The sequence below is a fragment of the Lipomyces doorenjongii genome (genome assembly GCF_038497915.1).
Source record: "Lipomyces doorenjongii strain NRRL Y-27504 unplaced genomic scaffold V1508scaffold_5, whole genome shotgun sequence".
Taxonomy (NCBI): Eukaryota; Fungi; Ascomycota; class Lipomycetes; order Lipomycetales; family Lipomycetaceae; genus Lipomyces; species Lipomyces doorenjongii.
In genome coordinates, this window is record NW_027118072.1 from 1 (window position 1) to 62,008 (window position 62,008).

At 48.3% G+C, this 62,008-nt stretch overlaps 28 protein-coding genes across 28 annotated transcripts; 16 read left to right on the top strand and 12 right to left on the bottom strand.

Annotated features, from left to right (window-relative positions):
* Positions 1-2,196: 2,196 nt before the first annotated feature.
* V1508DRAFT_410138 (glycoside hydrolase) lies at positions 2,197-4,403 on the top strand. The gene is made up of 3 exons (XM_066939268.1): positions 2,197-3,323; positions 3,378-4,006; positions 4,052-4,403. Exons 1-3 carry the CDS (start codon positions 2,327-2,329, stop codon positions 4,229-4,231), a joined length of 1,806 nt encoding a protein of 601 aa, XP_066798122.1. The 5' UTR covers positions 2,197-2,326; the 3' UTR covers positions 4,232-4,403.
* Positions 4,404-4,419: 16 nt separating this feature from the next.
* V1508DRAFT_410142 (uncharacterized protein) lies at positions 4,420-5,885 on the top strand. The gene is made up of 2 exons (XM_066939269.1): positions 4,420-4,860; positions 4,911-5,885. Exons 1-2 carry the CDS (start codon positions 4,543-4,545, stop codon positions 5,790-5,792), a joined length of 1,200 nt encoding a protein of 399 aa, XP_066798123.1. The 5' UTR covers positions 4,420-4,542; the 3' UTR covers positions 5,793-5,885.
* Positions 5,886-5,913: 28 nt separating this feature from the next.
* Positions 5,914-7,249, top strand: V1508DRAFT_410143 (uncharacterized protein). Its single transcript, XM_066939270.1, has 2 exons — positions 5,914-6,650; positions 6,709-7,249. The coding sequence occupies exons 1-2, from the start codon at positions 6,349-6,351 to the stop codon at positions 7,073-7,075; spliced, it is 669 nt and encodes a 222-aa protein (XP_066798124.1). The 5' UTR covers positions 5,914-6,348; the 3' UTR covers positions 7,076-7,249.
* On the bottom strand, positions 7,144-8,316 carry V1508DRAFT_364851 (eukaryotic translation initiation factor 3 subunit J). Its single transcript, XM_066937313.1, has 2 exons — positions 8,149-8,316; positions 7,144-8,048 (listed from the first exon to the last, which is right to left on the bottom strand). Exons 1-2 carry the CDS (start codon positions 8,162-8,164, stop codon positions 7,282-7,284), a joined length of 783 nt encoding a protein of 260 aa, XP_066798125.1. The 5' UTR covers positions 8,165-8,316; the 3' UTR covers positions 7,144-7,281.
* A 1,278-nt stretch (positions 8,317-9,594) lies between these two features.
* Positions 9,595-12,058, top strand: V1508DRAFT_364854 (uncharacterized protein). The gene is made up of 2 exons (XM_066937314.1): positions 9,595-10,020; positions 10,076-12,058. Exons 1-2 carry the CDS (start codon positions 9,643-9,645, stop codon positions 11,900-11,902), a joined length of 2,205 nt encoding a protein of 734 aa, XP_066798126.1. The 5' UTR covers positions 9,595-9,642; the 3' UTR covers positions 11,903-12,058.
* A 240-nt stretch (positions 12,059-12,298) lies between these two features.
* Positions 12,299-12,988, bottom strand: V1508DRAFT_348864 (uncharacterized protein; the record flags this gene model as incomplete). The annotated part of the gene is made up of 5 exons (XM_066936738.1): positions 12,299-12,446; positions 12,509-12,632; positions 12,700-12,723; positions 12,788-12,789; positions 12,924-12,988. 5 exons carry the CDS (start codon positions 12,986-12,988, stop codon positions 12,299-12,301), a joined length of 363 nt encoding a protein of 120 aa, XP_066798127.1.
* Positions 12,989-13,151: 163 nt separating this feature from the next.
* V1508DRAFT_410153 (uncharacterized protein) lies at positions 13,152-14,060 on the bottom strand. The gene has a single exon (XM_066939271.1). The coding sequence runs from the start codon at positions 13,630-13,632 to the stop codon at positions 13,288-13,290; it is 345 nt and encodes a 114-aa protein (XP_066798128.1). The 5' UTR covers positions 13,633-14,060; the 3' UTR covers positions 13,152-13,287.
* A 154-nt stretch (positions 14,061-14,214) lies between these two features.
* Positions 14,215-16,082, top strand: V1508DRAFT_380664 (WD40-repeat-containing domain protein). Its single transcript, XM_066937679.1, has 2 exons — positions 14,215-14,620; positions 14,673-16,082. The coding sequence occupies exons 1-2, from the start codon at positions 14,408-14,410 to the stop codon at positions 16,026-16,028; spliced, it is 1,569 nt and encodes a 522-aa protein (XP_066798129.1). The 5' UTR covers positions 14,215-14,407; the 3' UTR covers positions 16,029-16,082.
* Positions 16,014-19,119, bottom strand: V1508DRAFT_410157 (exocyst complex component Sec10-like protein). The gene is made up of 2 exons (XM_066939272.1): positions 18,555-19,119; positions 16,014-18,495 (listed from the first exon to the last, which is right to left on the bottom strand). The coding sequence occupies exons 1-2, from the start codon at positions 18,922-18,924 to the stop codon at positions 16,178-16,180; spliced, it is 2,688 nt and encodes an 895-aa protein (XP_066798130.1). The 5' UTR covers positions 18,925-19,119; the 3' UTR covers positions 16,014-16,177.
* Positions 19,120-19,221: 102 nt separating this feature from the next.
* Positions 19,222-21,142, bottom strand: V1508DRAFT_410159 (BIG/ATPase V1 complex, subunit S1). The gene is made up of 2 exons (XM_066939273.1): positions 20,956-21,142; positions 19,222-20,304 (listed from the first exon to the last, which is right to left on the bottom strand). Exons 1-2 carry the CDS (start codon positions 21,063-21,065, stop codon positions 19,515-19,517), a joined length of 900 nt encoding a protein of 299 aa, XP_066798131.1. The 5' UTR covers positions 21,066-21,142; the 3' UTR covers positions 19,222-19,514.
* Positions 21,143-21,469: 327 nt separating this feature from the next.
* On the top strand, positions 21,470-23,500 carry V1508DRAFT_364866 (chromatin remodelling complex Rsc7/Swp82 subunit-domain-containing protein). Its single transcript, XM_066937315.1, has 2 exons — positions 21,470-21,761; positions 21,814-23,500. The coding sequence occupies exons 1-2, from the start codon at positions 21,503-21,505 to the stop codon at positions 23,355-23,357; spliced, it is 1,803 nt and encodes a 600-aa protein (XP_066798132.1). The 5' UTR covers positions 21,470-21,502; the 3' UTR covers positions 23,358-23,500.
* Positions 23,501-23,926: 426 nt separating this feature from the next.
* Positions 23,927-24,757, top strand: V1508DRAFT_348961 (uncharacterized protein; the record flags this gene model as incomplete). The annotated part of the gene is made up of 3 exons (XM_066936744.1): positions 23,927-24,140; positions 24,186-24,482; positions 24,546-24,757. The coding sequence occupies 3 exons, from the start codon at positions 23,927-23,929 to the stop codon at positions 24,755-24,757; spliced, it is 723 nt and encodes a 240-aa protein (XP_066798133.1).
* Positions 24,758-25,131: 374 nt separating this feature from the next.
* Positions 25,132-25,644, bottom strand: V1508DRAFT_402147 (uncharacterized protein; the record flags this gene model as incomplete). The annotated part of the gene is made up of 3 exons (XM_066938463.1): positions 25,132-25,236; positions 25,287-25,388; positions 25,441-25,644. 3 exons carry the CDS (start codon positions 25,642-25,644, stop codon positions 25,132-25,134), a joined length of 411 nt encoding a protein of 136 aa, XP_066798134.1.
* A 998-nt stretch (positions 25,645-26,642) lies between these two features.
* On the top strand, positions 26,643-27,788 carry V1508DRAFT_349263 (insulin-induced protein-domain-containing protein; the record flags this gene model as incomplete). Its single annotated transcript, XM_066936751.1, has 3 exons — positions 26,643-27,380; positions 27,430-27,596; positions 27,653-27,788. 3 exons carry the CDS (start codon positions 26,643-26,645, stop codon positions 27,786-27,788), a joined length of 1,041 nt encoding a protein of 346 aa, XP_066798135.1.
* A 2,577-nt stretch (positions 27,789-30,365) lies between these two features.
* V1508DRAFT_326336 (uncharacterized protein) lies at positions 30,366-31,727 on the bottom strand (the record flags this gene model as incomplete). The annotated part of the gene is made up of 2 exons (XM_066936623.1): positions 30,366-31,145; positions 31,431-31,727. Coding segments are annotated over 2 exons (1,077 nt in total), but the record flags the coding sequence as incomplete, so codon positions are not given.
* Positions 31,728-32,652: 925 nt separating this feature from the next.
* On the bottom strand, positions 32,653-33,903 carry V1508DRAFT_410176 (nucleophile aminohydrolase). Its single transcript, XM_066939274.1, has 4 exons — positions 33,569-33,903; positions 33,378-33,502; positions 33,068-33,322; positions 32,653-33,009 (listed from the first exon to the last, which is right to left on the bottom strand). Exons 1-4 carry the CDS (start codon positions 33,726-33,728, stop codon positions 32,971-32,973), a joined length of 579 nt encoding a protein of 192 aa, XP_066798137.1. The 5' UTR covers positions 33,729-33,903; the 3' UTR covers positions 32,653-32,970.
* Positions 33,904-33,914: 11 nt separating this feature from the next.
* On the top strand, positions 33,915-35,703 carry V1508DRAFT_453663 (WD40-repeat-containing domain protein). The gene is made up of 2 exons (XM_066942547.1): positions 33,915-34,277; positions 34,331-35,703. Exons 1-2 carry the CDS (start codon positions 33,983-33,985, stop codon positions 35,551-35,553), a joined length of 1,518 nt encoding a protein of 505 aa, XP_066798138.1. The 5' UTR covers positions 33,915-33,982; the 3' UTR covers positions 35,554-35,703.
* V1508DRAFT_410182 (uncharacterized protein) lies at positions 35,592-39,962 on the bottom strand (the record flags this gene model as incomplete). The annotated part of the gene is made up of 2 exons (XM_066939275.1): positions 35,926-39,962; positions 35,592-35,868 (listed from the first exon to the last, which is right to left on the bottom strand). Coding segments are annotated over exons 1-2 (3,886 nt in total), but the record flags the coding sequence as incomplete, so codon positions are not given.
* An 80-nt stretch (positions 39,963-40,042) lies between these two features.
* V1508DRAFT_410184 (uncharacterized protein) lies at positions 40,043-41,844 on the top strand. Its single transcript, XM_066939276.1, has 3 exons — positions 40,043-40,373; positions 40,435-41,471; positions 41,569-41,844. The coding sequence occupies exons 1-2, from the start codon at positions 40,085-40,087 to the stop codon at positions 41,445-41,447; spliced, it is 1,302 nt and encodes a 433-aa protein (XP_066798140.1). The 5' UTR covers positions 40,043-40,084; the 3' UTR covers positions 41,448-41,471; positions 41,569-41,844.
* Positions 41,845-41,995: 151 nt separating this feature from the next.
* On the top strand, positions 41,996-43,246 carry V1508DRAFT_410187 (adenylate kinase-domain-containing protein). The gene is made up of 3 exons (XM_066939277.1): positions 41,996-42,278; positions 42,351-42,498; positions 42,555-43,246. Exons 1-3 carry the CDS (start codon positions 42,023-42,025, stop codon positions 43,096-43,098), a joined length of 948 nt encoding a protein of 315 aa, XP_066798141.1. The 5' UTR covers positions 41,996-42,022; the 3' UTR covers positions 43,099-43,246.
* V1508DRAFT_410189 (cyclophilin-like domain-containing protein) lies at positions 43,247-44,609 on the top strand. Its single transcript, XM_066939278.1, has 6 exons — positions 43,247-43,575; positions 43,670-43,764; positions 43,836-43,939; positions 44,000-44,017; positions 44,075-44,201; positions 44,262-44,609. Exons 1-6 carry the CDS (start codon positions 43,456-43,458, stop codon positions 44,476-44,478), a joined length of 681 nt encoding a protein of 226 aa, XP_066798142.1. The 5' UTR covers positions 43,247-43,455; the 3' UTR covers positions 44,479-44,609.
* V1508DRAFT_410194 (Enolase, C-terminal TIM barrel domain-containing protein) lies at positions 44,513-46,970 on the bottom strand. Its single transcript, XM_066939279.1, has 6 exons — positions 46,751-46,970; positions 46,372-46,503; positions 46,104-46,232; positions 45,938-46,005; positions 45,696-45,765; positions 44,513-45,618 (listed from the first exon to the last, which is right to left on the bottom strand). Exons 1-6 carry the CDS (start codon positions 46,794-46,796, stop codon positions 44,756-44,758), a joined length of 1,308 nt encoding a protein of 435 aa, XP_066798143.1. The 5' UTR covers positions 46,797-46,970; the 3' UTR covers positions 44,513-44,755.
* A 160-nt stretch (positions 46,971-47,130) lies between these two features.
* Positions 47,131-48,946, top strand: V1508DRAFT_453669 (P-loop containing nucleoside triphosphate hydrolase protein). Its single transcript, XM_066942548.1, has 4 exons — positions 47,131-47,395; positions 47,452-47,521; positions 47,573-47,808; positions 47,864-48,946. Exons 1-4 carry the CDS (start codon positions 47,201-47,203, stop codon positions 48,590-48,592), a joined length of 1,230 nt encoding a protein of 409 aa, XP_066798144.1. The 5' UTR covers positions 47,131-47,200; the 3' UTR covers positions 48,593-48,946.
* On the bottom strand, positions 48,614-49,863 carry V1508DRAFT_410198 (HAD-like domain-containing protein). The gene has a single exon (XM_066939280.1). It carries the CDS (start codon positions 49,549-49,551, stop codon positions 48,712-48,714), a length of 840 nt encoding a protein of 279 aa, XP_066798145.1. The 5' UTR covers positions 49,552-49,863; the 3' UTR covers positions 48,614-48,711.
* Positions 49,771-51,417, top strand: V1508DRAFT_217264 (uncharacterized protein). Its single transcript, XM_066936254.1, has one exon. The coding sequence runs from the start codon at positions 49,989-49,991 to the stop codon at positions 51,213-51,215; it is 1,227 nt and encodes a 408-aa protein (XP_066798146.1). The 5' UTR covers positions 49,771-49,988; the 3' UTR covers positions 51,216-51,417.
* Positions 51,418-54,629: 3,212 nt separating this feature from the next.
* On the top strand, positions 54,630-55,378 carry V1508DRAFT_395107 (uncharacterized protein; the record flags this gene model as incomplete). Its single annotated transcript, XM_066938037.1, has 2 exons — positions 54,630-54,715; positions 54,772-55,378. 2 exons carry the CDS (start codon positions 54,630-54,632, stop codon positions 55,376-55,378), a joined length of 693 nt encoding a protein of 230 aa, XP_066798147.1.
* A 725-nt stretch (positions 55,379-56,103) lies between these two features.
* Positions 56,104-59,284, top strand: V1508DRAFT_395108 (DNA mismatch repair protein MutS; the record flags this gene model as incomplete). Its single annotated transcript, XM_066938038.1, has 7 exons — positions 56,104-56,589; positions 56,638-56,891; positions 56,942-56,977; positions 57,030-57,259; positions 57,312-57,433; positions 57,484-58,372; positions 58,419-59,284. The coding sequence occupies 7 exons, from the start codon at positions 56,104-56,106 to the stop codon at positions 59,282-59,284; spliced, it is 2,883 nt and encodes a 960-aa protein (XP_066798148.1).
* Positions 59,285-59,499: 215 nt separating this feature from the next.
* V1508DRAFT_430294 (velvet factor-domain-containing protein) lies at positions 59,500-60,721 on the bottom strand (the record flags this gene model as incomplete). The annotated part of the gene is made up of 2 exons (XM_066941904.1): positions 59,500-60,243; positions 60,311-60,721. The coding sequence occupies 2 exons, from the start codon at positions 60,719-60,721 to the stop codon at positions 59,500-59,502; spliced, it is 1,155 nt and encodes a 384-aa protein (XP_066798149.1).
* Positions 60,722-62,008: the final 1,287 nt, after the last annotated feature.

The following is a 62,008-nucleotide window of genomic DNA, read 5'->3' on the forward strand; positions in this document are numbered from 1 at the left end:
ATTCGGTTGGCCGAAAATGTCAACCATAGGTATGAATTCCATAGTTATTGGGGTTAGGGTTATGCACCATTGTCGGGACTAACGTATAATCACCAGGGTCTGTCACAGTCTCCAAGCCAACCGGTTTCCTGAGAGGAGCCCTAGACCTAACAAATTGCCAGTCTCATTGTCTACATTCTCGCGCGAATCCGCTTTCGAACTTAGTATCCTTATCTTCCTATATATTTAGTGATAATGCAATGATTGAGTCGTCGACAGCGAAGTGGATGCCAATACTGCATGGATATAAGAAAGGGGAGGAGCGGCTTAAACAAGAGCAAGGACCATCGGAAGCAAGCGGAGGAGCAGCTACAGCTGATCAAAAGCGGAAAACAACTTTGAAGAATTCATCGAGTGCTGTCACACCTTCCTGTTGGAGCCGTTGGAGATTCAAGACAGAGAGCTTACCACGAAAGGCAATCAAACCCGAAGTGGTCAATTTTGTGGAACTGTATCGATTCATGTGATCTAAGATTCACACCCACATCACATCACATATGATAACCACCAACTACTACTTTAACGAAGTTATCAGAAGAAAATATCATTCCCATAGCTACTAAAAGTTGTCTCTGCGGAGATTTCAAGCATGAATTGTCCGGGGAGCCTGCCTTGACTGTAAGCTGATACCACTGCGCAACGGAAATTATCGATGTTTACAAGAATCCGGGCCATTTGCCATTGTCAAGAGTGCCACAAGGTAACAGGCTCCGTTTCTACATGCTTGATGATTCCAGAGGTACCTTGTATGTCTACCAAGCATGACAGAGTCAAGAACGTTATTGAGTTTGTCGCTACAACCATTTCCGACAAATTGCGGAAGTGAATTCTTTAGACACGGGGACTACCAGTTGAGAGTAGTCGTAAAACATGACCGGACGGTGCGCGACATATTACATACTTACCGCAATTGGCCATTTCAGACATGTTCTATAATCTGCACCCGTTTTGTTACGGAATGCCGTGAGCAAATATTTCTTGTATTGAAGGTGCCATTTGTCCCCTTTCTGCTATTCAAGTCACTCCGAAATAGTAGCCTGAGCTAACAAGTCGGCACTATGGAGGCCATCAGTCTGATACTAGCGTAGCATCTCGACTGTCCAAGTGGGAATTCTGCATTTCACAGCTTCGTTTCTGCTCGTATTGCCTCTGTAGCGTCTGATCCTGCGGTTAAAGATCAGTGGTAAAGATCAGCGCGAACAGAACGTTGTTCGTCTCGGGCTGGCCATGGTCCTCCGCGGGTGGCTATATCTACGACAACACTGTAGGCCAGACGTCAGTCACCATAGGAGCGTATAATCTGTTGATATCCAGATCTGTCGGATGCGATCTAGAGTATTGTATGCTTCGAAGAGATCGATTCCCCTCGCGAAGCTCGATTCTGATCAACGCGCGAGACAATTTAAGGTGGTGTAAAATATGGCCAGTGCATCTTCGTTTTCGACATTGTGGTAAGGCATGGCTCTTAGACTCACTTCGAGCTTCTACGTCCAGTGGAGGTAAGAGTACTAGCCTGATGCACTGCATAAGTACTTGGCATCCCTATAATGTTCGACAGACGCTGGATAACGCTCACATTTAGTAGTAGAAAGAATGAAAGATGCCAATCCCCTTTCAATCGTTCCCTGGTTGCAGCGTTAACATTGCACTAATTCCTGGATCTGTTGCTGCGTTCTTCTTTCCTTAGTTCTCAACCATCGTCTTTCTGACAAACAACACCATGCAGCATTCCAACAACGCGCCGTCTACTACATTTGGCCACATCATCGCTCCGCCGACCAATCTGGCACAAAGTAGCCTCTTTCCTATACTGTTTAGTAGTTGAATGTACATCAAATTGACATATTGATAATTCATAGGCTACGATACTGAAGTAGTAACATTTCCGCACTTAACAAAAGGACTTTAATGCATCTAAGACTTGTGGCACAGCTGTAGTTCGCATATATCGACTGCCATTAACGAGCAGTATACGAGTGCGTCGCATGGCAGACCCCGCCAAAAAAATTTCATCATCGCAGAGTAAACGCTGAAAAATCTACCAGAAGACATAATTAATGTTTTATTTAGTATACTCCAGTTCTGGTTGTAAGAAAATACGGAGTTGCCCGCAGTCCAACTCAAAAATAACTCACCCGCAAAAAAGCATGCTTGCTGAGTACGTCTTGAACGCCAGGCCCTGAGAAGTTGACCACGCGCCCATTATCGCGCCCATTATCGCGCCCAGAGAAGAATCACACTGGCGTCGCCACACAGAATAAGAACATCCTATGTTCAGATTTGAACAATGAGTTCCAGCGGCCAGCAAAACGCGCCAGATTTCTCCTCGACGGCGAGATCGGTCGAGGGATATGTCTGGACAGCCAGTCGGCCGGGCTTTTCTGGTACCGGTGGAGGCAGGCACCGCGCCAACGATAGTGATCTCCCGCTCTACAAAGACAAGCCGCTCAATCAATCATTCTCACAGCGAAATAAGCGAGCACGGCCTATATGGATTACAACTGGAATAGTGTTTGGCGTTGCTGTGTACATGCTCTATAGAATTCTGTCTTCATCTAACGACGGCGGGAAATCGTCGTGGTTTTTTGGAAACACAGCACGAAGAGGGAAGATATGGAAAGACCGGCAGAATCAGATCAAGGAGGCATTTTTGGAATCCTGGAATGGATATGAAAAATATGCCTTTGGCAAGGACATATATCGGCCCGTTATTAAGACAAGTCGCAACATGGCACCAGAAGGAATGGGCTGGATCATTGTCGACTGCCTTGACACAATGATGATCATGAACCTCGAGGAGCCATTGCAACACGCAAGAGAATGGGTCGCCAATAATCTCACCTATGACCAGGACTACGAAGTCAACACATTTGAGACTACGATCAGGATGCTAGGCGGTCTTCTATCGGCGCATTATTTGTCCGGGTACGACGACATGTACCTCGAAAAGGCCGTCGATCTTGCCAATCGGTTGCTTCCCGCGTTTGATTCCGCCACTGGAATTCCATATGCAAGCGTCAACCTCCAGACAGGTAAAGGCGTTCCAAGTCATGACGATGGCGGCGCTAGCAGCACGGCAGAAGCTACTAGTCTGCAACTCGAATTCAAGTATGTGTCGAAGCTTACCGGTGAAGCTTTGTACTGGGAGAAGGCCGAGAAAGTCATTGAGGTCATTGATAGCTGGAAGGCTGCCGACGGTCTCGCTCCGATCTTTATCATGCCTGAGACTGGTGGATTTAGAGGCAGTCAGATTCGCCTTGGTTCTAGAGGTGATTCCTATTATGGTATGTTCTGTTCTTAATGTAATAGAATTTGCTCAGAGACCTAATTAAGAGCAGAATATCTTTTGAAACAATATCTCCAAACTAACAGCAGGGAGGGCGTTTACCGCCAGATGTATGACGAGTCTATGGCAGGCGTTAAGAAGCGCTTGATACAAAAATCCATGCCAAGTGGCCTCACTTACGTTGCTGAACTGGACCACGGTATAGAAGGCGCTCTATCCCCAAAGATGGATCACTTGGTCTGCTTCTTGCCCGGAAACTTGGCTCTAGGCTCCACAGGTGGATACCCGCTCCATATCGCGCAGCGAACCAGCTGGACTATCACTCAAGCTTCGGACATGAAATTGGCCAAAGATCTCGCAAGAACCTGTTATGAAATGTATAGAGTCACGAAGACAGGCATTGCGCCGGAAATTGTCTATTTCAATACGGATCCTAAGGGCAGTGAGGATATCTCGATCAAATGGCAAGATTCACACAATTTACAACGACCCGAAACTGTAGAGTCTTTGTTTATCATGTGGAGAATCACGAACGATCCGATATACCGTGAATGGGGTTGGGAGATTTTTGAGGCGTTCAGGAAATATGCCCATTTAGTTGATGGAACTGGATACACATGTCTAGAGAGCGTCAACGAAGTCCCTCCCAGACCCCGAGATAATATGGAATCATTCTGGATGGTAAGTTTAGTATGCTTCGAATGTTAAAAATACTAATATGGACAGGCGGAAACGCTAAAATATTTGTACCTTTTATTTGAGGACGATGACAGTATTCTCCCATTGGAAAAAGTAGTATTCAACACCGAAGCCCATCCGATGCCCAAATTTAACATGGAGCCTCTTTTCAAGACTGGGTGGACACGTAGCAGTAGTCAGCCTGCACATATTACAGGAGCACAATGAACAATGGGTATTCCGTGAACCATATCTATGAAGTTTTACCTTCAAAACACGAGTTTCGTTGGATTTTGGGTGTATATGTGGGTTTTTCCTGTATGACAATATTGTGCTTGACTTGATGGCATGGATATGTACATTATGAAGTGAATGAACTGAGAAGTTTTTGCCTCGTAAACCCGTGCTTACCTTGGCCCCTCTAAATCAATCTCTGATGACAAAGTTCAAGCCGCACGATATCGTTAAGGAGAGAAATGGGTGTTCAAGCTCCTCCTAATGTCAACGGTTATGAGAATTAATAATTTCATATTACCGCAATGTCAAGCAAAGCAGCCACCCCACCGCGGCTCTTTGCCACCAATACAGCCGTTGTTAGACTGTATCGGAAGCTTCTTAAAGAGGCATGCTACTTCTTCGACGACCACGCCCGCAACTTTCTGAGGGGCAGGATACGGCATAAATTTAGTAAATACAGGAATGAAACCGATCCCGCATATATCGAACACGTATATAGAAGGGGTAAAGCTGACTTGCGAAGGCTTCGTCGTGCGAACGCAGGAGAGATGGGTAACATTATGCTAGTACTGAGGATGGCGTGGGGGAAAAGTGGTGAGATTATGGATGCAAAAATAAATGTACTTGTTTTCATATAATTCCTCGACTCAAGGACTAATACAAGTCATAGAATATTATAAGGCAATGGCAGACCGACCAATTTCCGATCGATCCGATGCATCTGTCCGCGTCACTATCACCGATCGCATTCAACGAAGAACAGCTGGATATGATTTTTAGTGCGTATCCCGAATTCTACCCACCTATAGGTTCACGAGATCTTATCCATGAAGACTCAGTTTATCACGAGATACTCTCTGCGGATAAAGACATATCTCGTACTCTTTTCAAAGAAGGAGCTGAAAAAGCATTACGAGACTCATTTGCCGATTCACGCTATATCGAGTTCGGCCATTCCAAAGCTGTTCTACACAAGGCGGTCACATACCCGCCGTATTCCGATCTTCCTATCAGACGTATACGGTATTCTGGTCCCTTTCGCGCATTAATCTTGTTCAACGGGCAGCAACCAACGCCACAATTTCCCACTCCAAGGCTACAATACGCTGCTGACCAACCAGAATTGTCAGTGCGGAGGATTAACAACATCGAGAAGCGGCATTTTCGAAGACTCCTAAAGAAAGTGAAGAGGAGTATGCCGGTTGATGAGTATATTATTAAATCTGCGCTCCAGAAAATTACACCGCTGGATAGGCTGTCGACAAGTTCGAAAGGAGAATATAAAGGTATGCGATTCGCGTATCCAGATCTACAAAAATTTCAAAAGCACTTTGCATATCGGAAGAAGGACAAACTACGCTCGCAATATTCAGATAAAGGGCATAAATATCGGAGGCTGGCATCATGTCGGCCGCGGTATATCCGAAGACGATATGAATCATTGGTTAAAAATTCTCCAGTTCTGCTGACAGATAATAAAGGGAATTGGAAAGCAGTTACTTTTAGATTGCCAAAGAGGGAGCCGCCTTTGGTAGAAGAGTGGATGCTTTAACTATTAAGTACATTATGCATATTATGTATTCATGGCCTTGTACATAACATTAACCTGGAAACTATAAATAGCTCAATTATTGAGTGCAGAAACTTGCGTGATGTGACGACGAAAGTCAGAAAATATTTCGTGGCACAGAGGAGCAAAATTTTCAATGTGTTTACCTCCATATATGAAGATGCAGCAAATTGTGACACTCGCTGCCCTAACCCGCAGCAGTATTTTGGTTTGGCTAAGTTTGGAGCGAGTGGCAACAAGCCGTGAATGAATGTGCTCGCGGCAGGCTGCCAAATTAATCAATATAAAAAGCAGGAGAAGATATGCATTTTATTCGACGGCTTCTTTAATACAGAAACATTTGGCTCACGTGGAATGGGCCAAAGGGCTTGTCGAACAGTGGCAAGGGCAAGGGCTACCGTTGGTCTGCCGTGGGATTGCCCCATTCCTCCGTCGCGGATGCAGCATCGAAAAGCTGCGGCGCCAGCTTTCTGACTGAATTATTGGTCTTACAGTTATATCACGACCAGGAGCAATAGAGCACAGTACTCGCACTAACATGAACATCTTCGCGATCTGCTTCCCGTGCTGTGCATGCACCCGCCGACGCCACAATAACCCCGCATCTGATCCGCATCCCTCATACATCTTTGACTTCAATTTTTACGCCGAACAGATGCGCGACGATGTACCGCAGCCACGGCGAGTCTCCAGCTTCGATAGTATCAGTCTAGTTGGCGAAGATGTTGACGATGACGCGGATGAGTTGACGGAATTGTTAAGCTCCCGGAGAGGACGTCGGCTGAGAGGTAGGAAGAGCTGGTTCGATGGCTGGTTCCCGTGGGTTTCGTCCCGAGGAGAGTATGTTATTCTTCTCTGTTTGCGATGGAGCGATATAATGGTACTAAAAGAATGGTAGATCACGAAATCAGAGATCGTACAATACGACATCATCAACAACACTTTCGAAAACAAGAACACGTACGCCATCGCTAATTTCGACCGCGAGTTTCCTTACCCCGTCCCGACGGAACTCTCTCGGTAATTTCAATTACGACGAGGCAGACGACATGTACGGAGACCGTTCAAGGTCGGAGCAGTACGAAGACTTTGGCTTGGCGGATGCGCAGATTGTGCCGGATAATTTCGTTGTGTCTGTGCCGCTGCGGCCTACAAAATCAGCGAATACCGTGCGGACCAACGACAACGATAGCGAGGTTAGCAGTTTTTATGGCAGCCTTGGAGAAGGAAGTATTCGCAGCAGTATTCATTCGGAACAATCCTAGTAGACAACGGTATTTATAGAGGGATTATGGCGTACAGGGCGTATCTAGGAAGGTGTAATATACACAATTTAATTGTTTAAATAATGCATTTATTACAAATGTTCCGCGTGTACCTTACAGTCAACCCGAGCAGATCTATATCTAATACATGTGTACCAAACTGTGCATTCCGACCTATTATACAATCTTTCGCGGCACTCTGCCCCTCACATGAAGTCGTCAAATTCTTCGTACCTCGAGTAGTTCGTGGTATCAACCGCATCATCAATTTTCGCGGACGCGTTCGCAAGTCCAGGTTTCGCTTTCTTCTTCTTTGATGACTTGTCCGCAGCTCGTTCCTCTTTGATCTTCTCGTTACTGACAGCAGTCAACGCACTGGCACACTTGCGCACTTGCTCGCTATTTAGCGGCTGAACCAATGTCTTCATGAAAGAAGGCAAGAATGTAGTAGCATAGGCCGGATTTCGCGACAAACCAGTAAGTAAGGCACCAAGCCGCGTATTCAGCTCATCAAACTGCTCCTTTGTATTTGGCTTCATAACTGCCAGGTCCTCAAGATCAGGCTCCCCTGACGGAGCTCCACTCTCAGCCGGCGCCATGACTGCCGGGACCTTCGCATCCTCCAACTCAACCGCATCTCCAAACAAATCGGCCGCATTATCAAGATCAGCCTGTAATTGGATTGCCTGCAACCGCGCGCGTCGCTCGGCAGGGGTCTCATTTTTCTCAGCTTCCAACTCCTTCAACTTCTGCTCCACTTTCTTCTTCGCCTCCTCCTCACGCTCCGCGATCTTCTGCTTCAACGACTTTTTCGGTGGTATAGACGGTGCGGGTTTTGCTGGCTTCTCATTGTCGGATTCTGAAGCGTCCCATGAATCCAATACTGGCTCGTCAGAATCCTCTTCGTCGTCCCATTTTGATTTCGGAACCAATTTTGCCGGGGTCGAGTTCGGGGACTCATCTTCTTCATCATCTACATGTCATTAGTATCGCTGTGCAGGTTATCGAAAGTACACTGAGCGAGAGACACAAGCACTCGCATGTGTGGCGAACAGAAAGTAAGTTGAACTTACCCCAGTTTCCAGCCATCTCGAAATCTTTGTTGTTAAACTCGCAAGCAACGATGACTCAAATAATTTATAATACGCAATTATTATTCCAGTGATTGGATCGCAAGTTTGGCTGGGTAGCGCTGAGCCGGTCGCCAAGGCTCACAAATTTTTTTATATGCGAGAGCTGGCATCGGCAAGGCAATTCGCCAACGACACTAAACCCTCTCTAGTTGGGCCAGTCCAGATCTGGGTTCATGACGCTCCCAGCTTAGTAGTGTAACCCACAAAAACGTGTCAAAGCCCCTAACCCAGACCCTACATTGAATTGATTTTGAGGAACGACGATTAATGTTGTGGGCATCAGCGTACTGATCGCAGCACACGAAGAAATTGGCGTCCATATGGGATGAGTTTCGAAATGCCTTACTCTTAAAATATATCAATTATTATCAAACCGAGCTACAAATTTGCATTAGCGGCGACCATGTGCACAGAATCGGCGCATTGATATGAAAGTTTGCTTAAGTATTAGCTGTCTATTATGGAGCAAACGTGAAACAGAAGAGTGAAGCATGTGAACGGTATTGACAAATATTTATTCTCAATGTGGTCATTCAATGTGGTTTTTATGCCACGAAGGATAATGACCGGTATCCTCGGGCATTGCAATAGCAAATCTGAAACAGTGTTTGCCCACCCAACCGTCTAGGAACGATAGTATTATGCAATTGCGTTCAAGAAATAGAATTGTAAAGTAGCAGACTGGTGTTTGACCAAGAAGCCACTGCACAAGATCAATATGGTAAGGGAGAAATTAGGCACACACTGAACATTGGTACGAGCAACGAGCTTACATCCATTAGTAGACAAAAGAATCCGCAAGATAAGATATGTGAGAAGCACCAGAGTCGAGTCGTTGGGTAACATCAAATTTCATTCGCCGAACACAGTGAGGAATTACGGCAACACACATCCCTCCCGTATACCTCTCGTATTGCCAGCCAGTAAAAGACGAGGCAGGGCCCCATCTACATGCCTAGCAATAGAATGGAAGTTCAATGTCACCTTTCAGAATCGTACTAGCGCGCAACACTAGCAGGATATAATTTATCACTTGATGCTTGTATCTATTACGAAATTCGTTGGCAGATAATGCTGAGCCCCACTATCAGGTGTCAGGAAGGTAAATATTAGATCCTTGAGAATTGCACAGTGCAATATCCTTGACGGTCCTTTATGCAAAATTCCAACTTTTACATGACATTTCACCACTAACTTAAGTCAAGGGATTTGTAAATTATAATGGCTACGAAGCCCTTAGTGTCTATACTGGTGCTGATAGTACCCGTAGTAAGCGCTATAATAAGATGATTAGCCTGAATTTAATCCCCAATATATTTACTTGAAATGGATTGGATCCTTCCATCCTACAGCCGTAACAAAAATTTTCGCCGCAAGCGCTCGAAACTTCAAGTGTCCATCTCGTACCACTGAGATTGTATTCCATCCACCATTATGCCGGCCAGAATCGAGGATCACTCGCGGACGATTCTGGACACTGTTGTCGTCGTCGACGGGGCGCCTATTGTGACGGAGAAGAAGGTTGATGCGCTGACGAAGGTCTTGAAGAAACTATTCTCTGAGGCAGGGCGAGTTCGTGAAGACGGATTCTATATGCCCATGGGTCCCGATGGCAAATCAAAGGGTTACTTATTTATCGGATTTGAAACTGTGGAACAGGCAGATAATGCTGTTCGGGGACTGAACAACAAGCGATTGGATAACAAGCATACGTTGCTTGTCAACAAGTTTACTGATATCGAGAAGTACGGCGATGACGATGAGGAGGACGAGGAGTATATTGAGCCCCAAGAGGAGCCATACCTTGAACAAGTATGTTATTTGATTTGCGGGCCTAGTTAGATCACTCCTCTGACCGTGATTTCAGGAGCATCTTCGAAGCTGGCTCAAGGAGCCTAACTCAGTAGACCAATTTATTCTGTACAAGGGTGAGAGCGTCGGTGTATTCTGGAACCGCAAGTCCGAGGTTCCAGAAGTAAATGTCAATCGCAGCAACTGGACAGAAACGTATGTCGCGTGGTCACCGCTTGGTACGTACCTTTGCTCTGTGCATCATCAGGGCGTTCAGTTGTGGGGCGGCGATGAGTTTGGTCGCAAGGCTCGATTCATACATCCTGGCGTTCAGTTACTCGACTTCTCGCCCTGCGAAAATTATCTTGTCACTTGGTCTCCCGAGCCGATTCAGCTTATTCCCGAGAACTCGCCAATGCGTGCCAGCTTCCCCTTTACAAGTGCGGATGAGGGCAAGCAGATTGTCGTCTGGAGTGTGCAGACTGGTATGCCTGTTCGTACATTTTCTTCTGCGGTTGGGCCTGATAGTGAGAATGGCCCTGGGCCCCAGGGTCCCAAGAAGGTCAGCTGGCCTGCTTTCAAGTGGACATCGGATGACAAGTATCTTGCACGTGTTGTTCCTGGCCAGCAGATCTTCGTGTACGAGACTCCCGGTATGGGTCTCTTGGATAAGAAGTCGATCCGGATTGATGGTGTTGTCGACTTTGAATTCTCGCCTGCCGTCATCAAGGGTACCGGCAAGAAGGATGAGCCCGAGCATGTCATCTCGTATTGGACTCCTGAAATGAACAATCAATCCGCCCGCGTCACGCTCATGACCATACCTTCTAAAGAAGTCATCCGAACCCGAAATCTTTTCAACGTCGCTGAGTGCAGATTACATTGGCAGAACAAGGGCGCCTTCCTGTGCGTCAAGGTTGTCCGATTCACTAAGACCAAGAAGTCTACATTCACGAATCTTGAGTTTTTCCGTCTCAACGAGAAGAACATTCCTATTGAAGTTGTTGAGCTTAAAGAAACTGTGATCAACTTTGCATGGGAACCCGCTGGGGACCGACTGGTTATTATTTCTACATCCGACGTGCCTACCGCTCCTGGTGCTCCTCCTGGAGCGCGACCACCACCCGGGAAGGTTCCAGGAATGCCAGGTCCCGGTGGACCTGTCAAGACCTCAGTTTCATTCTATGGTTTGGAACGGTCGAAGGGCGTTAACGGTCAATTCAGACAGATCATGACTGTCGAGCGCAAGTCATCCAACTCGATTTTCTGGTCATCAAAGGGCCGCTTTGTCGTTGTTGCTGCTGTGGGCGGTACTTCCAACAACACTGGTGAGCTCGATTTTTGGGACTTCGATTTCGAAGGGGAGAAGAAGGAAATTCCCGGTGCGGAGGAAGTTCCTGCAAACTTGACGCTCATGGCGTCCGGCCAACACTACCAGCTCACTGATATCGAGTGGGATCCTACCGGCCGATACGTCGCGACCTCGTCCTCGATGTGGGGACGCGCTATGGAGACTGGCTATCGAATATGGGACTTGAAGGGACAGCTTCTGAGGGAAGAACATGTCGAGCGATTCAAACAGTTCTTGTGGCGTCCACGACCACCTACGCTTCTGACCAAAGATCAACAGCGCGAAGTCCGGAAGAACCTCAGAGAATACAGCAAAGTCTTCGACCAGGAAGATATTGCGGAAGAGTCCCAGGCTAGCAAGGAACTTATTGCTCAACGGCTACGATTGCTCGAAGAATGGCGAGCGTGGAGGAAGGCCGTCGAGGCGGAGCTTGCAGAGGAGAGAGGCGGCGTTGTCCCACTTGCGTTCAAGAGCGAGGACGACGGCACTGAAATTATCGAGGAGATTGTTGACGAGGTTATTTCAGAGAAAGAGGAGGAGATCGAGGATTAGATGTAACAAGCTGGTCGTTTCGTACTAACAAGCCTCCTTTTGCTTTGTATTGTGGGATTATTTCTTTTTTATCATGAAGCATAATGAAAGATTCGTAACTAATTCGTTTCAAGCATCCACGGAAACGATTTAGCGTCTAAGTAAACAGTATTGCACACAGTTATAGTACCTCATCCGAGATCCAGCTACATATATATACGATATGATCCCAAAAAGTAAAACTAGAGCTCGCACGACTGCTACAACGCATAATGCTCAATATGTAATCCCGCTACCAAACACTTAAACCAATAATGTACGTCTATGAGAAATGTGACAATATGTGACCTGCACACAAATAACAAATCTACTACAATGTATATCGTCTTCGTAGCTCCATGCTCAATCGATACTGGCTTAGTTGGAAGGAGAGCCTTCCGCAAGCGACTTCTCGCGGCCGCCAAGGTGCCAGTAATTCAGATATCGGAAACCTTGTGTTAGCTGAGCGCACTCGTTAACGAAATGACAGCCGAAGAGAAGATAATTTTTCGGGGTAATGGCCATTCTAGCCGCGTTATTAGCCAACAATATTATATACCTAACCCCGCCAAACCAAGAGAAACGTACGAATATCTCATGAAAACTAGCGAGTAAAGAATCAACGAGCCCGTCATGGGTCCGGAAATGAGGATAGGGTCCTTCTTGGTATCCATCACAGCCGCAATGGGAATGCCGAAGTTAGACACAGGTCCTGCGTAGCGATTGTTAGTCAATAATCCTATCCACTATAAAGAAATCGAATTGATATCATAGCTTACCCCAAAAATGAGTCGAGCAAACATCTGGATAATAATTGGATTAGTAACCATCAAGGCAATCACCCACGGGAATTAGGTCAAAACGTACATCTAAATGGAGGATACGTTAGTACTAATTCATTTCGATTGCATTCTCTGTTTCTCAAATAATCGGAGCACACGCGATTCGACGGCGCGCCACAGCATATTATTCCCAATCACACTGACATACAAAATACACTCACCGAATTAAGTCTTTGCTGAAGAAGAACTTTTGAAGTCTCTGAAAAACACTTCCTGGTGCGGACATCGTCGCTGTGGTTGAATACTATCGGGAAGACTAGCTTTCTGGGATATGTTGGGGCTTACGGGGCGGAGAGAGCGGAATTTCTTTTGACTGCACGGAGTGTTCGAGGGCTGTGCGTTGGGTGAAGGCAGAGTGCGAACACACGCAACAGGTAGGTGAGCGCTTCCGAGGCAACCCTAAAATCCTTATACAGTCGGAAGACGCACAGTCTTCGGCAGGCTAAATGATCGGCATCGACTATTCTGACAGTACATGATGAACTTCTATCTCCGTAAAAATATAATATCGTAACCGTCATTTGGTCACTGAAGGTTCTTGCAAGTTCCAGGTTGTTCCACTGAAAGCCGACGGTGCCTTCGACTGCACCAGATAGCGACGATAAGTGATAGAAGTATAATGGTAGCAATACAGGACGGCCTAGCAGGTCCCAGATAGTATATGACACAGACTGTTCCCGAAACTGTCATTAGCATCGACAAGTAGAAGACAATTGACCTGTGGGCAGAGTCGCAATACAGACTATGATCCATCCGATCTCCTTGTCTGGTTGGTCGCTGATGACAGCATATACTATTCACGGTTGTACGATATATCCAAGGAAGCGGTATTATATTTATTCTTTCTGTCGATTCTGTTTGCTGCCACATTTAGTCAACTCAATTTCGGTCAACACTGTTCGACGATTATTTATTCGGTTGCCTAAAGAATGTCTAAATAATAGCGAGCATTTAGCATTTTCTAAAAGCTAAGGTCTACTTGTGTTATGGGTCCCATCAGAATTGACAAACTGTCGCTGGTACTTTGGAGCACTAGCTATTATCTTCTTTGCCACCAGAAAAGGGTGATGACTGTTCAGGCAAGCCATTAATATTTACAACCAAACACCTATGAATCGCCTTATACGAATGGCAACTGATGGTTCGATGCTATGGGTACCCACAGGAGTATGCTTTGGCTAATCCATATATGGGAAGCATTGAGTAAGTCATTGTCAGCCTATCGCCGTTGTTGTAGTCAGCAGTTCCTTCAAGATGGCATAACGAGCCGAAGTCATGTAGTATTGCTGATTTAAATGCCGATTCAAAATATATCTTCTTGGCTCCGCTGACATGCGTTACAAACCGCAGAATTGCCCTAACCCAACAACTTTTCAGGGGCTAATCAGGATTAGGTTGATGATCTGAAAGTCCATACTTTAGTGCAGTTGATTTCGCTAAAATTTACAAAATAAAAATATTGAGGTCTATATAATTATGCAAGTTATTGCATCATTTTGAAAGTTTTGGTGCGCTGTAGATAAGTCTAGTACTGCCCGCATGGTACTATTGGATTGAAGAGTTCGACCGCCGCACCAGAAGCCCCAAAAATTTTCGGCAATCGTAACTCTCACATTTGAGATCGTCCACTCTACATCACTACGCAATGGCGACGGTCCTTCCACCGCCGTCTAAGCGTGCACGTCGTGAAGCGCAGCAGCCAAAAGAAGCGAATATTATTCCAGAAGATTTACCCTTCGTCCAGGTTCAGTTCAGGGCTGCTGATACAGGACAAGTGTTGGCAGGTGGCATACATCTTATCCCTGGAAGCAGTAACGTGAAGCAGCTGGAACTACTTCTAAATGGCCTATTAGGAAGCGTAAGTTCTCAAGTGCTAGATATGGAGATTCCCTTACTGAGAGTATTTGCAGAGCGATGACCCAACTCCATACACTTTTTCTCTAGTGGACGGGGTAAATCCCATCGCAATAACCTCTGATCTATACGGCGACATCCTCCGTCCCCAGCACCGCAGCACAGAAGATGTCTTAACGCTTGAATACGTCCCTCAGGCTGTCTTCCGGGTGAAGTCAGTGTCGCGTTGTACCGCGACAATGTCTGGACATGGTGGCACTATCCTATCTATGGCCTTCTCTCCCAAGAACGGAGCGAGACTAGTTACGGGAAGTGGAGACGGCACGGCACGCCTGTGGGATACGGATATGGGTACACCTGTGGCGGTTATGAAAGGCCACGAGAAATGGGTCTTATGTGTAGCGTGGAGTCCCGATGCAAAGGTGTTGGCAACTGGCAGCATGGATTGTTCGGTGCGACTTTGGGATATCAAGACGGGAATGCAAATTGGAAATGCGATGAAGGGGCATAGCAAGTGGATCACATCTCTTACATTTGAGCCACTGCATTTGTTGGGTGCCCGAAAGGGTATGCGACTTGCTAGCACATCCAAAGATGGGACTGTGCGAATCTGGGATGTTGCTACTCGAGCGAGCAGTCAGACATTGAGTGGACATACTGCTTGTGTCACATGCGCCAGATGGAGCGGTATGGGTGTGATATACTCTTGTTCGCAAGACAAAACTATTAAAGTCTGGGATGCCAGAGGAACTACTATTACGCTAATCAAGACATTACATGCGCATGCTCACTGGGTAAATTTCGTCGCGCTTAGTACCGATTTCGTGCTCAAGACTGGCGGATTTGACCCATTTGCGAAGGACAAACTTGTAACTGATGACGACGAATTGCTTCGGAAAAATTCAAGAGCTCGATTTCTCAAAGCCAGTACGCAGAATGGCGTCACCACTGAACGGGTTGTAACAGCCAGCGACGATCAGACGATGTACCTCTGGAACCCGTTCCCGAAGGGTACAGTTGAGGAGTCCAGCATGAATGCTAAGCCTGTCGCCAGAATGGTTGGCCATCAGAAAGCTATCAATCACGTCGCTTTCTCGGCTGACGGCCGAATACTTGCCTCCTGCTCGTTTGATAATAGTATCAAGCTCTGGGATGGTCAAACGGGAGCATTTCTCACAACCCTTAGAGGCCATGTCGCCGCAGTGTACATGTGTTCGTGGTCTGCAGATTCGCGTCTACTAGCGACTGGTTCAAAGGATTGTACCGTTAAGGTTTGGGATGTGCGGAATGGAAAGTTATACATGGATCTGCCGGGTCATAAGGACGAAGTATACGCGATTGAGTGGAGTTCGGACGGAAAAGTGGTTGCTAGTGGTGGCAGAGACAAAACGGTGAAACTTTGGAAGCACTGAGGTGTATATTATACAGTGGTGGCTAGAATAAAATATCAACGCACAACAAACAGCCAATGTATCAAGTCATGCCTAAACCCAAACAAATTTACATTAAAAATGCCAAAAATGCTCACGTTCGTTTATACAAATCATTAGCATTAAACTCCCTACATGACAAGGCAATCTGTAAGACCCAATCCATATACAGCTTTTTCTACGTCTCTCTTGACAAGGATCCAATCTGCACGTCGCTGAACGTACTCGAGCACATCTTCTGCTGTCACTATTCCAGCGAACTTCTGCACAACGTCACTCATCACGATACCAATTTCACGCGCGCTCTTGGCGTCAATAAGATACAGCTGAGCAATCTCTCTTAGCGCAGCGAAATACGGAAGTAACGGTCGTTGCCTTAAAGAGGTTTCAACAAACCGGTAATAGTAGTTCAAATCAGAAATTAACAGTACGGCACCACCGTCGACGGCAATAGTCTGCCGCTTGATATGCTTTCCAATGGAACTGTACAGTCGTAGACCAACTTCTTGCAAAAACACATCCAATGTCGTCTTATCTGTGTTTCCATTCAGCAACTTTGTATGCGACGAAACAGTGTTGACAACTTTAATGGCCGCCTTAGTCGGTCCTAGTCTTGTGTCGAAGAACTGCGAGTCATGTGCCACCAAGTTTCCGGCCGCAGCGTCATTATTGACGTTAAATTCGTTTGGCCTCTGATATGTGGCGAGGAAATAGTTCACCTGCTCCATCAGAACATCGATGCCTCGGTTAAGGCCTAGGGCCACATGCTCATCGAGCATTTGTTCGAATCGTCGCTTTTCTTTAACAGCGGGACTCAAGAAATCTGTTCTGTCAAGGAATTTCCGAGAAATCAACTCTTTCTCATAAAACACGTCGACCATCTGTTGGATGAGATCACCAACATTGACAAGCTCCAAAAAGGTAACTAGTGGTTCGACTTGCTGCGGACGCTCTCCATCTCCTCCATCATCAGTGGTAGTAGGCGGCCTGTACTCCGTAAGATGGCTCAATGCCCGCTCAAAGCCGTTCTGAATATGATGAAATCCGAGGAATTCTAGCAAGGCTGTAAATATAAGCTGGCATTGTTCCTTGGCTTCTTCTCCAGTTTGGCCATCAAACAAAGCAAAGAGAGCTGTTCTTTCAATACTTTCTCGCGCAGCCTGTATTAAATCAAGTGCAACTTCGAGCGAAAACAGATTTCGAATGGATGCTAGTCTTGAGTTAAGAATAGCCGCATTGGCGGCTAACTCTGTCGACGGAAGCGGCTCCTTGCTAGTAGCACTTGTCTGTGTCGATAGTTTTTCGGACGTATCATCTTTCATAGACGACGACGCCCGTGACGACGATGATGAAGCATGGATAACTGGACTACCAATGGCTACAACAGGAAGAAATAACACCTTCTTGAACGAAGTCAGGAAGTCAAACTTCTCGGCACCGCTACTGTCTTGGAGAATGGCCATTTCACGGTACTTGTTCCGCAAAATAGTCTCTTGCTCTTGCTCTTGCTGCGCGGCTTTACGATCAAATCGGGCAACCTCTCCGTCGCATTTCGCCCGAAATCGATCAAGCTCCTCCTGGAGATATAAATCGACGTGTTGCTCGTATATCCGATCGATAATCGCATGAACAGACAAATGAAACGGTCGCAGAGCTTCTCGTAAAGCTTTGTCATCGGTATCAGGATCTTCTAGCAGGAGACTATACGCAAACTGCAGTAGAGCCTCGTACGCTCCGGAGACAACCTGTAAATACAAGTCTATATCGATCTCATGTGAACGATCTACAAGAACCAAACAGTAGTCACCTAGAATATCTTCAATGACTCGTTCAACAATATGGAACGTCGCCTTTTCAACAACATCATTCTTTGTGCTGAATATTTTTCCTATGATAGATGCCTCCTTCAGTATGCCATTGGACAAATGTCGCAGAAAAGTTTTGACTGGTTCTAGATCAACTTTGATCTGCCCCGATTTCTCGTCCACTTGGAAGCACGTCGAAGTGCCGGGCGTTACGGTGCTAAGAAGTAGCTTGCTTCTTTGTATAAACGCTTGCACAGCAGTATTTCCACCATTCAACATAGTCAAGACCATGGCATAACGACGTGCGCGTCCTTCGTAATCTTGAGCATCTAGCCCGGTTTCGAGTTCCCTGATCGCAGCATTTTCAAAAATCTCCGTAATGCCATAAAGCCGTTGTCGTTGCTCATCCGCATCGTCGTCCGTTAATGCATTGGAGAATTGGATGAGTGTTCGTAGTACCAAAGCCTGGAGTTCCGGCGTGCGGTATATTTTGAAAACCTGCGGTTCAAATTGGGACACTCGCGCCGGTCGTGTAAGATCAAAATATAGCGGCGCAAGTAATTTGTATACTCGTGCAAATTCATGACGCGCATAGCCAGGGATCGAGTGCACGGTCTGGAGGACATTCAATGGCGTGATGTTTTCTGTTATGAATCCCACCTTCAGCAACGGCAGTCTCTGATAAACCAATAACCCGACTTACTAGACGCCAGATCCTGCATAATAATCGACCTCGCTTTCGTCCATTTCTTTTCGTCGCTCTGAAACGACGCAGCTCCTACATCGTCCCAGACTTTCAACTTCCGCAACCGACCAATCCATCCAGCATCATCGTAAACGATTTGCCTGAATGCGCGACTCACTTGTGCACAAGCAACATACTGACTCAACGGCAGGTAGGACAAAATAACCTGATATAACACCGGCGGTAGCAGTAACCGCTCCTTGTCCGGAGAAACCGCGAAGATTGGAGGCAATGAGGAAGACGTCAGCCGGCGTGGGCCTTGTGGCCGGTGCGGAACCCGTAATTCACCGGACGACACTGTCGGCGGTGTCGGTGATTTGGCGGGCATTGCCGCCTAGTCTTTAAAGTCTTTCTCTTGTGCACACCTTGTGTAGCAGATATGGAGTATGAGTTCTGGACGTCAGCTGGTGATAGACGATGAATGGGGGATACCATTGGCGTGAGGGACAAAAGGTTTAAGGTTTCGACTGTCTAATGACGCGTCGATGACTCCGTGCGAAACGACTTCGCCTCTGTTCACTCGTCCAATATCTATTTTACTGGAATTCTAGATAATAATGACCAACAACGTTGGTAACTCGTTGAAAATTACGAAACCATGCGAATGCCGTAGGTCACTTAATATCTCGTTTAAAATCCTCAGTTGTGCACGGACTCTTACAATTAAGTCATTCACCTCTGAGCCACCGATTCTATTCATAAAAACTTTACTAGCTATACTACTTCCCAAACCATTCCATGAAATGTGTGTAACAAAAATGACATTAAACCAAAGGAATTGTATGTATATGTAACCACCTGACCCGTAAAATAAAGAGATAGAGTACAACACCACCCGAATCAATTAACGTTCATGATAATATAAAGCCAGCAAGTAATTAACAAAAATGGAGACTTTTCACAAAGATCCGAACCGGTTTACTTCTTCACCGCCTGAACGGTCTGAGGACCCATCTCCTTCTCGAAAGCGTCGTACGAGATCTTGATTGAGGCGATCGAGTTAAGACCAACACCTAGTATAACGACAAGGATAGAGGAAGCAATGATCGCCATAAACATACCAGGAGTGAAGAACTGGTATCTTGTGAAGATGGAACCGTCAGTGCGAGCAGCCTCTGCGATAACAGTGGCGTGCAAGTAGTCCGAGGAGTTGGTTGGGCTAGCAGCATCACTGGCAGCATAAGGAATAGCATTACGCTTAGCGATGAACGGACTCGAGATAGGAGTAGAAGTGTAGATGACAGCGAAGTCATCAGATGGGAGAAGAGACATGATGGAGTAAAGGAAAGCGTCGTTGTCAGCCAAAGCAGAGGCACGAGTGTAATCCACTGGGAGGACTGGGAAATCAACCCGGACTAGCTTTGGCTTCTCGCTGGAAGGGATGGTGAACGCATCGGAGGCAGCATCAATCACAACGGTTTCGGCGCCCCAGGTGTCGACAATGTGCTTCTCGAGAGTCTCCATGTTGAAAGCACCGTGAGCATTACGGACAGCGTACGCAGTCTCAGCCTGCTGGTAGAGCTTTCGGAGGTGGGGGGTAGTGCTCTCAGCCGTCGCAGCGGAAAAATCCGAGGCGTGGAGGCCAGGTTGGGACACAACAATGTAGGTGCCAGCCTGGAACTCGGAAACGAATTTGCGAGCAAGGTCATGAAAGTGCTCTGAAGAAGTGATCGAGGCGGACGAAAGGTGATCGTGAACGGCCGAGACCCTATAGTTGTCAGCAGTTTACTCGAAGCTATATCGTGTCGACTCCAAATTATCGGCAACTCCTGTCATCTCAGCAGTGAAGATCTTCCATGTGTTCCATTGTATATGTCAACTGATTGTAGACACACTGAAGAATCCGTGGAAAGGAGTGACCGTCAAAACAGATACCCAAAGAGGCTGATACTGGTACTCATTCATTTATTCGGAATACGTCACCGATGGCAAACTATCACAATCGCGCTTTGGACAATCTCTTAAACCCCACAAAAATATTGTAACTGACTGTGCTTAGTCGCCTGCTATTGCTACCACCAATTGATAAAACTGGCTCTGATACAATTGCATCGGCCTAGACCTTCAAGTGATGCCTGACTCCTTATTCTTCGCTGCCGGCTATGTGTGAATACTAGAATGACATACTCTTCCAGCATTGCTGAGACTGTCATCGACGTTATGGGCGCCGCTGTTGTCGTGCTTTCAACCCCTGGCGGTCCTGCCATACTCCGCTGACGATATTGGTCTCAAACGACTATTTCCAACTGAATCCGATAGTAGTTACAAACAACAACTATCAGATAATCAACTGCGTAAATTGAGATGACCCAGAGCTCGCGATTCGATTGGACGAAATGGCAAACAATAAAAGACCTACTTCTTTGACGAAAGCAACATCAATGGCGAAGTGTCCTCGAACGCATAGACAGCCGATAACGAGGCAGCAAGTGCCAGAACAGCACCTTTGAGAGCTGACGAGAACAACATTGCGTCTTGTTACCAGATGGACGCAGGTGCAGAGTATAGTCGATCTGGAGAAAACGGGATGCCACAGGCCAGAGAAGTGTGACCGGCAATCGTCACGCAGGATGACGGCTCTGGGCCATTTAGAAATATACCGCTAGACTTCATACGGCTAATTGCATGCTGTATCTGGCTAGCGTGACATTTAGATTTGTCGCAGAGTGGTAAAAGCGATTGTAATACGGTATATCTGCATAATAGCACGGGACTTGCGTAATTTGCCGCCTCATGTCACTTCAGATAACATTGAATCAAATTGAGTGACGCGCGAAGTCCTCGTGCAACTTAAAATCTGCTGAACTTGGCTGCACATCCGCACAGGCGTTCTGCGCATAATTCCGGACTTCGATTTCGCTGGGAGTTAATAATACACGACGACAGCACATATTTTAGCGACAACAATGGCAGATTCGAACGACTCAGACTACTCCTCGCGGAGCGCGAGTCCTTTTAAACGGTCGCGGAGCAGGTCAGTACGAGCGAGTACGCCCGTAAAGCGCAGTAGGAGCAAAGCCAGTTCAAGTTTGAGATCTCTGTCAGAATCCAGGTCAAGGTCGAACACACCAGCTATCGTGCCTGCTATAAAGGAGGATGACGACGATCCGTATATAGATGAAGAGGGAGATATATCGTCAAATGGATCAGCAGAGTCGGGTGAAGGTATGCTTCTGATGAGAAAATTGTATGCAATTGGTACTAACACTGTTCACAGAGTCGAGCGATATTGACAAGTCAGCAAACCGCGCGGACGACGAGGATATGGAAGACGGCGAAATTGACGAGACAGCTGAGAAATCGCCCAAGGTTGAGGAAGAGCTGGAGCCACAGGCTCCAATTGACCAAGTCCAGGACGAGGACGAGTATCACGACGACGATGACGATCAGAAGGAGGAAGGCGAAATAGACGAGGACGAGGACATGGAAGACTATCAAGATCCAGAGCACAGGCAAGACGCTGCCGAAGCTGAAGAACAGGAGGGTGATAAAGCTGAGGATACGGTTGTCGTTCCCAAAGCCAGACGCGGCACGCCCTCGTCGTCAGTATCTACGCCTCCACCTGGCACTCGGGCCAGTTCAATAGCGAGAAATCGACGTCGGCTTGCTGCTACGGCGATTTCTGCTACATCGACTCCACGGCCGCGTAGCTCGCACTCAGTTACAAAGTCCTCAAGCAAGTCGAAGGTCCCTGTCCCAATCCCGGGCAGCGAACACACAACTGAAGTATTGAACGAAGATGGCGATGAGTACATCGTGGCAGAGATCGACCCGCAGGGCGAAGCTAAGCTATCCGCTGATGGAGCTCTACTAGATGACCGCGAGTTCCGCATGCGAACCTTTACGTTACCGAACCGTGGATCCAAGATATTTATGATGGCCACCGAGTGCGCGAAGGAGCTCCAATATCGTGATTCCTACCTCCTTTTCAATAAGAACAGATCGTTATACAAACTTATCGCCACACAAGGTGATAAAGAAGCGCTGATTGAAATGGGTCTGCTTCCTTACGCCTATAGGTCTCGTCAGATTGCGCTCGTTTCGGCGCGCAGTATGTTTCGAGCATTTGGTAGTTTAGCTGTCGTCGATGGCCGTCGCGTGAGAGACGATTATTGGGAACAAAAGGCTCGTGACGAGGGCTTTACTGAGAACGATTTTGCGGTTGAGAAGAAACCTCTTATTCAACATTTGACTCCCAACGCACACACTGCTACGTCCACTCCAGGATTTCAGGGTTCCGGTCAGCTAGATTCGACGCCATCCGTGCTCGAAAGTATGGTGTTTCAAGGAATTGCGCGTGGCGATTCAAACGGACAAATCGTTTTCGGCTCACGAGGGTCGTCGAAGGTCGTTGATATCCCCTTGGATCGCGTCGTGCGGATATTCACGGCGTCATCAAATAGCAAGACGGATCCACAGGATGAGCCTATGAAGTTCTTCGCAACGCCGTCCAAAGGCATACGCGAGGACACGACAAGGCGTGCGCCGCTGCATTCGATGGTTGAGGCTGCGTCTGCAGCTCTAGAATTTAATGCGTTTGTGGGACAAAAAAGGCGCGCGCGCGAGCAGATGTGGAAGGCGTACTGGTCGCGCGAGATGCTTCCAAAACAATTAGAGAACAAGGATGAGGACGGACAAGGGAAGAATGACGATAGATCTGAAGAAGATAGCGACGCCAATAAAGCGGACGACAAGTTTCGCCAAACCGTCAAGGATTCTGTCAGTGTCAAACCTATCAAGCAGGATGTAGAAGGTAATTAGATGTAGTATATTGTAATTTGGGTCTAATGTAGGCTGTGTGCGGTTTGTGTTTGTGTTTGTATATTATATGTACGATAAATTGGTATAGGATTAGTTCACTGTTCCAATAGTAGGGCTGAGACGTGCTACTTCCCACAACTGCCATTGGGGATCCGTTTGGGTCCTTTAGTATTATAATATACATTGCTCCATGCGTAAAGTCGGATAATATGAAATATCCTCGCGACGTTCAGCTAACTTCCTGTTTGCGGGTGAGCAATACATCTTGTGTTCGGATCTGAGCCGCGGCGGCCGGCAGCCGACTAACCGATAGGCAAATCACAATTAATATTGCCGCTGTTGAGAATTGCCATTCATCGGATATAGCACTGTAACTATTAGTACGTGTCCATTTGAGGGACATGTGTCGCGTGCTTTTGACTTGCATACTCAGAGATCGCCGACGAAGAGGGCGATGGCGCTGACAACAGAGGCGATGAGACCCACGCAGTAATAAATAAATGCCACATCAACGGCCTCACCAAATTTATCTAGCACTGTCAGTAGACCGACCACGCCAATTCATGAAAATGACATCACCAGCTGACTACGGATTCTTTCGCGTGCCGCGCAATATTGAGGAATTGCTGAAAGGACGTGCTTATCTCCACAAACCCACTCCAGTCGATGTCGCGACCGCTGTGACGTTGCCCGACGTTCCCATCGTCCAGGCAGCGAGAGAATTCGCAAGGTCGAAGCTCCCGCCCGAGACGTTCAATCATTCTCATCGCGTATTTTACTACGGTACGTCGCAGCATTTGCATTGTCAGTCCTGGCTAACAACTTCAGGAGCCGTGATCATCGCGCAACAGTTCCCCGAGCACGCAAACAATGCTACGATCCTGGAAACCTACGCACTAACCTGTCTTTTTCATGACATTGCCACCGCAGACGAGTTTCTTTACGCAACGAGGATGAGCTTCGACTTCTACGGTGCGTTTCTGGCACGGGAATTTTTGCTCAACAGATCCGCGCCGCAAGACGAGGCGGATGCCGTCGCGGAGGCTATATTACGGCATCAGGATGTCGAGGTTAATGGAACCATCACATTTATCGGGCTCATTATTCAGTTGACGACCTTACTTGGTAGGCCATCCTATCTTCATTCTCATTGGCAATTGTTCAAGACATATGTACTAACAAACACAGACAACGCGGGGTCTTTCCTGACACTAATATCCCCGGAAACAATTGACTCGGTCGTAAAATTGTATCCCCGTCTAGACTGGTCGTCATGCTTCTCTAAATTTGTCGCGACCGAGATTTCAGTGAAACCGTGGTGCCATTCTACCGCTGTGACAGATTTTGTTAAAGTCGTGAAGGAGAATAAGTACTTCATCGACCGTTATGAAAGTAACTGATTGATGACAATGATACTTGGCATGACTGTAAACGTGAATCGTAGTTCTTGACGATCTTTACTTGTTATGTTTTGATGCTATTGATGAAAATATAGTCGCATAAGTTGTGTCTCGTACTCTTACCCGACATATTATCGTCGGGTCCTAAGGAACAGAATCTCTTTGATATGATCCGAAGGATTGCTAAGACTGGCTCAGTGCGAATAATTTAATGGAGAATGCAGATGCACGTTGTTGAAAAACACTGCAATTAATGCCATTTCGATATTTCCAATGTTGCCATGATCACTAACACCATTCCAAACTATTATACAATACAAAGGCCGGCATATTTTCTATAATACAAGTACACTCAATCCGCCTGTCTCCGGCCCTTACTGGACGAGATGACCGGGAAGTAAGAAGTTGGGGATAGAGTCCCGAATGAAGTAGATGTGACCGCAGTTCGCGCACCGCATTGATCCCTGAATGATTTGCGTCTGCTGAGTGTTAGTATAGACAGCCGTAGATGTATATAAATTATGCATGCCTCCAATAAAAGGGTGTGCAAGTCTCTTAAGAGCTGTTCGTTCTCTGCCGCATGCGGATTCTCGATTTCGGGCTTTGCATCGGGCAGCTGGGTGTTGCCCAACTATGGATAATATCAGCCATCTACAGCGCCAACGCTGTTTCGTTTCACATACTTCTCTGGCAGTCGTAAGTAGGGCCGCCCACTCTATCCGGGGGAGGACGTTACAGATGAACTCTGGGCTGAAATCCACGTCCTCATGAACGAGCTCGAGAGGGAGATCCAGTATCTGCTGGTCGAAATGGAGGGGGAAGCAGTCAGGCGAGGATCCACAGGCCTTCACTGTGCACTGGACGAAGTTTGCGGTGAGGAGTTTCATTTCGCAGATCGCGAACAGTCGTGAATAGAGGAGGCTCTAAATGGCGAAATAATTTTGCCTGATCGCGGGTGCCAGTTTTGCGCGGAGAATATCGACCCTAACCCAAGAGAGATTAATGTTTGTCCCGGCAGTTGTACCGACGCTTGAAACGGACAAGGCTATACCGAATATAGTTTAGCGCATGCTTTGAGTTCTCCTGGTCAGACATTTGAAAAACCAAAAAGTTGAGCTGCCCAGAATATGGCATAATGACCAATCCATTGTATATATTATATATTCATCTCTCGCACAACTTGTGACTGCTAATCTTTGTCCTGCCTGTTGAGCCTGGAGGCCGAAACCGGGGGAAGAACGCAATAACCCGCAGATCTATTCCTCATGATCGGTGTTTATTGGTGATGGGCAGGATTTGCAATGCGATAATTCCCTCATAATAGGCCCAGGGTCGCCGATAAATGTCTACGGAGACCTAAAGTAGCTATTTATTTTGCGTTGCATCGTCCAACGATGTTTTATGGATTATCCGATGACAGCGACTTAAAATCTCAGGGATTCTTGAAAACAGTACATGGTCATTCGTTCATGTCAGAATTCTCCAAACCGTCTAACGCAATGTGTTAGATATGATCGAGGAAGTCAGCAGCATCTTCCGCGTCCTCAAGGTCGTGTCACATTTGGCAGTTAAAGCTAGTCCAAGTCTTCAAAGTATGTACTTACGAAATCTAAGGGGGTTTGTGTCTAGTGTCTGCCGTACGGAAATTGGCGGATTAGAGTGACACCGCCGCAGTGTAGAGACGTTAGGAGTGCGGCACGTGCATCTCGCCACAATCACCCTCACTGGACGAGTAGCAATTGCTACTGTAACCATTCGAGACTGTAGACCGTGCAACATTCTCGTACACATAAATATATCACCATTCCCCTGTCGACTTTACAAGCTATATCTTCACTTCACACTCTCACGATTACTCTCACTGTCTCCATACTACAACTCCAACATGGACGGCGCCACTCTCGCGAATCCGCGGCCGGTCCGCAACTTCGCGTCAATACCGCCGTCAGACCAAGTCCCGCAGGGCTCGCATTCGTCTTCGCTCTATGATGACGACAACGACGACTGCGGAGGCACGCCTCACAAGTCACAGTCGATCGTGACGCTGACGTCGTCTGCGCTTGCAGGAATTTTCGGCTCCAATCTAATTGATCCCAGTCGTGCCCCTACACCGGATATGCTTAGCCCGTCGATCTCCCCATCCTCCTCAAATTTGTACGGTGACGGCGTCACGAGACTACGTCGCAACGAGGCCGTAGGGCGGCCAATGATAAGTGACTCGTCCAGAAGCCAAGGTTCGAATCTCAAGCCGGGCGACCGATGGTACAGTCCTGCCGGCGAAACAATTTCCGACCGACCGTTGTCATCGACATCTGGACGATTAAGCGTGTTCGTCAAAATCAGTCTACTGTTCTCCTTCGGCGTTGCGTACGGTCACCTTGTTACACAGCTCCAGGACAATCATTACGTCACCCCGACTACCCTGAACATCGATCCGACAGGAAGCTTCGCACTTACCTGGGGCGTGCTGGGCGTTCTCCTCGGTGCTTTGCTGCCCTTTGTCGATTCGATATCGCCAGCGATTCTGGGTCCAAAAAAGTCTTCTAGTTCTGGATCGAGCATGTTTGCCTGGAACCCAATCGTTCGTGCAGTCGGAGTCTTTATTGGTGTGTCGTACGGAATTGTAAGTTTTATACTGCATGACTATTTTTGGATTATACTGATTCGTTCAGCGGCGGCTGCCATGGGCCTCAACGCTGCAAGGAGCTGTTGTACTTGCCTTCTTGAATCCCATTTTGTGGTTTGCACTTGACACTTCTGCTAATGGCTTTATTCTTTCCTCCCTCACAGCTATCTTGGGTACCGGTGTGTTTGCCTGGGCGTATCCCAGCCATTTTCCGTACGTTTTTTTTGTTAATGGCTAGTGTATTTACAATACTGATCTCATCTGCACAGGGATACGATTGGCTGGACAGAGGACTACATCTCCGTCGCTACATGGATCGCGTCCATTTTCTTCTGCAGCTCAGTATGCTTTGGCACCATCGGTCGCAAACTTCTAGGCAAGAAATTATCCGAGACTTCCAGTTAATCTTATTCATTTACTCGTCACACTGTTTTAACGTACTCTGCAATAGTAGAAGCACTATTTTGGTTCAAATCATACTACACCTGGTGCAACAGTCGCTCACGTTGATTGATCGATATACATACATGGCATGCTCGTTTTGTTTGATTAACGAGTACGTTTTGGGAAACTTGTATTTACACGACGCACAGTACATATTTTGCATACTTTATTTCTTGTAGCAATAATGGATACTATTTTTGGATACGTTATGGATATGGATGCTCGGGTCATTCATTTATTTTTTTAAATTTTGCTAGTTTGGTTTGTTTACGATGTACTCTTTGTATTCCATGGCCACCAAACCCGGATTTTGAACATTACGAACAAAATGCCGAGATCTGGTGGTCCCACGTTGCATGCCATCTGGCACGATGTACATGATCCTCCCGCTTGGTAATAAGATACAATAATATAATTTAGCATCAAGCAGACGACAGACGTAGCACTAAACCCCTGTATTCGTGGTGGGCCGCCAATGATGTCCTCAGTGGTAAGTTTACAGGATATCACGAGACAATAATCATTTGATAACCCTACCGCCGTAGGCCACCGAAAATGCGACCGACAGTATGATTAATAAAGTTTAGCAGTCAGCGCTGGTCTACGTCTTGCTCCAGCCGTCATGATTGCTGTATATCACCCATAACGATGCAGAACCGATGCACAGAAAAGTAGCGTGACTAATTACCTGCCTGGACGCGTGGAGGCTGTGGTCGTTAAGTAAGTTATTATGCGACTGTAAGGAATAAGCTTGACTGTAGCAACCCAGCTACGGTGAAAATGTTGTCTCGGCATGGCATAATCGGCGCAGAAAGTATATAAACATTGACACTTGCAGAACCGGATGCAGAGCAGACAGTAGACAGCTCTCCACCACACACCACCACTATCTAGAGTTCGAAATAAAAGCAAATTCCAATGCGCTCTCGTGATGAGGAAGTCTCTCCAGGCGCAAGAAGCAATCGGTGTCGTCGTCACAACCCTCGACCCAAAAAGTACCAAGTCTAAGTTCAGTGTCACACACGCTATAGTTAAGACATCGATCTTGAATTAGGTTGTTGCTCAGTTATATACATTGCGACTGAACGTCTCGACCCTAACCCTCCATCAACCCCTGAATTTCACGCACCAGATCGATTTGGAGGATCTCTAACCTTAACGCGCTCGAATCGCTGCTGTAGACGATTGACTGCTTTTCCTCCAGGACTCCGAAAGATATCAATACCAGGTCGTAACTATTGATAGCTAGGGTGACACGAATATAATTTTCTCTACCCGCATTCGTATTCGCAATTCGTAGAATAAACATTTATTCGCAACGAATAAAATGTCAACGACGAATACGAATAGCAAATAATATTCGTAGTTTTGCTAGCACACTAGTGAATGGAAATAAATGATATGAATGAAAATGTCATATATCACAAAAAATATCTTAATTCAAAAAAACTTTTCTCAATAACACACCAAATAGTAATTATCCAATAACCCACAATGTATGCAATAAATATGACGGCAGGAAGACAATGAATTTATTCACAAGACAGTAAAGCAAAGCAAAGTAAGCAACGTTTATAACCATCAGAAGATGGACGAAATCTATCACCCTTACGGCAAGTATGGCAACTTCTGCTTTCAAGTAAAATCGTTCAATACACCGTATCCGTAAATGCCTAGATCGTCTAATTGGCGGGTTAACATCAGCAACCGCTGGTTCTGTTCCAGAGCAGCGAGTTCGGCGTCTGAGATTCCGGAGACTGTGTTAGTACAGTCCGCCGAGCTCATGAATAACTCAGCGGCCGTTGCGTGCATGCTTGCTGTTGTGTTCGTCGTGCTCATCAAAGTCTGAGGTACTTCAAATGACATTGAGCGCGATGCGAACAGCGTCGCGCTCAATGTGCCGGGTGTAACAGATACGACAGTGGACGGCACGGTCCCAAAGTTTTCGATGAAATCTGGAGGCTGTTTATCTGGAGACTGATCCCGACCATCCCAGGAACGCTCGACAGGATCCATACGTTTGTCGGGCTCGTCTTCGTCTGTCGAAATGTCGTCGTCTTCGCGGATATTATTCGTGTGCCGCCGCACACGTTTATACAATCGGTCGGAATCCTCATGATCATCTACGTCCATCCACGACCCCGCAGTCGACAAAACGGGTGTAATCGGCGTTTGTGGCTTCGAACCGTCCCCCTGCTCCTGCGTCCATGATTCGGCACTGCCAGATATATTACTACCGCTACCGGTCGCGATAGGATTCGTCGCTCCATTTCCGCCCGCACCACCTAAACTCAGCTTTCTCGCCCGCAACGGTGTCTGACATTGTACAAACGACACGGATTTCGACCGCCGCATGAGGCCGCTGCCTGACTCTGGAGACGAATCCGACATCAATTTGACAGGACTCACGGCGCCGCTGGCGGGAGCGCTGGGGGTGGCGAAGGTCATCATGTAGGCAGGCGCAGAGGGAATCTCGCCTGGCACTGTTGCAGAATAGCTATGTGACCGCCGTAACCTGACAGCGGGCGGCCCCTGCCGTCGCCGGCGCGCGGCAAGCTTCGACTCTGACAAACTAGGCGCGGCGAGAGGAGAGAACACCTGAGGCTGTTGCTGTAATTCCGCCATCGGACCTGGCGTGGAAAATGTTCTCTGTAAAGGAATGGGACTGATCAGGTACTGTCCATGCGGATGATGCGATGCAATCGGAGACGGCGTCATGGGGACGAACGGCGATCCGATAGGGGGAGCCTGCTGTGCCGCAGGAAAACCTGGCGTTCCCGGTGAGACATACACGGGCGAATGAACCTGGCCGTGATGAGGACTGTAGAAATAGCCACCTGTTGCGCCCGGCGCGACGACACCGTACGGAGAATGCGCGTAGGCGGCCGCGGCTACCGCAGCGGCTTCATTGCGTGCTTTGGCGGCTGCCTCGGCGACTACGAGGGAACGCTCAAGCGAGGCGTACGACGCTTCCGACGGCGATGCGTACTTGGTCGGCGACGTGTGGTCTCGCGTTATGCGTTGAACAGGCGTAACTGGAAGCGCGGGTGTTGTCCGAGTTGGTGTCTTTGCAGGCGTTGCCGGTGGAGCAATTTGCTGGTCGGCTTGGGCCTTGATTGGTGAAGCTGATGACGGCCGACTGAGCGGTGGAGTGGTAGGTCGCTCAGGTGCGACGATAGGCTCATCATCTTCGACTGTTGGTGGTCGCTGTGGAGTCTGGTGTCTGGGCGACCCTGCGGCGGCCAAGATCATCTCGACCCTGGTCGACTCCAACTGCTTTTCATCTTTTGCGCGTTTCCGCCGCTCTTGAAACCACAACTATCACAAGTTAGCAAGACAGCGCAGTAAATCAATGACGACAGCATCGAAATAGTTCAGCGGCAGTAGCGTTCTTGGCGCGGATCAAATCAACGAGTTGATCCGGTACTGCGATAACCTAGAGCCCAACGAATCCCTGGAAACTTATAGCTAAACACATAATTCAAAACTGATTTTGATATCATAATCGTAGCCATTGGTATCACAGAAATAGGGGTTTGTAATGCAATTGACTCTTTGGGGGAGCACAATCACACCTTGAAGAAGACGAGAGAGCTTAAATACCTGGACGATGCGAGAAGTGATGCCGATGCTGCGTGCGATCTCGTGCCTGACAGCGGGATTCGGACGTGGATTGTCGGCAAATGTAGATTCGAGGACGGAGATCTGCCTCTGGTCAAGACCAAACGCGACAGTGGATTCTGTTGAATGTGGCTGGCGCGGGACTCTGTTGGGCGGCGGAAAGATGAAAGTACTTGGCTGCGAGGCATTGCCGACCAGCTGGTGCGCATTGACTCGGTTTGTCGAGGACGAGGCCGAGGACGCAGACGAAGGCGTCACCGGGAGCTGGAAGGGTAGCATGCTAGTGGAGTCGATGTGCTCGTGCCGAGATATCTCGGGGGCTGGACACTCAGAAGACGGAGGATGCGTTCGTCTGCGTCTGCGTCTGCGCGCAGCACGACAGGAGATCGCACCGCGGAGTGTTATTGAAGTGAGCGGAGATGGAGTGGTTGTATTGTATCAGAATGGTGATTATTATATAGTGCATGAGAAGCAAGCGCGGCGGACTGGTTAGTTCGTCGCAAGTTCTGTTGGTGGCCGGGGACCACGGGGATCGAAGAAAGGGATGACCACTGACTGACTGGAACAGTCACCTCAGCCGAACCCGATGCCGGCACTCTAATCAATACAATATTACTGCATGTTGTTATTACTGCTACGTTAAATATATGTTCCGTTTTCCTACACAAGAGTTACGCGCGAGAGAGCAGAGGATTTGCAGAAACTCGTCGAGACTTACGCCCGTCTCTCGCACATCAACGCCCCACTCAGCTCAATATTCAGCAATGGTATCAGTACCTAATACTTTCATGAATTACAGTCTACGTTGATCAGACACCATCTGCTTTCGTCGCCAGGTTGCAGATCGCAGAAAGAGCAGAATTAAGACATATTAACAGGTGATCCAAATCTGCCCGTGGAGTTCGTTCGATCACGATTTTCTGCATATTATATTAGACGCGAAATCGGACATGCTCCAACAGCATGACGCTTTGCCTATGCATGCATTGTTGCAGTGTCCTTGTTGCGTCGGTGCTGCTGGACAGGGATGGTGAGAGGAGGAGAAGAATAGTAAGACGAAGACGAAAACTAGCCGAAGCCAGGGGTTGCTCGGTGCTTTTCAGGGCCGCACAGATTGTCTTATGCCTATCGCAGTTCATGTCAGCATGCGACATCATACATGACCACACAGAAACTGCGACATGACACGACACGCGACACGAGACGACTGACCACAGACGTCACAATCAGTTCTATTTACACCGTGTCTACTATATAACTGTAATATATGCAAGAAATTATTGCTCGCTGAAGCAGTCATCTGTTCGTCCACTGGTCGCAATAACGCATTGCTGCAGGATGATGTCATCCCGAGCCATCGGCTGCGCTGACATATATAGTCGGCATATATTCCTCGCGAGGTAAATACCATCATGTGACCAAAGTATCGTATATATGTATAATGAACGTCACAACCTACAAATAATTCATATATAACTGTAACTATATTATATATACAATGCACCTATCTCCACGCAACAACCTACGCCGTCCGCACACCATCCCTGTCAATGATTTTGATCTGCACTATTAGCACATTCCCTCGGACAATCGCAATGATGGACATATACGCAACATACCTGAATGCCCTTGAAGTCTATCGGCAGCCGGGTTCGCAGCTCTGTAACGCACATCTCCATGATTTTCATACCCTCTTCAAGACTGAGATCCGTTTTGTACCATCTATCCAGCAGCGACAACGTATAATACGCCGCGTATCCATGGGCAGCGTATGGCACCTGTGCGCGCGACGCAAGGTAGTCCACCCAGTACAAGTACGGCGTCTCTGTCGCCGTGTCGTACCCCCCGATCAAAATGTTCACTTGATACGGTTTCTACCATGCAGGTTAAGCAACATCGCATCGCAGAATACAGAACCAGAGGACATACCCGACTTCGCAAGCTCTTTGCAAGCTCTGATCGTACGAACGAAGTGATCGCCGGCGGCGACAACTCCGTCTCATTGCGTATCCCATGTAGCTGGATATTAGCCTGTACATACTCCGCAAATTGCACTATTCAATCAGCAAATTTCCAGAGGAACAATTTATAAAATAATCGAAATGAATAAATATACACACCCGTATCGCCAGCCTCGCCCGTATACGCAACCAAGGTATGCGGAGCCACAATCCGCGTCTTGTCATCGTCGGCCTTGAGAATCGACACGCCCCGTACTGCGGCCATCGAAGTCGCCACAATCACTGCATCCTTTGTCGTCAGTCCGAGAATCACATCCATTCTGTATTATTGTATGCGTATCTAATTGATGACGGAAATGCGATGCGGAGGCCAATGTTGTGATGCTAAATGCTGATGAAAGATGACGAGCGGCGTAATACGGGCGTTGCTGATCTATGACCAAACATAGCGGTACTTATGCAGGTAACGTCTTCCCAACGGCACAATTTTTTTTGTCATTATTTAAGGCAAGGTAATATTTCTCAGCATCTGCGATCGGCATAGTATTTTAGTGCCGAGAGTGACGAAAAGAAATGTCAGATCCATTTTTCTCCCGCAAACGAAAACGCGGACCAGCAAGGAACGGTGAGGGTGGCCAGCCTTCCCGCGCCCCGGCACCTTCCAAAGATATTGAGGACGAGGAAATCACTGATCCCGAGACTTCAGACGAAGAGATGCAGGACGCCGACACTGAGGGCAGTCACACGGCAGTCGAAAGTGAGGAGGAGAGCGGTGACGAGAACGACGAAGAGTTCGCGAATGAAACTGCTACCGACAAACGACGAAGACTGGCGCAACAGTATATCGAGAACTTGCAACAGGAATTTAGTATGACACATTCCTTTCTACCGCTGTTTCATGGAATAATGCTGACTGAATAGACACTGCCGGATTTGATGCTCGGGATGTGGACAGAGACATCCTAGCTGTCCGTTTAAAAGAAGATGTGGCCGAAGACCAAGGCCGCCTTTACAGATTCTTAACACCGTCATTCACCTTCCTCCGCCCTGCCCGCAATTTCCTGTCCTATAAAGGCATGCTCACCCCCACAGCTATCGCGGGCGCCGATAACACGCTGTACACCGTTTCGAAAGACCGCACGCTCTCAAAATGGGACGCAACGACTGGGAAGCGACTAAAATTCAAGCGCGGCGATCACGACAAAGAAATTCTCTGCATAGCTGTCAGTTCTGATGGTAAATTCATCGCAACAGGCGGCAAAGATCGCAAAATCAACGTCTATAGCCCTGAGCTCGATCTTTTGAAAACATTCACGCAGCACAGAGATTTGGTACTGTGTCTGTCGTTCCGCCGTGGGACACACCAAATGTATTCCGGGAGCGCAGACAGGACCATCAAGAGTTGGTCCCTCGATGCGCTATCGTACGTGGAAACTTTATTCGGTCACCAAGACGCCATAAATGACATCTCCGCCCTGGCCCAAGAGCGCTGTATCACAGCCGGCTCACGCGACCGCACCGTGAGACTCTGGAAAATCGTCGAAGAATCGCAACTAATTTTCCGCGGGGGCGGACCCGGATCCGGACAAAAAGTGAAGTTTGTGGAAGGAAGCATTGACGCGGTCGCGATGGTCGATCATCATATTTTCGTAACTGGGAGCGATAACGGGACACTGTCGCTCTGGACTTTACAGCGTAAGAAGCCAGTGTATACCGTCCATCTCGCGCATGGGCTCGACGCGCAGTTAACCCGAGAAAAATATACCGCCGAAAAAGTACAGTTTCCGGCACCACCGAAGCAGCAGCCGCGGTGGATTACCTGTCTCGTGGCTCTAGAATACGCTGATATTGTCGTCTCAGGATCCTGGAACGGCGTTAAGGTCTGGCGTGTGGTAGTCCAGGACACTGAACGCCTCGACGTCGACGGCGTCGCTACCGGCGGCAAGAGAAAGCAATATTCGCTTGACTTTGTCGCGGAATTCAAACTCCCTGGCGTCGTAAACGGCGTCACGATCCTCGAAAATGGTAAAGATGAGATCCGAATATGCGCTGCTGTCGGCCGCGAGCTGCGCGGTGGAAGATGGATGCAACGGGACGCAAAAAACGGCGTGCATGTTTTGACCGTTAAAAAGAAAAGCACGTAGGTTTGTATATTTTTGTAAATTAGATTCGTGCATTTACGGCTTAGGATATCTAAAAGTATGCGATTCTGCGACTCATTGACTAATAAATTACATATATAATTACACAATTACATAGGAAAATGCGCATGTATCATTAAAAAATCAATAGACACCTAAGTAACGTAGTCATACAATAGATATACAATCAAGACATATAGTACAATGCAGCTTTTCAATTCAAGAATCCTTTACATCCAGACGACCCACACAAGCACGGGATGCGCTCGTCCGAATTGACTTCTCTCTCGAACTTATAATCGTACGTCAATTCTTCGTCTATACGTTGTTAGTCAAAGGTTCTGAAATACAGTCAAACACATCAGAGAGACATACTTGCAATGATATCTCTCAAGGCATAAATAACAATCCGTTTCTGTCCCTCGACTTTAATAATCTTAGCCGTACAACTAGGAGTGCAGCAGTGATTAATAAATCGTGCAATTCCACCCCGTTTCGTAGCATCAACAACTGTGCTCTCGTCAATCCTAAACAAATAGCTACTACCAATCCCATTCTTCAAGTAGCGCCGCTCGCGCATGTCCGCTACCGGCTGCCGAACCACTTCGCCAACATACTCGATGATCATGTCGTTCGCGGCAATGTTTTCCATAGCGTAGAGACCCCAGTTGTGAATAGCCGAACGCGCGAAACGGACGGGTTTCTTCCGTTTCTTGAGCTGGTTGAACCGAAGAACGTCGTTATCAGTCGACAGCATTTGCTTTTGGAGGTTGATATCTGCTGCGAGACGGCGGTTGTTGATCCGATTTAATCGGGACGAGATATTGTCTTTCTCGGGACCAGCGTCTAGCGACACAGACGCCAGCGCCAAAGTAGCGCTTGTCGATGCGTCGCCATCGATTGCAGCGTCGTGGTCAGCAGGAGTGCCAGCCCGGCCACTAGTATCCGCAGCGTCGCCGTTGAGAACACCATTGGCAGTATCTCCGTCGCTATGCTTTTTCTTCCGAAGCCGTTTGCGGTGCTCAAGGTATTCTGTCTTCTCGGTCTCCGGAATCCGGTGGTAACCTTCGGTTCTCGCTGATCCGGACACATTCATGCGGTCGTATTCGTCTTCTGGTCGTATTAGTTTCCGACTAACCCCGCGGCGCACTCCATCAAAGAAATTCGCCTTGGCTTCTTTCTGCTGCCAGCTCCAGAAAATCGCATTGCCAAGAGCTAAATCGGGCTTCACATCCTGCAGGGCTATCTGCAGGAACTTGAAGTCCTCTGTGTCGGACACTAGGCTCTGCACACCGTCCAGATCAAGCACTCTATCTATCTCAACATAATCGACCAAAAGCTCAGGAGTGGGTTTCCAGTACGAATCATCAACAAGACCGAAATCCTTGTCCTCAGACGGAGTTAAAAGCTGTTGAACCGTGACTTCCTCGTCTTTTGTCTGCACGAGCTCTATCTTGACTTCAGCCGAAACTGTAGTAGCGGGAGTTGCCTCGTCCTCTTCGGACGTTGTAAATTCAATCCGAACAAGCTTTTTCTTGCGTTTCTTGTCTCCCTGCTTCTCCTCGGCAGTACGGCCTTTCCGCTTCTTTGTTGGTTTCGTCTCGGCCGCCCGAATCAGCTCCTCGTCAACATCTTCCATAACAACATCCCGATCTTTGACTAGCTCAGCCTCGTCTCCTGAGACAGCGAAATCCTTCAATCTATCGCTATCTTCACGATCCTCAAGCTGGCGACGAAATTCGAAATTCTTGTCCAACTGCCGGAAGTTGGTCGCGAAATCCAAGTCTTCGTTGTCAATTGCGGCGTTGCGGTGCGTACCCGGCACCTCACTTTCAGAATCTGAATAATCAATTTTGACGCGTGGTTCGCGTTTGCGGTGTTGGAAAACCTGCTTGCCGATCAAATCGTCATCGACCTTATCGTCATCTTCAGCGTCCGCCCCGTCTTCCTCGTCCGAGACATAGTCGTTCAACTGATGATTCATTGGTCGCGACATGCCCGTTCGCTTGGCACTTGGAGATATCGATTTTTTGGACGACAAATTGTTCCTCAACTGAGATTGAGCAGATGTTGAATCGGCATTGCGTTTCTTGAACCTAGGTAGTAATGGTAACTTGCCCGAGATCTGCTTAACTCCGGATGATACATCCCCGGTAGACTCGTCAACAGCGGGAACATCAATTTTGCGCGACGCGTCTGCTTCCTTCTTGACGTTTGTCAGTGAAGATATAGCGATTGGCTCAGTCTTTACCATTTCTGGCGACGGAGCGCTGGCAGTTAACTTCGCAGGATCCAACTTGTCGTAGATAATCGGTACCGTAATTCTCTCCTTGATGTCCTTCCGCAGTACTTCCTGTAGCTCTTTCAAAATTAAGCTAGTTGCATCCTTAACCGGATCTGAACGTCTCATAGACTTTGTCTTGACTTTCGCGGCTTTATCCGTCATCACCCTTGAATCTGATATCTCGCGATCTCGCCCTCGCACACGACGATCATCTTGGTCATCAACAGGAAATTGAATCTGCATATTCATCCGCCACCGGCGATCCATCATGCGTCCATCCATGTGTCTAAAACACGCTTTTGCCTCTGTCGCACTATCAAACACGACATAAAACCCAGAAAGTTCGCGCTGCTTCGGGTGATACCGATGTGGTGTCTCGTATTTGAGAGGTAGCGTACTTCTGACCACATAGACTTGAATCCAGTCGTAGTCGCGTAGGTAGTCCTTAATGTCGGCTGTGTAAACTCTGTCGACGGGGACGTACAAATCCGAGATGAAAACATAGGGCTTGTTTCCAATGCGCGTGAATAAGTCGTCTTTTGTAGGCGGTAGGGGGGGTGGTGCACGCCGGCGGTAGCCGTGGGATCGTGACCTCGAAGGCGAGGGTGAGCGCGAGTCGTCAGAACCGTAGCATCTGTCACGTGAACGGGAGCGCGAGGACATTGGTGTGGATGACCGTGACCGGGATCGCGTTAACGATCGAGAATATCTGCGAGAATGTCGATAGTATGGGGGCGAGTGAGATCTACGTGATGGTGGTGATGGTGGTGGCGGCGATTCTGGAGGAAGCGGCGGAGGAGGTGGTGGAGTCGGCGGAGGCGGCGGAAGTGTCTGCGCAGGAGGTGGTAGCCTCTGTTGTTGGTTCTGAGCCTCGCGAGCAAGCTCCTCGATTCGTCGTGTACAGAGACTACCGTCGTCATCGAACTCCACGGTAACACTGTCGAAGCCAACCTTGATCTTGCCCGCATGTGCGTCCTTGACCGCTCGTTTGGCAGCTGCGTGGCCAGCCAAAAAATCCACGGACTTCTTATCTGATTTTGATCCTGAACCTCTGAATCGAATAAGGCACATTCCCAAGAACGCTCCGGTAATTGGGTCCTTCTGCATGGTAAATTTCTCGAACTCGCCAAATTCTTTAAACTGCACGGCGACAATAGATTCCTTGGTCAATCTCGAAAAGCCAGACACGAGTATCTGACTCGGCGGTCTAGGGCCTACTGAATTCGAGTCGAACACATACTTTAGAACTGCGAGAGTTGGCATGCGCAGTCGTCGTCTTTGTCGTGGGACCGCGCCAGACGGGTACTGCGGCACTAGATTGCGCGGATCGACTGCGCGTCTAGTAATACCGGAAGAGGATGATGCCTTTTTGCGATATATCGGCTCTTTGCCTCGGGACTTGGCCTTGTCAAGGTCGGGATCGTATTCGATCTGGTACGACTTTCCGTGCAGATCTAAGACCGACAATAGCCGTGGTTTCTGCACCGCAGTCTCTACGTGTTTCGCATTTGATTCAGGGCCACGATTGCCATCATCGTGGTGCTCGGCCGGTGGCGATGAATGCGAGCTACCGGAGGACGGCGCAGATGAAACGTTCGATGAACTTGACGAGGACGAGGACGGCTGCATGGCCTTTGGATGCGGCGACCTGCTGGAGGATTCTCTGTCTAGTGGTGGTCGCGAGTCGAGATGCGGCGCGCGACCGTTCACAGGAGCATTGTACCTATCATTGCGCGGACCTGTTGGTATGACGACTCTGTCGGGAAAGAACGTCGCCAGATCAGCCTTGCTAGACGATTTTCTCGCCGGCGGGTCACGATGAGAGCTGGAGGGATGCGACGGTCGCAGGTGCACGCCTGTACGCGGGGTCGGCGGCATGGCCCTCCGAATGCGCAAATGAGCGACTCTCTTGTGTTCTCAGTAAAGTACTGGGCGGGCCGTGTGTAATCCAATATAGTCGCAGTGCGTATTGAAGAGGCGTATTCTAGTTGCCGATTGCGTGTGAATGGGTTATGTGAAATTGTATAATTCGACAAACGCGCTTGTAATTTGTAAATAAGGAGTTTGAGAAAAGTCCCGGGCGATAGACCAGCTTTCACGCGTATTACACGTCATGGCGCCGTGCACATCTTGTCCCGTTCGTCACTGCGGCGGTGAGGTTACCCGGCTTCTTTGCAAAATTTCCTCAGACGCACAAAAACGTCCGAACAAGGCCATCAGAAATACTATATATTGTGCAATTCAATAGATATGGAGGACCCAGGCTCGTATTACAATCAGGGATTCCTTGCCATTGTCGGCAGTCCGTCAGAGCACGTCACCGGACTTGCCGCGTTCATCGACGTCTTGAATGGCTTTGTTGCTGAGTCAGAACACCAACTTGGTCCGCTCACGAACGACGTCGCGCCTTTGGTAGTTGTCGAGGAAGCTGGTGAGGTAGATGATGAGGACGAACCTGTCGTCGAGCCAGAGAAACTCGAGGAAGCGATTGTTTTAGTTCTCGGTAGCGCCAGTGCTCTCGTCAAGGCTTCAGAGAGGGGTATGCCTAATATTAATAGCACTTATGTACTATATAGAAGAATTTAGGCTTATCGGTATAGAATTCGAACCAGCGTACAATCTCCTGCTTCACGTCCTCACATTTTCACCGGCTGGACTACCGGATCATCTAGCCAAGATCCTAGATCTTCTGTCGACTGCGGCATTGACCCACCCTCTCCCGACTCTTTCCGTCCTGACCAACCTCTTCAACCTTCTCCCGGTCAACTCTTCACTTCGACATTCAGTTTTTCTTACAGTTCTTAATGTCGCCGTTGTGACAGGCAACACATCTCTTCTCCTCCCACAGCTCAAGCAGCTCCCAATATGGTTCGAAGAATGGGAGACATCGCCCGCCGATCAAGTCGCCCTGCTCCTGAAGATCGGGTTCGAACTGGAGTCAGCTGACGCTGCAGCAGCACTTAAATATCTGCAAGAGGCGCATAGTGTCGCTGTCGCAGCCTCCGTCCAGATCGATGCGAGCTTGACATCAAAAATGATCGTCCTGGCGTTGAAGGACCCGTCGTTCCTAGACTACGACTCGATCCTGCCTTTCGCGAGCACAGTTTCGTCAGATCTTGTCGAGTTACTGAAAATTTTTGTCGCTGGCACACTAGCGGACTACAAAGCTTTTTCTGCTGCCCATTCTGATGTCTTTTCCGACAATGATCTCGACACTGGGGCCCTCGCCACGAAGATTCGCCTTCTCACTCTCTCGACACTTGCTGGATCTTCTCCGAGACTTACAGTGTCATACAGCAGCATCGCGTCAGCCCTTGAGATCCCGGAAGAAGAGGTCGAGTTCTGGATCATCGACGTCATACGAGCTGGACTTCTCCAAGGCAAGATGTCGCAACTCGAGCGGAAACTTTTCATCCACCAAGTCGCCACACGAACATTTGGTGAAAGCGACTGGAACGTTATTGCGCGGCAGCTGGATGTATGGAAAGCAAGCTTACGAGATGTGTTGACTGTCGTCCGCAACGCGCGAGTGACTGTGGAGAATAAGGTGGCTGCGACGAATGCAGAACATGAGAAGGTTAATGGCGTTGAAAATGCGCTCGAGGTCGCGTGAGTTTGGCGTAGATAAGAAAAGTTTGTACGTTTGTTTTTATGCAACTAATGTATTTGTAATATGACCTAGAGCATTCAATGTAGATGTATTGCAGTGATATCTTCTAACTACAACAGTTTAGCATATCATTGTTATCATGACTGCTTCAGGAGTGAGAATGTGATTCACTATCTACGACCCGGGTTCAGGCCGCACACATATTCTGGCAGTCCGAGAGGTGGCCTGAGAAATGTTTCAAATAAAATTGTCGGCTTTCCAATTGCTCCATAATCGCGGCTCTAATGCAGTATAAATTGATTAAGCAAAGTAGAACTTACAATGCACTTGTTACAGTCGTATGTATCGGCGGCGCATTGAACTCTGACAATTATAATTGCTTAGTCTGCTGCAAGAGGCCCCTGTCGTGTAAACCTTGTCCGGATTATTACACAACTACCGGAACAATAGAGAATTATGGAGCAATTGTGCATAAATATGCACAACTCACGTGAGCTAGCTGTGCAGCACGAACAGCAACCACCCATGCCTTGTCCAAATTCACACTGGCAGCCTGCCAGCCACTGCCAATATTCTCGATGGCTACTCTCCGTCGCAGCACCCCTGTTCTACGTGTCCGCACTCCGCGCACTCTCCGCCTACGGTCCAACCCGCTGCTCCTGCCGTATTCTCCTCAACCTCGCGTATTTCCTGTCCGGACCGTACGATCCTACACCGCAGGCCGTTCCGCTCCCAAGGACCCGTCCAAGCAACCTCCAAACATACTTGGGCTGCTGGGAATTATCCTCGCTGGCTCCGGAATATTCTATCTACTATCCAAGGGTATGCAAAAAGGTACGAGCACAACGGCAATACTTGAATGCACCACTCTTTCTAGAGGGAACGGCTAACTTGTTCAATTTTCAGAACGCGAAGCAAGACGCGACATGAAGCTTGGAGAACCAGAAATCCCAGCCGAGATTCGAGAAAAGCAAGCGGCGGCCACTACTATTATGCCACTGCCGACTTTCGGCAAGGACGAAGTTAAGGTTATTTTTGTGCTCGGCGGACCTGGGTATGACCATTATGAATTGAGTGGTATTGCGGTCTTACTTTGGCTAACGTGTGCAGCGTCGGCAAGGGAACTCAATGCGCTAATCTTGTGCGTGACTACGACTTTGTTCATCTGTCCGCCGGCGACCTACTTCGCGCCGAGCAAGCGCGCGAGGGGTCTGAATTTGGCGAGTTGATTTCGACGTACATCCGCGAAGGTAGAATCGTGCCCCAAGAAATCACCATCGCCCTGCTCCGCAATGCCATGCAAGACGATGTCAAGAAGGGCCACACAAAATTCCTGATTGATGGGTTCCCTCGTAAAATGGACCAAGCGATCAAATTCGAGGAAGATGTCGCTGTGTCGGAGTTCACTCTTTATTTCGATTGCTCCGAGGAAATCATGTTGCAGCGCCTGCTCAAGCGTGGCGAGACTAGTGGTCGCGCGGACGATAATATTGAGAGTATCAAGAAGCGGTTCAAGACGTTTGTCGACACGTCCATGCCTGTGATCGATTACTACCGAAAGCAGGACAAGGTCATTACTGTTCCATGTGAGAAGACCATGGAAGAGGTCTATAATTTGTTGAAGGAGAAGATTAGTGACCGCATGTCAATATAGAGGGTTTGAAATGTGTATTAGATGATGGTGCTGTTTTGTTTGGCATTGGATATATTACCTTTACAGTGGTAGATTGGTAAATCTTGACTGATTCATATTTTTCTGGTGTTGTATATTGTTTAATCTATCTCCAGTATTAAGATTGTGTGTTTCGCAAATTCCGGAAAAGTAAGTGCAATAGGGTATACTTGCACATTGTCAATCAGGCCCCATTCCCTGAATTGAGTTTTCATCGCCGACTCCCGTGCGTTCTGTATAAAGGAAACGTCGCCAAGTGATCGCAACTACATTGATCATCATTTTTCTTTCTTTTTCCGTCATCTCTTCTAACTAATCAAACTGGAGCTACCTAACGACATGAGTCTCGTGGTGCGGTTTCTGACGCTCCTGATAGCCGTAATGGTCGCTTTCTACTTCTTTGGCGGTCCAGGTGTCGAGGCGGCAGGAACTGTCACAAACCCTGAGGTCACGATTAAAGTGCGTCTCCATCATTTCAATAGCGCATGCCATATACTGATCTTCACGTTGCGGCATATTTGTGGGAACAATGGGCTAATTACTTTATTGTAAGGTCTTCTTCGAGATTGAGCAGGGTGGAAAACCCCTAGGCAAGGTTGTCCTAGGATTGTACGGCGGCGTCGTCCCCAAGACAGCCGAGAATTTCCGGTATTTCCCAAATTAGTGTCTAACACGACTAAATTCGTTGTAGTGACGTTTTTGGAATGCTGACAAGTTAGTGCCCTTGCGACCGGCGAAAAGGGGTTCGGATACCAGGCCTCCAAATTCCACCGTGTTATTGACAAATTCATGATCCAGGGCGGTGACTTCACCCGTGGCGATGGTGCGTATCATCATAACGTTGTTTTCATTCCATTTTGATCATCTATTAATTCGTATTTAGGCACGGGAGGCAAGTCAAGTAGGTTCCCCACAGTAACGATAACGTATCAATACTTGATAGAACTAACCGAAGTAGTCTACGGTGCGCGTTTCCCGGACGAGAACTTCTCAGTTAAACATACCCGTCCAGGACTGCTGTCTATGGCAAACGCAGGCCGCGACACGAACGGCTCCCAGTTCTTCATCACGACCGTCCCCACTCCGTATGTTCTATAGCTCTTGAGTACGACGCTGACTATCAACGACATTCTGACATTTCATAGATGGCTCGACGGCCGCCACGTCGTCTTCGGCGAAGTCATCGAAGGTATGGATATCGTCGCGAAGATCGAGAAATGTAAAAAAGGAAGACAAGACCGTCCTGTCGAAGATATCGTCATCGTTAAGTCTGGGGAGATCGTCGAGCCTCCTACGGCCGAACCTGCATCTGAACCGGAGGCTACTAAGGAGGACCAAGAGGTCAAGAAGGATGAACTGTGACTACGATGGCAGCTTGCGTACGTACTTTGGAATGTTAGATGGTGATCGAATATATGTAACCATACGAAATAATCGAGTTACAATTAAACGTCATAAGTTATAATTAAAGAATCATTAGCACTTCTCAATTACGAATATCTCTGCCTTTATAGAAATGGTTGCGGCATGGAACCCAACATCCAGTAAACAAAATTCTGAATAATTCGGCAAATTCATAAAGCCTTGCTGAAAATATCAGTGACCTGCACTTCAATTCACCAACCCAGCTTCAAGTAATTTAGAGCGCGACCGCGGTACGGAACTTCTCACCAGCGTAGACTGCCTTGTCACCCAACTCCTCCTCGATTCTGAGGAGCTGATTGAGTTTCGCGAGACGCTCAGAACGGGCCGGAGCTCCGGTCTTGATCTCACCAGCCTGGAGACCGACGACGATGTCGGCGATGGTGGTGTCCTCCGTCTCTCCGGATCGGTGAGAAACCATGACGCCCCAGCCGGCAGCGAAAGAGTCGAGAGCAGCCTGGATGGATTCAGTAAGAGAGCCAATCTGGTTGACCTTCAACAGGAGAGCATTGGCCGCCTTCTTTTCAATCGCCGTCTTAATACGCAGAGGGTTGGTGACAGTCAAGTCATCACCAACGATCTGGATCTCAGTCGTCTTGTAGAAGTGGACCCACGCATCCCAGTCATCTTCCGCGAAGGGGTCCTCGATCGAGACAATGGGGTACTCCTTCATGAGGGACTGATACAGAGAAGCAAGCTCCTCGCCAGACAGCCACTTGGATGGGTCGGAGTCGGGGTTCTTGAAGTCAAGGTCGTACTTGCCGTCCTTGAAGAACTCGGACGAGGCGACATCAAGAGCGATCTTGACCTTGCCGGTGTAGCCAGCCGCAGCGATGGAGTCAGTGATGAGGTCGAGCGCCTCCTTCGGAGTCTGGATATCGGGGGCAACACCACCCTCGTCACCAACGTTGCCGGCAGACTGGCCGTACTTCTTGACTGCGAGCTTCTTCAGGATCTGGTAGACTTCCGAGCCCATCTGGAGGGCCTCGGCAAAGGTGGCCGCACCGACGGGAGCGATCATGAACTCCTGGAAAGCGAGACGGCCGCCGGCATGAGAGCCACCGTTTAGAACGTTGAGGACTGGCAAGTGTAAGCATGGGGATTACAGACATCCGAAAGTCGCGGCCGCAGCAACGTGAACAAGATGAATGACTTACAAGGAACGGGAAGGACGACAGGGTTCTTGGAGCCAGCCAAGGACGCAATGTGGGTGTAAAGAGGCACACCCTGTTATCCGAAGCCCGTTAGTGAATTTCTGGAGAAGCTATGCAGCACGAAAATGCCCCGGCTCGGATGCGTATGCCGGGCCGTGCCCCGGGATGTACCAGTAAGGTAGACCAGACTACAGCAGCCGCAAGCCGACGCGTGTCGCGTGAAAAATATGTCGACATGAACTTACCTTCTCGCCAGCAGCAGCCTTCGCGGCAGCGAGCGAAACACCGAGAATGGCGTTCGCACCCAACTTGGCTGTACAAAGTGTGAGCTTCAGGTACAATACCCATAGTGCTGACGGTCGGGAAAGAAACACCAACCGCGGCCCAAAGGAAACAGTAGAGAATACGTACACTTGTTCGGAGTGCCGTCAAGCTCGAGAAGGAACTTGTCAACGGCAGCCTGATCCTTGATGTCGATGTTCGCGGCGACGAAGGCCGGAGCAATAATAGTGTTCACATTGCTAACAGCCTTGAGGACACCTGAAATGTGTGAGTAACACTCTTGCGATGAAGTGATTCAGCAGGCACTCTCTTCAAAGATCCCTGCAAGCGTGATAATCTTGCATTGAGCGTAACTCTCGAGGAAGAGGCTTTAATCATAGTAATAAAGAAAAAGAACCTTTTCCACCCCAGGCTTTCTCCTTGTCGCGGAGCTCAAGGGCCTCGTGGATACCTGTGGAAGCACCCGAGGGAACAATGGCACGGTAAAGACCGGTCTCAGTGGTGACATCGACCTCAACGGTTGGGTTTCCTGCATAAACCTACGTTAGAACTGATCCCGAACGATGACGAAATCCGCCGCGAAGCATATCCCATTTAGAAATATGTATATATTTGAATGAAATGCGGTAAATCGCGATGCTAGACAGCTGATGAAGCGCGGTGCAGAAGAACTTCAGGCAAGGGCGCAGAAACAGCAATTGGATAGACCTCGTTGGTCGGGGCTAGCTGCCGGATCGCCAGGCACCAACAAAACCGTTGACTAGAACAATACATACCGCGAGAGTCGTAGACGTAGCGGGCGAAGACCTTGGAAACAGTCATTGTACTAGACGAAGACGAGAATCGAGCGACAGAGCGTAAATGCGAGTTTGAAGAATTTATTTTCTCTAGAGACGAGGGCGGAACGGAAGACGAAGGAAGAGGGATCGACTTAAAAAATATAGAGCAAAACGTTGGCTGATGACGGCAGATGTGGGCACGGGGCGTCGGCTGCCCTGCTGCGTGCGTGGTGGTTGGACAGCCGAATGAAAACAGTGACAGCGAAGACGCATTCCGTTGGGTTTATAAGTAATTACGAGCACGTAGTACGTACATGTCAGCATGGCCCTTGCTGTCACCCATGCACGGCGCCGGTCAGCATAACGCTACTCCGCCTCTCGAGTAGGCGTAACCAATTGACTCGCGATTCTTCTCATGCACTCAACGACCATCCATCAACGAACACAATGGCCGAGCCCATAGAATCCGATCCGCTGTTATCCTCTGAGACCGCTCCTGCTAATGCAATCGACGAAGAACGCGAACGCGCGCTCGAGGATTTGAAGCGGAAGCTTCTCGAACATAGAGAATGGGACGCGAAGCTTAAAGAGCTGCGATTGGGCATCCGGGGACTGCAGAAGGACTATGAGAAGACGGAGGATGTATGCTAATTATTTACACTATCATTGACCAGAATATTGGCTGATTCGATGACTAGGACATCAAAGCATTACAAAGTGTCGGTCAGATCATCGGTGAAGTACTCAAGCAGCTTGACGACGAGCGATGTACGCGCGTCTCAATCACATGTGATCAATATATACTAATTGCCATTTTAGTCATTGTCAAGGCGTCATCTGGTCCGCGATATGTAGTTGGCTGCAGAAGCAAGCTCGACAAGGTGAAGCTCAAGCAAGGTGTTCGGGTGGCACTCGACATGACCACTCTGACTATAATGCGGTTGTTGCCACGTGAGGTTGATCCACTTGTGTATAATATGACGACATACCAACCAGGAGATTTGTCATTTGCCGGGATCGGTGGTTTGAACGAGCAGATTCGTGAGCTTCGAGAGGTAAGATATTATGTTGTTTGACTGATTAGTAGTAAGGATATGCTGACAAGCATAGGTCATCGAACTCCCACTAAAGAATCCGGAACTGTTCTTGCGTGTCGGTATCAAACCACCAAAAGGCGTTCTTCTGTATGGACCTCCAGGAACCGGTAAGACACTTCTTGCCCGCGCTGTAGCCGCTACACTAGGTGCCAACTTCATCTTCTCTCCCGCCTCTGCCATCGTGGATAAATACATTGGTGAATCCGCTCGTCTGATCCGCGAGATGTTCGGATACGCTAAGGAGCACGAACCTTGTATCATCTTTATGGACGAGATTGATGCCATTGGCGGCCGTCGATTCAGCGAAGGTACAAGTGCCGATCGAGAGATCCAGCGGACACTGATGGAACTGCTGAACCAGATGGATGGTTTCGATTACCTTGGCCAGACAAAAGTTATTATGGCTACGAATCGACCAGATACGCTCGACCCAGCGCTACTTCGTGCCGGACGATTAGACAGAAAGATCGAGATTCCTCTGCCTAACGAGGTCGGTCGCCTCGAGATTTTCAAGATTCATGCGGCCAATGTACAGAAGCAGGGCGAGATGGACTATGAAGCCGTGGTGAAGATGAGCGATGGTTTTAATGGCGCTGATATCCGAAACGTCGTGACCGAATCCGGTTTTTTTGCTATTCGAGACGATCGGGATTACATCGTGCAAGACGATCTTATGAAAGCTGTCCGAAAAGTCGCGGAAGCCAAGAAATTGGAGGGAAAACTGGAGTACGAGAAGCTGTAGAGTAGCTGCGCATATCATAATCATCGTTTTGAAATGGGTTATGTACAGCGGTATATAGTGTGTATCAATCGTATAGTACATATCTGTCTCCTACATCCAATGCATAGCTATGATACATATTACTTGTGGGCGAATGGACCATGCAGTAATAGTTCTTTCCATTCACGAATGCAATACAACATTCTTCCGTCTTTTGGACTAGCGACGTCAAGTAGCGAAATGTGTTTTATGGTAATTCCTACGCGCTCGCAGGTCTCCCGCAAGCTCTTCTTTTCTCCCATAATCACCCCGATATCAGCATCCAGTAGAGGATGTAAATCTCCCGTGCTATCGCCCACATATACAATCTTTTTGCCAGAATTCCTCGCCAGCAATTGTTTGATCAACTTGGCTTTGTCAGCACCTGTACGCAGAACGTAGTCGCTGCAGGACATCATCCCGGTCCCCTTTCCTTCCTTGTCAAATTCAATTTCATTGCAATAGACCGGCACGTCGTCGCAAGAGCCGTATTTCTGTTCCAACGCTGCGCGAATGAATACTTGACTCCAGTTTACGCTCATGATACCGAGCATGACGCCCAAAGTCCGACACCGTCTGATTAAGTCGATGAATCCGGGGCGTATTTCAACCTTGGCAGCCTGCTCTTGTAGATGCTTTGCCGTAATGGATTTGAATAATCCGGCTTTCTCTATCCTTGTCACGGATGCTTGTTCAATAGTAGCCGACGCCGTCAGAAACTCCAATTCCTCCTCTAAACTAGTGCGCGGTCCAAAGGAAGACTGGTATGCCAGATAATCGGTCATATAAGCATTAGTAAAGTGGGACCATGGAGGAACACTTCTAGGAGACGTTGAGGAGGTGCAATGAGCTTGGTACGCTGCTTGCGCAACAAGGTGGACCGTGTCAGCACGCGTTATTGTTTCGTCCCAGTCCATTACAAGTATGTACCGCGACGCCATAATGGACTTCAATGTAGTCTGTAAGCTAGAGGTAGACGAATTGTGGGGACCTTACTAGCTGATGAATTGCTGGACTTTATGAATTGACTTCGTAGACGCGTATGGTTCGTAGACGCGTATGTGGCTGTATATGCATAAACCATAACGGCATGAATTGGAAGCAGGGTAGTTCGAGGTCGAAATCATTAATTGGGCCAATTGCTTTGTTAACGCAATTTGAAGACAGTAAAATTGTAAATAAAGTTTCGTATGCAAATGCTATTCCTGATAATACTATATGCATTTCTGAACAGGTCAGGATCGTTCGAGTAACGAACGGGAAGACACTTAGATTCAGTGACCCTAAACACAAGCCGCGCCATATTGAAATCATGTCTCGCAAACCGATAAGTTGACATCGCGATATCCAACTCTTTGCTAACGCATACTCACGCACGATGGCGGATGCTCGCTTATTCTTTAGGAAGTACTCTGAGATATATACAGTGTTTCTGCCACTTTTTGGCGTATTCCTCGTGATCTACACTGTCCTGATTACGTTTTCCTCCAGACACCCATACCTCCAGCCCGGTCTCCCCATTGACGACTCAGACACACTGCTTTACCTCCACCACTCTCTTGTCTCGATTCCATCAGTGACGACGAATGAGCATGCTGCTGCGCAGTTCTTGCAGTCATACTTGACGAGCAAGGGCTGGGCTGTAGAAATCCAGCCTGTATCCAGCCACCCAGTTCGTGAAAACGTCTACGCGTACCGTGGGTTGAAGCGCAACACCCGCGTCCTGTTCTCATCACACATTGATACCGTCCCACCGTTCATTCAGTACTCCGTGCACGACGGATACATCTGGGGTCGTGGCTCGGTCGATGCTAAAGCCAGCGTAGCCGCGCAAATCACGGCTGCAGAAGATTTGCTCTCATCCAGCGTCGTTGCAAGTGAAGGCGATATCTCGCTTTTGTTCGTCGTAGGCGAGGAGACGGACGGAATTGGCATGATTACAGCGAACGAACTCGGTCTGAGTTGGGAAACTGTTATCTTTGGGGAGCCGACCGAGCTGAAGTTGGCTGTTGGCCACAAAGGGTTGATTCTCGGTGACTTGTACGCTACCGGAAAAGCCAGTCATTCCGGCTACCCCGACCTTGGAATTAACGCGAACTATTACTTAGTGGAGGCGTTGTATAAGTTGCAGAACTTGGATTACCCATATTCCGACTTACTTGGCAACACGACATTTAATGCCGGTACCATAGAGGGCGGAGTTGCGGCCAACGTGGTACCCGCGTCCGCCACTGCCGGTGTCGCCGTCCGTGTTGCTGCGGACCTTGACGGCGTATTGTCCCAGATGCAGAAGGCCGCGTTGGAGGTTCCGCACTTGGATATCAACATTACTCTTTCCTACCCTCCTGTTTTGTGCGACTACGATGTTCCTGGTTTTGATACGGTCGCGGTTGCATACGGCACTGATATTCCGCACTTGGAGGGGTCGCATAAGCGGTATTTGTATGGACCGGGAAGTATTTTGTTTGCGCATGCGGATAACGAGCGCATCAGCGAGAAGGAGCTGAGGGATAGTGTTGAGGGCTACAAGAAACTAGCTGCAGCAGCACTTGGTAACAAGCATGATATGGCTAGCGACAGAAAGGAGCTCGTTAGACAGGAGTAATTTCAATTTATTTAATATTTTCTTTCATGTGTATAATTTTGGCTCGATGGATAGTTTGTGTCTCGTTCTATATGGTGGGCAATATAGAGTTCTTGGATTAATGAAATGATGAGGAAACTAATGTATCGGGATTCTCCATATGCAGTTGAAACAATCTGATTACTAGTATGATATTGCTCTGCACAGAGAGTACTGAGTAGAACAAGCATTCTATTGTAATAAGCATATTACGGGGGTGCTCACAATTATTGACTTGACGAATCTATCCCATCAAGCCAATCAACGCCAGAAATAGCAGGAAAGGTCAAATTCGATGATGCATAAGTCGACATTGGCATCGGTTTACATCATTCGCGAGCTACTGATAGCAACGAAGCCGCGGCAGATTTGCCGGCACCAATATCGCACCTCTCTGGCTCACCGCTGTAGTGGACTTTTTCTCGTACAACAAAACAAGAATTAAATCAGCAGACCGCGACTACCAGAACGACAATAACAGAACTATCAAAACAGCAACGAATATAGTTTCAAGACACGAATTTTTTTCTGTTAGCACATGAGGGTGGGAAATTGCGTGCCATGTGGTCTGACGTTGGTTCACCTATGTGAACAACGGAACTCCAGGAGATCGTGATTGAAGATACGATAGATTGACGGCCTCCTATTGGACTCCATCTACTGGAACTGTCTTTGTGGGTATGATAAGACCTTCAAATTACAAGGAATCCACGAGATACAGTAAGCCCCTGAGACCAACATGGCGACAGTCGCGCGTTAATTGCGACGGATGTAATCTTACCTCTTAGGATCCTGGCAGATGTGGCGAAACGGTTTTCGCGACTTCGAGACAGTATCTGAATGCCACGTGTGACGCTAGATGCGATTGCGAGAGAGACAGGGAAATGCCGATGACGCCGCATGACAAGGCCGGTTTGCACGTTTATCTGCAGACGCTTGCAGAATGTGCAACAGTGAACAGTGTCGGCGGCTGGCAATAAGCCATGTCAGTGGTAATCGCGTTACTGTAATACTCTCATCGATTTTGTCACTATGCCTACCACTGAGATCGCGCCCTCATTGCATCGCTAATAGAGCACCTCCAGCAGTCTGAATACAACGTCATTAGATTATCACTATTATAGCGCGGGAGAGGATCACGGCCAGTGCTGTCTGCAGCACGAGGCCTCATTGCAGAGAGAGCCCTATTATGTCGAGCCCCAGTTTTGTGCACTAACGGGCGGATACTGGTCTTGAACACAAGTCAGCAGGTCTCTAAGTCGTCCTTCCTTCGATCCAAGCGCGTTCAAACGAACTTTGGATGGACTGGAACTCTTTATCTGATGCCAGACATTAGTGTGCAGTTCCTTCATTGCACTATACACGATTGGGGTAAACTTTTAAGGACTTGTCACAGACAGCAGACTAAGAGAGAGCAGGGATTGTTAAGTACGGCGACGATGCAGGGCTCTTGCCGCATATACGCATACGAGGCTCGCTTCGAATGCTGTAGCAGATTGGAGCTGTCCAAACCGTCAAGGAGCATATGACTACATTGTGAAAGGGCAAATGGAATAATAACGAACTACGGAACTGTAATGGAATTTTGAATGTAACGACAACGTCTAATGCCATACATAGTCTCAAGATATAGCTATCTACCCTTGTGCTTGAGGCTGGCAATAGAATATTGTAAGCGGATGAAATATTTCAGTCATACTATTCGTCTAGTTCGCAAGCATGCCCTGTAAGATCTCTCCAAAAAAAGATCTAGATCAGTCATCAGATTCTAACCAGAATATTTGGAACCATCATTGTGGATAGTTAGCATTACTCTCCCTAGTTAGCGTTACCATGACGTCTAATTCTCATGGAGTCAGGCCCTGCTTTACGATCGTGGCCAGTAGGCAGGTATACTTTTCAACACGAAATGAATTCGGAAATGGCCATGAGTTTCTGACGATTCGGACACAGTCGGAGTCATAGAAAAACACTAAACAAGGAACTCCACACGTCTGCGTTACGAATCTGGCATAGTGCAACAATTTAAAGCCTCATTTGACCGTGCGGCTGGCTAGTAGGCGTAAGGCTGGTAGCGGAGACAGACAACGTTTGCACGGCGAAGTCAAGACACACTTTATCGTAATGAGGAGCTAGAGTCAATCACATCTGTGGGGTACTACACCAGCAAATAGGCAATTGGGTATCTTGACGCTTGGTTCGACAAATAGTACTTCAAGTCTTCGACAGATATCGCCCCTTAGAATGCAATCCGTCACAGTCAAACATATTGCGCGCGACAGAGACCTGTAGAGGACGGCTAGATTATTCTGACATGTTCCGTATTCTGGTTCCATGATGCTGACAGTCACGCCGCAACTAAGGTTAGCAGCTTGTAGCCGAGAGCAAGCCACCGGGTTCGCCGTTATCTCCAAGGCGGTGGAACGTCGACGACTTGGCCGCGCATCTCGCGAACCGCGTGGTCCGAACAGCAGTGGATGCATGCAACTGAATCAGCAGCCTCTTTCTGGAAACGCAGAAGAGGGATCGATGGGAGATGCAGTAGGAAGTTAGACTCCCCTGTTTTAATTTCGCCGGCCGTTTGCTGCAGGCCAGGCGTGACGTGCGGCTCAGGCGGAGGGGTAGCCATTGGTTTACAAAAAGGGCAGCTGGCCTCCAACGGTGCCTGCGGGCTTTTCCCATTGCCTTCCCCTTTGGGCAGTTCACTCTTCAGCTGTTCTTCTACTCTCTCCACTTTCTCCTGTGCTGCCATTGGCCAGCCTCTACTGTGCTCTACGCTAGCCAGATGCGGTATGAAGGACTTTCCGATCATTGGTGGTGACCATTCAGTCTGCTGAGTATGCTGTGATTTCGCATTATCATGCGAATGGAAGTTTGATTCTATTCCTCAATTTGGCGTTGGTTCTTTTGAAAATTGATCGCGTGCGCACCCTGTCTGGCGCTGGACAACGGCGCTTCATGACCGTCCGAGTTTGGATGCGATGGAATAGGTACTTTCTTACATCTCTCAATGTCTTACTCTTGCAGTCCCACGTACCAGCTTCTGTCAATGCCATCTGGCCTTGTCATTGACATGGCCCCTGGGGTAATGCTACGTTTTGCGATTGCGAGCTGTTTCTCCACGAATCTGAGGCAAATCAGCACTTGTCTCCACGCCAAGGCATGCTTCGAGGGTCTTGCTCCTCTCTGCTTGCTCGTGCTGTCTGCCGTTTCATGTAATATAAGTACACCTCTTCTTTACTCGAGCATTACATCTTCATTCGCAATCTCTTCCACCTTCCGCCAATCTTACCTTCACAATCTCCAGCCATACAGTGCATCTCCCGACCGCTCTTTCGTTCGCTCTTTTCTCTTCTTAGACTGTGTTCTCTGCAACTTCTTTGATTCGTCGCCATCATGAAAGTGTCCGCTGTTGTCCTGCTCACTATTTCTTTCTTGTCTTCAATTTTTGTCACCGCCGCTCCGGTCGCCATCGCTTCTGAGTATGCTCCAGTTCACTCAGTTTCACAATCTGGATATAGTACTAACAAGGTAGCAGGAATCTAGCTAAGCGCGAAGCGGCTCCCGAACCCGCGGCCATATGGGGTGGCCGTCCTCTCGTCGGTAGCACAGCTCTTCCCTTGGCCAAAATTTACAAACGCGACGCATCTCCTGAGGCAGAGGCTAATGGAAGTCCTCTCGTCGTTCGTGACCCCGATCCTGAAGCCAGATGGGGCGCCCGTCCTTTAGTTGGTCGGGATGCTGAACCGGAAGCGAATTGGGGTGCGCGTCCACTCGTCGGTCGAGATGCCGAACCGGAAGCGAATTGGGGTGCGCGTCCACTCGTCGGTCGAGATGCCGAACCGGAAGCCAACTGGGGCGCACGTCCTCTCGTCGGTCGAGATGCCGCACCGGAAGCCAACTGGGGGGCTCGTCCTTTAGTTGGTCGCGATGCCGAACCCGAAGCGAACTGGGGTGCCCGTCCTCTGGTCGGTCGAGATGCCGAACCGGAAGCCAACTGGGGCGCTCGTCCTTTAGTTGGTCGCGATGCCGAACCGGAAGCGAATTGGGGTGCGCGTCCACTCGTCGGTCGAGATGCCGAACCGGAAGCGAATTGGGGTGCTCGTCCTCTGGTCGGTCGAGATGCCGAACCTGAAGCGAAGTAGCAGAGCAGGAAGCCAGTTGGGGTGCTCATCCTCTTTGGCAGCGACGCCGAACCTCCGCTTGAATCCTCTCACATCCATGTAATTTACGAATGATCTGATGTACGATTACGCGCTATCGACTAGAGCAAAGAGGAATAATTCTTTGTCCGACTTATTTTCGATTCTACTTTGCCGACATCGGTTGTAGTATGAAAAAAAAATTTAAAAGTATTAATGGCATTGGATCTGGAACCCAATGGTTTGCGTGCTTGTGTTCATTCTTATTATTTAGCTAGTTCCAATTTTGATGTATGTATTTTTTGTGGAATACTGAAATTTTGCGACGGTAAAGGTGATATTGACTATTTATTATGAGATCACGTGGCTTAGGCAGTTTTGTGGTTTGGGTTACTAACTTATATTGTACTTGGTGTTCAGGGTAAAATAAATTGGCTGGTTCAGTTTAATTCAATGAATTAATATATTTCATTGTCACTTAAACACTTAACGGTCTGACCGTGGTTTTTGTATTCGTTGTGGTCTCGGAGACGTACCATAGGAAGTTGCACCTGATCACGTGCATTTGTGTACGCGTCTGCCAGATGATTCTTAATTGCCTTCCATGGCGAAGGTTTCAACGACAGCGCCCAGGCACGGTCATATCAATCAAACTACATCCACCTGCCATCACTTGTGCTTATTTACACTTTTATAGGGAATTTTCTCAACACGGAACGACTGTCATAATGCCTCGCGGCGGTCGTGCGTCTTCAGTCGCAACAAACGATTCATCCGCCACTGTAACGTCTCGATCATCGAGATCATCATCAGCTACGATCAACAAATCCAAAAAGAAATGGTATCCCCACTACCGCGCCAAATCGCGCTCCAAACCTCCACCATCCTCGTCGTCGACACCAAACACATACTTGGCAACCGGCGCGCGGGTCCGATCTGACTCCTCGACGTTTGAGGGCCGCACAACATCAGTGTCATACCTCGCGACGGAATCCAGGGCATCCTCAAGTTCTGGACGCAGAATATCACGTCCTCCGACGCGCGTGCCGTCGCGCAGTATGACGACGTCAAAAGCTACGATGCGTCCGTATTCCGCGATGTCGAATCGCCAGACAGGTCATGCTGTGTGTGCAGTTACTGAAGGACGCGGTGTTGCGGCTACTGTCGGGCTATGTTTTGTTTCGGTTGATACTGGCGAGTGTGTTTTGTGCGAGGTATTTAACCCTTATTCTGATGAGAGGATTGGCGCTAACGCATCATAGATTGTAGACTCCCAGACATACATCCGTACTATCCACAAGCTAACTGTTTACGACCCTGTCGAAATCTTGATCGCAAACTCAACGATACAGCCTATTAAATCGAAGCTATGCTCTATTATAGAAGACAACCTACCAGGCGCCAAGTTGATTCCTATTGCAAGGAAATATTTTAACGAGAGTATTGGACATGACTATATTTCGCAGTTATCGTTACCGAAAGACTTGGAAAGTATCAGAGTGCTTATTGCTTCGAAGTATGATTCCTTGCGATTGGTCGTGGAGCACGAAGAACTGACTTAGCAAGGTTCTTCCCAGTCTGCGCGTTAGCTGCCGTTATGAAGTATTTTGTTTTCTTTTAACCAAACGCTTGCAGCTTGCATACTGACCAACAGATACATTGAGCTTAATCTAAACTTAACATTCGCAGCACACTCCCTCCGAATTCGCTACGAAGGCAGCGAAGGAAGCATGCTAATTGATTACAGCACTGTCCGAAATCTGGAACTAATCCAAAATATTGCGAATCCAAAGGGTTTGCACTCGTTACTGGGAATATTGAACAGCACGAGTACGCCAATGGGACTTCGGCTTTTGCGGTCAAATATTTTACAGCCATTAACCGGTTTGTTGGGCCTGAATGTGGTCATGAGGGTGGTGCTAACGATGGGTGGCAGATATGGCCACTTTGGAGTCCAGATTAGACTCATTGGAGGAATTGACACAAAACGAAGAGTTATTTTTTGCCTGTCAGTCTTCTCTGAAGCCATTCCAGGACTTGGACAGATTACTGACTACAGTAAGTCTATCCTTCAACCTGCGCAGCTCCAGTTCAGCTGACATGCCCAGTTAATATCTATTCCAACGAAGCCATCAATTAAGTTTTCCGAGCAACGCATTAACGACATTATCCTGTTGAAGCAATCCGTATCATGCATTCCAACCACCGCGGTAGCTCTCTCCAGCTGTCGATCTGATCTCTTAATTGCAATCAGACAACTGTGTGCGCATGAAAGTATCCAGCTCCTCCGCAACTTGATCGACGACTGCATAAACGAAGACTGCCAATGGGCCAAGACTCCCGTCGAACTCCGCAATCAACGCTGTTTCGCCGTCAAGCATGGCCGTAATGGGTTGCTTGACGTGGCGAGAAGGTCATATAAAGAGGTTACAGAGGATGTTATGGCGCTGATTGCGCAGCTGAAAGAGGAGTACGACCTTGATGGCCTTGAGTCGCGGTTTGAAATTGCGAGAGGGTATTACCTCCGCCTATCAATCACTGGATGGCAGAACTCTGGAGAGATACCATTGCTTCCTGAAGTCTTTGTAAACCAATCTGTCGTGAAGCGACACTATCTTGAGTTCACGACGATGGAACTAATGAAGTTGAATGCGAAATTACGTGATGCTTTGACAGAGATAATGCTAATGTCAGACGAAACAGTTGAGAGCCTAACAGAAAGTGTGCGGGTGCAAATCCCTGCTTTGTATAAGGCTTCCGAGGGAATAGCGATGCTTGATATGCTAGTTTCTTTTGCGCATCTGACGACGTCGAGTGAGAAGGGGTATGTACGGCCTAGGTTTGACCAGACCGGCCCGGAAGGGACCGGTTTGTTGGCTGTCAAAAACGCGAGACATCCTGTCAAAGAGGTTATTATGGCGAAGAAGGGTAGTAGGTTCGTTGAAAATGATGTGTATGCCAGTAAAGAAAGCTCCAGGTTTCAGATCATCACTGGAAGTATGTTTTCAATGGTCGCTGTAATACCAATTAACTGACAAGACAGCAAACATGAGCGGTAAGTCTACATATCTTAAACAAGTCGCGCTGCTCTGCATCATGGCGCAAATAGGCAGTTTTGTCCCTGCCGAACACGCCACGTTTCCAATTTATCGCGCTCTGCATTCCCGTGTGTCAACCGACGATGGCACTGACTCCGTGATCTCTGGACCGTCTTCGATCTCGAATCCGACCGCTGGCACAGGAACAGGTGCAAACGGGACCTCGACATTTGCCACCGACATGCGCGAAGCGGCGTTTATCCTTCAGAACGTAACGAATCACAGTCTGGTTATAATCGATGAGATGGGCCGCGGATCGTCAGTCCGCGATGGGTTGGCGATTACTCTCGCGATCTCGGAGGCTTTGGTTGACAGCAATGCTACAATATTCTTCTCGACTCATTTTCTCGAGATCGCGGAGATTTTGGGCGGGCGAGTCGGGGTCGCGAATTTGCACATGCGGGTGGATATGGAAAATGGAAGTGCTGGTGGTGCTGGCAAACTGAAAATGCTGTATAAAATCGCGGACGGGCGGAACACCTTGAGTACTCATTACGGTTTGAAACTAGCCGGGGTGCTACCGTTCCCGAAACCTATGCTCCAGCGAGCAACTGAGATAGCAGATTCTTTGACGGCCGTAGGTGAAGCTACACGCCGAACCGGTGAACAGACGAGCATTGCGAGGAAACGCAAGGCCGTGCAAGAAGTTTTTGTCAGCTTGCGTAGTCTGTACGAGTTTTGTGAGAGTAAGTTTGGGGACGAAGACGGTGAGGATGAGGAGGATGCGAAAGCGGTTGTGCATAATGATAAGATGATCGCGACCTGGCTTGCTCGGTTGCAAGAGGAGTTTGTGAATAAGATGAGTTTATAGGGTTATACTCGCTGTCCGAGACGATTAACAATTTAGTATAAATTTTTTGCTATTAGCGAAACGCAGATACAAATACATATTTAACAAAACACCAAGTATCTATAATAACTACGTTAACTCAAGCAAACCTATATGCATTGCCAGATCGAGCCAAATTGATTCAAATTACCGTTATATTCGCCAGCACCATTTCATGCATAATAACGACAACCATCTCACAATGGCTGCTGCTGGGGGTCTTCGGCGTTCTTCTTTTGATCCTTACGAATGGGGATCTTTATGCCCTGCATGGCAAAACACCTGCTTAATTCCGTACTTTCAATCACGCCCGGAAACCTCTTTGCGATGTATACTCTAAATGGATTGGAGAAGCACGTGGCTTGCACACGAGCGGTGCCAGTATTGACGACCATTACGGGCTGTTGCTGGGCATTCGCGTTGTCGCCCGCGTGCGAATTAGGACCGTTTCCGTGGGTAGACGGTGCAGGCGTGGATGAGGACTGGGTGGATGCAGGAGGAGGCGACAGCGGCGATCCGAGGTTTACGAAAGACGCTTTCAGTTTGAACTCGCCTTCTGTGCGGACGGATAAGTCCTGCAGAATAAACCAGACGCCTAATTTTCCTTGTGTATCATGCAATTTGAACGCCGTTGCCACGACGCTGCCGATCAGATTCTTAATTGGCGGGGCTACAAAGGTAGGTGTTTGGAGCGCATGAGGCTGGGATATTTGTCCGTGATAAGACTGGTGCATGACTTGTGAGTGTACGGGTTGCGTTGTGGACGCGGACAGCGGTAATGTGGACACGAGTGATAGATTCTGGGTTTCGTCGACAGACCAGAGCTCGACGGTGAGTGCGTAGAAGGAGACGTCCAGTTTGGAAATATCGGCGTCCTGGCCAGTGGTTTTATCCTTGATTAGAAGTTGAATACATGGCGGGGGGGTCAGTGGTCTGCGATCCTGGGTGACTGTCAGCTCGTCTGAATCTGTACATTGAAATTACGACGCAACGTCATTAGGAACGTACTTTATCGCCAAAACCGCACATTCGCGCGCGAATAGGTTGCTGGGCTACCAGAAGTTGGTAGACATATGGCTCTGACGGGTCGTCGAGGACCAAGCGCGGACTCAATCGGGGCGTGAGTTGACCCGCGTATAACTGCGGCGCGCTTATATGGTGAAGCGGCGGGGGAGGATGGGGGGGTAGATAGCCGTACTGCACTGTTGAAGTTTGCTGCTGACCGAGGAGTTGTGTGGACATGTTCGGAGGCAACTGTTGTTGCTGTTGCTGTTGTTGTTGTTGTTGCTGTTGTTGCTGCTGCTGCTGCTGCGCGTGATGACCTGGGATCTGAGATTGAGATGCAGGGACAGGAGCAGGGGGTTGCTGCTGGCCGGGGTAGATCGGGAAGTTGAAGCTCGGAGAGAGCGTGGATGACATGGCGATGCGGTGCAGTGAGGTACTGATGATGTGGAATGTCAGTAATTGCGGGAACGTGGAAAACTATAGACGGCAGGGAGTCGGGAAAGAAGAGATATACCCGCGAGTCCGAATGTCACGAACACTAATGATGAAGGATACAGCGCATGCGCGAATTGGTTCGATCGATAATGCGGTGGATTAAAAATATCCGTAGACAGAGCAATTCCCCGGACAGAAAAATTCCGCGGACAGGAGATCGCATGTAGGAATGTTTTGAATCGCAGTGTGCTGTGGGCCTCGACTCAGGCGATGATCTGGTTCGTCTGACGCTTTTGTGCCAAGTAGACAGCTCCAATAGAGCTCTGAGTCACTCACAGCAGAGCAGAGCAAGCACAGAATGAGGAGCTGAATGTATGTATATTCATATATCTTGGTTGGTTAGACTCAACGCGTCCCCGACGCCGACATGCTGCGTCACCGTTCGACCGGCAGCCCGCTTGTGCCGCATCTGAGCACGAGCACCATCCAAGCCGGCACCTCCCGTTGCGCACACGGCAGACACCGGTACATATTAAATGTTATATCTCCATTGGGTTCTATTAATGGCTACGCCTACATAAATATTTAACCAATATACATTCGATTTAATATACACCCCCCAACGGTAATGAATTATCGTACACTTGTGTTAAAATTCAACCAAATAAACGCCTGATAATTGCTCCCATCTCTATCCCGCTCCTGATAGGTCATTCCCAGCCAACGCTGAGATCTAAAAATTATGCAAGTAACATATAACAACCGGGGCCAAAGTCTATATCCAACATATGCGTGTATTTCCATGTGGATGAGCGAGTGTATGTGGTATGTCAGGTGTGAAATATTAGTGTTCCGGTTCTAGCCCATCCATTTGTTGCACCAACTGCACAGGCAATGTTCTCGGGTAACTAGCGCAGTCAAAAATGTGGAAAACTATATGTCTCTATTAGCCACTACTTTGATACGTTCCACAACTTGTGCACACTTTTGACTTATCGATAGGACGCCGGCATATGTGGCATGAAGAAACATATCCATATATCGACTGATCGTCCCGGTCTCTCCGAATTTCAATCAAATGACAATTTCTGCATATCCATCCTTGTACGTAAACTATCAGCATCGTAATTGACCGTGATAATAACAAATATGAAGCATACGTGGTACGATTTCGCACGAGCAACGCCCGCGGATTAGTGCAGACCGGCAGAAATTGCACACGCGTCGAGACCGCTGAGTATACGTTGTCGGTGCGGCAATTCCTGA

Bases quoted from the DNA above. Each gene is read 5' to 3' on its own strand.
- V1508DRAFT_410138 (XM_066939268.1), top strand. From the start codon at position 2,327: ATGAGTTCCAGCGGCCAGCAAAACGCGCCAGATTTCTCCTCGACGGCG. The intron at 3,324-3,377 runs GTATGTTCTGTT...AATTAAGAGCAG, and splicing joins TAGAGGTGATTCCTATTATG to AATATCTTTTGAAACAATAT. The intron at 4,007-4,051 runs GTAAGTTTAGTA...TAATATGGACAG, and splicing joins ATATGGAATCATTCTGGATG to GCGGAAACGCTAAAATATTT.
- V1508DRAFT_410142 (XM_066939269.1), top strand. From the start codon at position 4,543: ATGTCAAGCAAAGCAGCCACCCCACCGCGGCTCTTTGCCACCAATACA. The intron at 4,861-4,910 runs GTACTTGTTTTC...TACAAGTCATAG, and splicing joins TTATGGATGCAAAAATAAAT to AATATTATAAGGCAATGGCA.
- V1508DRAFT_410143 (XM_066939270.1), top strand. From the start codon at position 6,349: ATGAACATCTTCGCGATCTGCTTCCCGTGCTGTGCATGCACCCGCCGA. The intron at 6,651-6,708 runs GTATGTTATTCT...AAAGAATGGTAG, and splicing joins TGGGTTTCGTCCCGAGGAGA to ATCACGAAATCAGAGATCGT.
- V1508DRAFT_364854 (XM_066937314.1), top strand. From the start codon at position 9,643: ATGCCGGCCAGAATCGAGGATCACTCGCGGACGATTCTGGACACTGTT. The intron at 10,021-10,075 runs GTATGTTATTTG...CCGTGATTTCAG, and splicing joins AGGAGCCATACCTTGAACAA to GAGCATCTTCGAAGCTGGCT.
- V1508DRAFT_410153 (XM_066939271.1), bottom strand. From the start codon at position 13,632: ATGTGGCAGCAAACAGAATCGACAGAAAGAATAAATATAATACCGCTT.
- V1508DRAFT_380664 (XM_066937679.1), top strand. From the start codon at position 14,408: ATGGCGACGGTCCTTCCACCGCCGTCTAAGCGTGCACGTCGTGAAGCG. The intron at 14,621-14,672 runs GTAAGTTCTCAA...GAGTATTTGCAG, and splicing joins TAAATGGCCTATTAGGAAGC to AGCGATGACCCAACTCCATA.
- V1508DRAFT_410157 (XM_066939272.1), bottom strand. From the start codon at position 18,924: ATGCCCGCCAAATCACCGACACCGCCGACAGTGTCGTCCGGTGAATTA. The intron at 18,496-18,554 runs GTAAGTCGGGTT...GATTCATAACAG, and splicing joins TATGCAGGATCTGGCGTCTA to AAAACATCACGCCATTGAAT.
- V1508DRAFT_410159 (XM_066939273.1), bottom strand. From the start codon at position 21,065: ATGTTGTTCTCGTCAGCTCTCAAAGGTGCTGTTCTGGCACTTGCTGCC. The intron at 20,305-20,955 runs GTAGGTCTTTTA...TGACAACTATAG, and splicing joins ATGTTGCTTTCGTCAAAGAA to GGTCTCGGCCGTTCACGATC.
- V1508DRAFT_364866 (XM_066937315.1), top strand. From the start codon at position 21,503: ATGGCAGATTCGAACGACTCAGACTACTCCTCGCGGAGCGCGAGTCCT. The intron at 21,762-21,813 runs GTATGCTTCTGA...CACTGTTCACAG, and splicing joins ATCAGCAGAGTCGGGTGAAG to AGTCGAGCGATATTGACAAG.
- V1508DRAFT_410176 (XM_066939274.1), bottom strand. From the start codon at position 33,728: ATGGATGTGATTCTCGGACTGACGACAAAGGATGCAGTGATTGTGGCG. The intron at 33,503-33,568 runs GTGTGTATATTT...CTGATTGAATAG, and splicing joins GGGCGAGGCTGGCGATACGG to TGCAATTTGCGGAGTATGTA. The intron at 33,323-33,377 runs GTATGTCCTCTG...CCTGCATGGTAG, and splicing joins CAAAGAGCTTGCGAAGTCGG to AAACCGTATCAAGTGAACAT.
- V1508DRAFT_453663 (XM_066942547.1), top strand. From the start codon at position 33,983: ATGTCAGATCCATTTTTCTCCCGCAAACGAAAACGCGGACCAGCAAGG. The intron at 34,278-34,330 runs GTATGACACATT...CTGACTGAATAG, and splicing joins GAACTTGCAACAGGAATTTA to ACACTGCCGGATTTGATGCT.
- V1508DRAFT_410184 (XM_066939276.1), top strand. From the start codon at position 40,085: ATGGAGGACCCAGGCTCGTATTACAATCAGGGATTCCTTGCCATTGTC. The intron at 40,374-40,434 runs GTATGCCTAATA...TTATCGGTATAG, and splicing joins CGTCAAGGCTTCAGAGAGGG to AATTCGAACCAGCGTACAAT.
- V1508DRAFT_410187 (XM_066939277.1), top strand. From the start codon at position 42,023: ATGGCTACTCTCCGTCGCAGCACCCCTGTTCTACGTGTCCGCACTCCG. The intron at 42,279-42,350 runs GTACGAGCACAA...TTCAATTTTCAG, and splicing joins ATCCAAGGGTATGCAAAAAG to AACGCGAAGCAAGACGCGAC. The intron at 42,499-42,554 runs GTATGACCATTA...TAACGTGTGCAG, and splicing joins TTTGTGCTCGGCGGACCTGG to CGTCGGCAAGGGAACTCAAT.
- V1508DRAFT_410189 (XM_066939278.1), top strand. From the start codon at position 43,456: ATGAGTCTCGTGGTGCGGTTTCTGACGCTCCTGATAGCCGTAATGGTC. The intron at 43,576-43,669 runs GTGCGTCTCCAT...CTTTATTGTAAG, and splicing joins ACCCTGAGGTCACGATTAAA to GTCTTCTTCGAGATTGAGCA. The intron at 44,202-44,261 runs GTATGTTCTATA...GACATTTCATAG, and splicing joins ATCACGACCGTCCCCACTCC to ATGGCTCGACGGCCGCCACG.
- V1508DRAFT_410194 (XM_066939279.1), bottom strand. From the start codon at position 46,796: ATGACTGTTTCCAAGGTCTTCGCCCGCTACGTCTACGACTCTCGCG. The intron at 46,006-46,103 runs GTACGTATTCTC...CACTTTGTACAG, and splicing joins TGACGGCACTCCGAACAAGT to CCAAGTTGGGTGCGAACGCC. The intron at 45,766-45,937 runs GTAAGTTCATGT...TTCGGATAACAG, and splicing joins AGGCTGCTGCTGGCGAGAAG to GGTGTGCCTCTTTACACCCA.
- V1508DRAFT_453669 (XM_066942548.1), top strand. From the start codon at position 47,201: ATGGCCGAGCCCATAGAATCCGATCCGCTGTTATCCTCTGAGACCGCT. The intron at 47,522-47,572 runs GTACGCGCGTCT...TTGCCATTTTAG, and splicing joins GCAGCTTGACGACGAGCGAT to TCATTGTCAAGGCGTCATCT. The intron at 47,809-47,863 runs GTAAGATATTAT...TGACAAGCATAG, and splicing joins AGATTCGTGAGCTTCGAGAG to GTCATCGAACTCCCACTAAA.
- V1508DRAFT_410198 (XM_066939280.1), bottom strand. From the start codon at position 49,551: ATGGCGTCGCGGTACATACTTGTAATGGACTGGGACGAAACAATAACG.
- V1508DRAFT_217264 (XM_066936254.1), top strand. From the start codon at position 49,989: ATGGCGGATGCTCGCTTATTCTTTAGGAAGTACTCTGAGATATATACA.